Below are 56,861 nucleotides of genomic sequence, written 5' to 3' on the forward strand. Positions count from 1 at the left end.
TCAGCTGCAGGCTCAGAACGCAGGGGGAAACTACCTTTAAGAAACTCCACTTACTTTTCTCATGTTCACTCCGTTTCTGCCTTGCTGGTGGCAAGAACCTTGTGTCTTTGGTCTTGCGGGGGAAGTGGCGAACTCTTTGCAAGCTTCTGCTGATGTTCAGCGCGGGGCTTTTGTGGTGGAGGAAGGGGCCTGAACGGGTCAGGCCTTTCTGCCATGTGTGCTGGTCCAGAGATAAGGGTTTAGCAAACGAAAGCTGACAAAATTCCTCTTCCCTTTCTTAGCTACTCACATTTAATGCTTGTATTGATGTCCTACTTGCTTGTGGTTGTCAGTGGAAATGGTGAGGATAAATGTAAAAGTTTAAATTCTTTTGTATGACAGAAAATTGGAAACATGCTTCAGTTTGCCTTTTTCTCTGATACTAACTCAGAAGGACTCGAAACTCTAATTATATTCTTCTTTTGGCAAATCATTGTTATAAATGGCACTAGAAGCAGGTACCCAATTTTGACATTTCTTTCCCCATAATGCAGTGCTTGTGTGGTGATGTGGCTGAGGGATGCAGAGAAAGCAGCAGGCTTGCTCAAACTTTTCAAACCCATTTCAGAACCTTTATTGAAAAAAAAAAAAATTAATCACAGCATCTCAACTGTTATTCAAACACATTTAATAAACAAAGAGAAACAGTAGCAAAGGGCACTGACACGTGACAAACTGTACAAAACCTCCGGGTTTTCGGGCAAACCCGAGGGGAGGAGCCCACGGCCCAGCTGCAGGACTGGGGAGCTGCTCCGTCCCATCGCCCTGCAGAGAACCATGCCCCCTTTGCCTCAGCCCACTCAGTCACCCCTGAGAAAAATCGACTTCTTTTTAAAAATGTGCAGAAACAAAGACACTTTAAGAAGTTATTTCCAGTCTTGCCATAATGGAACAATTTAGGCCACTGGGAAAGTTTAAAAAAAAAACCCCAAAGTGTCATACTCTCCATTCCCAGGATTAATGCTTTATAGTGAACCTTCTCAAGAGGCACAAGTGCTCTTGGATATCCAGTAGATCTACCCCTGCTCACCTACCCTACCCACCACAACGTGCTACCTTTTTTTAGAGTGAATGGGACAAATTTCATCCTAATTCAGCGCTAGTTTTGGTAATAGTTGTGACTGAGTGAAAGGCAATGGAAGGAAAAGCCCTGTCTTGAGCACAGAAGGGATGCAACTGGTGCATAATGCTGGGACCAGCCTTGGTCTCAGGGTAAAGGTGACCTAGCACAGTCAGGAAAGGAGAAATCCTCCACTGGGAATGTACCTGCTCTGGATGGACTGCATGCCTGGTCCTAAATACGGCCCAGGAACTCGAGCGTCCAGTACCAATGACTGGTTTTCTACCATAAACTTGTTCTGTTGAACTTAAAGACCCTGCAAGCGAACCCAAAGGGTCTTCAATCCCCCGGCACATCCTTGCCGCAGAGAGCAGTGCAGGGGGGAAAGCCAAGATGCAACTTTGATAGTCGTTCCTGTGCACATGAGTTAAACTGCTGTTCTGCTCAACTGTGGCTCAGAGGGGAGAGCGATGGCGTAACACGTGCATCAGGCAATCCTCCGGTGGGCTTCACCACGTATGGCATTTTTGGTGATACAAAAAAAAGCAACGAGGTATTGTTTTTATCTATTTGAGCTGTACTGGACTGAGAAATCTCCCTTTGCAACTAGTGTTGCTTTGAGCTCCGTGGTGTGAACAGCAAGGTGCTCAGCTGGCATCGATGTGACAAAAGCAGCTCGACCAGATCCTGTTGCCTTTAGTTTGATATTTCTTGACCAGTTCCCAGAAATTCCCTCCTCTGAGGAAGGGAAAGATGACAGTTAAGTGATAAAGGGCTTTTTAAGCTGCTAACTTGCATACACGCGCTTCTTGATTTCTTAGCTGTGAGCACAGATGGACAATGACTGAGGCTACAAGATACTGACAGAGGAGAGATATCTATACACATCACAGTGTTATTTGGGCCCAGCCAAGGCGTACGGTCTAATCACACCAATAACCATCTCACCACGTTATAAAGAGGGAAGATGGAGGGAAGAAGAAGAGCTGGGTTCTTCAGCGTGATGGCAAGCCAGCTGCCTTTCAGCAGCCTGGAACTGACACAAGGTGAATTCAAAGACATTTGGCACAGTCCGTTGTTACCAGGATTAAACTAGCAGAGATAATTAACCAGTCATTCTTGAGAACGAGGCAAAGCCTCCACCGGAGGAGGTACGTTGGCAAAGCAGGATGGGAGAGGACAGGCAAGAGTAGGTACAGGAGGAGTGAAAGGAGGCAGTGCGGCGGTGTCGCTCGGTGTCTTTGCTGCACGTCTTGCTTGCTGAACTGGTTGTTGGACTGTTGGTAACATTCTGCTGCTGCAAGGCCCCGTCAGCAACAAGTGGGAAACCTGCCTAATTCTACGTCAAAACTTTAAGGAGACCACAGGTAGCTGAAGTCCTCCAGAAAGGAGCCCAACTCCTCAGTCCAGGTGAGGAATTTTCTGATACCTTATTGAGAAACATCTGCTCTGAGCTTGTCAATGTCTGTGAATTCCAGCATCTCCAAAGCTTTGCGTTTAATGTCAGTTTGGGACTTGACTCAAAAAGACCCAAGTGCCTGGACACTTGGGCTACAAAGAACAAAGCCAGGATGAAAGGGGAAAAACATGCAGCAAATTCCTAAGAAATTCCATTTACCAGACTAGGAGGGACATGCCCCTGGTTAGGGATGGCACAGAGTAACAGAGGGGAACCAGTGACTGCAGTTTGGCTAAGATCAGAATTCAAGAGAGGCACAAACGAACATTTTGCACATCCATCCAAGGCATTCCAAAAAAAAAAAAAAAGAAACAAAAGTCACAGAAGTCGACACATCACTTTGGATGAGAAACATTACAACAGTTTGGCAACTTTTCACCAAACCCCCCCACCCCGACTCCGTGATGCCCCTCTGTAATTTGAGATGATCTCTTAAAGGTGGGGACGTGAGGGGGCTGCAGATAAATCACGGCATGTAAATAGCCTCCGCAAAGGATCTCATGGATTAAAACAAACCTACCTGCTTGCTACAGTACAAAAGAAATTCTGCCTGAAGTCCTCCCTTGGCGAGAAGGAAGGAGACAGAGAGCCCACGCTGCTGGAGACAAACAAGGCAAAGCTGAACTTGGCAGCAACAAGTCCCCAACCTTGTGACTTTGCACCAGGCTAAGATATGGCCGTGGCAGGGTACTGGAGGGGAAGATGTCACCGCTTTTCTTCAGCAGAGAAGCATAAAGGACAGAACTATCACTCTACCGCTATTCTGGGTGAACACGGGTCTCTGTTTATGCATGCAAAGTAATGGGCTTTGGAAAAAGCCAGGAGCCCGTATGTAATAGTGTTAACAGGCGAGACCCGTGTTAGATGTACACACAACTCCCCTCCCCTTAATATCTAAACTCAGCTCTTAGGAATTCAACAAGGAACAAATACAAAGCAAGAATGGAAAAGTCTGCGTGGGTTTTTTTTACGAGTGGTTGTTTTGTTCCTCCTTTTAAAGCCCTGTTCTTCTGATCTGGGGGGGGGTGCTGGCTAATCAGGAGGGGGAGCGTTGCAAGGTCCCTGCACTTTTCTGGTGGCAGACCTGGGTGCAAGAAATGGCAGAGCTCAAATCCAGATCTTTCCACCTACGCCAGCCTGGGGAAGGTGGGACTGATTACAAGGGCCTGTGGACCTGAGCAACCTTCGCAAAGGCTCCGACTGGGAATCCGGCCCAGCCATTGTTGGAAAAATTCAATACAGCGCTGGCCGAGAAAGTAAAACAAATACTTGTGGAAAGGACTATCCAACTGGAAGAGTCTTTTCCTTCCTTGGTTTCCAGGGTAAGAGGGAAGCCTTTGGTTGCGACCAGAATTATTCGCCATTGGCAGGACAGGCTCGGCTTTGCTTTGCATTAGCTTGGTTACTGTACAAGGGCAAGGTTGCACTGCGGAGAGATGCTCTGCCCGGCTACACTGCCCTTTTGACATCTGGGAGTTTTAACAGAGTGGACACTTGAATTACATCCGGGATCCTCGCTCTTGAAGAATCTGAAAAAGAATAGAGCTTCTATAAATACCTTGGACAAGTTTAGATGCAAAAGTTCACGTTCAGAGTCTTTGTCTTTTGTGGAGAAAGGAAAGATGGACTAATCTGGGAGTAGCTGGCTGGCTTTTATGCTACCAAAACAAATGGCAGGCTGCTTAAAGCCGACTGAGCCCCTTCTCTAGAAATCCTGCTTAGCTGTCTGCCAGGAGTTAAGAATGTCGCCTTTTGTTGCTATCCTGGGGGGGGGGGGGGGGGAAGAGTGGATTGAAAGAAGAAAAAAAACCCCCTTGTCTCTTGCTGCAGCATCCCTCAACCACAAAATGTGACCAATCTCAAAGGTCCTCCCTATGCTGTCCTCCTTTTTCAAGTCTCTCTCTTTCCACTTATTTTTTTTGTCTCAATTTGAAATATACAAAGAGCTTTAACTCTTGTCCTACAGTAAAACATGAAATCTTCCGAGGGAGAAAGATCATGCATACAGGAGGGAATAGGAAAGCTGGTACACAGAACCGCTACTGCAAATTTTGGATCAGCTAGTGTAAGAAGGGCTTTTTCTTTGCAAAGGAGAATTTAAGTCAGTACATCTGAGCAGATGCCTTACCTTTGCCTTCTCGCTGGGCTCCTTGACGATGCCATTGGTAGAATTGTTCAGCTCCCTGGACACCACACAGAGGAATTCGGCCTGGTCTTCGTTTCCATAGTTATAGGAAGATCCAATGCTGATTAGCTGCACAACAGGAGACAGCCGAGGTAACTACCAATAAGTCTTGACTTCTGCTTTATTCCTCCAATTGCTTTGTGAGGTAGGACCGTCCAGTGAGACCTCTTCTGGACCTGAAGTGTCCCCCCCGTGGCCTCCCCTGTCACAGGCTTTCCTGTGTCTCTGTAAGGGACATGCCGAGCTCCAGAGCCCTCTAGTGGCACCTGGAGCCCAGGAAGAAATTCCAGCCTGAAACCGTAACGCTGAACACAACAGAACATTTTCCAATTACTGAGGGCAAAAAAAAGGAAAACACAGGACAGATTTTGTGATGTATAATGTCAGACACAGGGCAGGCAGGTAGGCTTCCTGGCCCAGACCACACTGAACTCAGGTCTCAATTTGCCTTTTGACTTTGATGTGTAAAAACTGGAAAGGCAATTCTTCACTATAGACAGATGTTGGATAAGAAGGGCACATGTGGCAAACTAGCACCATTCTTTATGTAGATGCTGTCAAGATGGAGTTTGATATCTGTATAAATAGGATTATATTCTATTACTGTTGTGATGAGGAGTCTGGACTGGATCCAAGAAATCCCATCTGTCTCATTTATCGTTATTACATTAAAAGGACATCCTGGAGTGCAGGGCTAATTTGTCATTTACAACTCAGTTCTGCTTTCCAGATAATAAATCTAAGTAATTGGAAGAAAGCAATGTGAATCTTATCAACTGCGTATATCTAGGAAACTTTAACATGCAGCGTGCGCCCTAACTTCCATGTCCTAATGGATTTTAGAAGAGAGCGCTCCATATTTATAAGAGACAGATGCAGTCAACAGTCTTCCTAGACAGGTAACTATCTATATGGTTACAGTGCAGCTGCAGGACGACTTGGGGGGCTGTCGTACTGACTGACCTCCAGTACTGTTCTAAATAGGTTTTGATGTTTGTGCTGAGAGCAAAAGATAGACACAGGATAAAAAAAAAAAACAACCAAAAACAAAAACATCATAATATTTTTTTCTTTTGCTTCCCTTCTCCCTGTCTTGATTGTTTAAGCTCTTGGATATTTCAATACCACTATTTACTCAACAAACACAAAGTATCTTTTGATAAAGATGGTAGCTTTACAGACTACTGAACTGTAGGTGGACAGAACAGATTTCTGTTTAAAATAGCAAATTTCTATTCCATCCTTAATTTAAGCAGGACTGAACGGTACAAGGCAGAGAACCTGACAGGCCACGTGCTCCTCTGGGAACCCAAGCCTGACAGACAATAAGGCTGCAACAGCTTTTACCACTCCTGCCTTTGCTGCAGGTTTCCAAACCGGTCTTTTTGATATTATGAAGTGACTGGATCCAAAGAGCACGAGGGGACTGTCATCTGCTCTGTCAATCGCTGGCATCCAGGGTGAGATTTAGCAATAGGCTCTCTTTGTCCCCAATGTGCAGATCTGTTACCATCTTTCCTAACATGTCTCAGCACACCAAGTGGTGTGACTTTGGCGAGGGCAGAAGCCATGCTGGGTTGCACATCTGGGGAAAGACCTTGGCAATAGGCTGCAGCTGTAATGCGCCTCCCAGCAGGGCATGTTTCAGCATGGGACATACCCTGCGCTGCGCCACCGCCATGTTCCTGCTCTGTGACCCAATCTGGAGCATTTACAGCTGGGGAGAGGCTGTACTGCTGTGTGAAGTCTAGCCCTGACCAAAGTGGCGTATCTGTCTGTCCTCACTGCCCTTGGGGGTGTTTGAGCCAAATGCAAGTACCAGGGGAGGGCAAGAACAGCTCCCGATGGTGGGAGCCTGTCGGAGTGGGATGTGCAGGAAGTTTTCCTGGCGCTTGCAGCGTACAGGAAGAAGGAGGCTGGCTGGGATCTCGGTGGTTTGTGCAAAGCAGGACTAGGGAAGTGGAAAGAGTGCAGATTCCTGTGTCGGGCACTGCCTACAGCCGTTTGGTTTTTGGGATGTGTACGTGCATGTGTGAAAGGCAACATAAGTAAATTTTTGAACAATCAAACCTGGGCGTTGGAGAACTGCATTTCCATAAAGCAGCTTGTGGCTCTTAGTCACAAGGTTTCACTACCAGCTCACAGGGGCCAGAGTTTTTGCCTGCCTCTCCACTACGCAATAGGAATTTTCAGGCATTACAGAGCAGATATATATATGAACAAGTGATGCAGTGTGGTGTTGCTAATCCTGTGCCTCACTTCGTGTCAGCACATTTCCTACAACATCCACTTGTACTGAAGCTGGACTAATTGGCAAGACAGCGGAGCTGTAATCCACAGAGCCTGTTCTGCAGTTTCTTAATATAGCATTAACATGCAGGCCAGCTGGTTTCCAGTTCTCCATCCTCCTAAACAAGAGGACCATACTTGATTCCAGAACCAAATCTGGAACTAATGCCATATGCAACTTCAATGACACCCACCCCTGAACCAGGCTGCATCATAAAGGCATCTGCAGGAACTATATTTCTCGTGTCACTCAGCGCCTCTTTAGCAAATGCAGGAGTTGTGGCTTTGAGCTTCCAGAAAAGTCGCGTTGTGTTTTTTTTCATGGCTCTATTAATTTTCCTGGATAAAACTGTTGTATGGTGTATGTGATGAAATGCAGGAGAAGGGAAGAATTGCTCTGGGATTTGACAAGGATACAAGGAGTCCTGAGAGAAAATAAAATCTCTCTTTGCAGTTGGAGTGAATTCTGCCTTTCCCTTTCTGCCAGTTATCTTGCATAAGTGGGCTGCTGCTCAGTTCAGACTGCTTACTCGGAAGAGAAGAGCAGCGTGAAGCGCAATTCCATAGCAAACGCTTATTCCATATGCAGCTTTCAAAGGGATTCTGCCATTCTTTGGTAATGGTACCTGTTCGAATTTCCACCCGTCGGACATAGTGGACACCATCTGCGTGAGCTCTTCCTCTTGGCACTGCAGAACTCTGTACACATGCTTCACAGGTCCCTGAAGCACACAGAATAAAAATAAATGTGAGTTTAGTAACGGCTATGCTAGTATCAAGCTAGGAAATTAATAACCCTCTCCTGCTCTGTTGCTTTGTTATTTGAGGAAGTCTGAGCCGCACAGGCTTTCTGAGGTTCCATCCCTCTGACCATCCCACTGATTCTAAAACAGGTACGTACGGTTGGCACACTTCTCTTCAAAGCCTTCTACATGTCTAAGGGCCAGTGAAAGCAAAACTTCTTTGGCTTTCAATGCAATTTACTGCTTTTTGAAAACATTTATCTTCTGAAATTGAATCTACTGGCTGTGTTCATATCAGCTGAGCAGCAATGGGAAAAATTGTCACAGAGAGACAGATATAAAGGGAAGAAAATGGTTTAGAGAAGGAAGAGTTTGAACTATTCTTTACACACCAAAGCAGTATGTTTTGCTTTATAACTACCCGTCTTTGCTTCTGGCACCTCTTGTTTGACTGCTTATTGTCTTTCCCTGCAGTGGAACAAGATGACTCAGTGGTCTGCTTATAAAACCATAATGGATACTCTTTCCTAGCTGTGCCTTGGATCTATCTAAAAGCATTATTCCCTGTTATAGGTGACTACTAAACCAAAGAACTGCTACTAGAGGTGTCTATGGCCACACGTGTCCTTCTACTGCACTACAGAAAATGACCAGTTTCATAATGCAAATGTTCCTGGGCATTACTTGAGAGGTCCTGTTCTCGTTATCCCGTATCCGCTCCTTCACCAGCCGCACAAGAGATGCAATATTGTAAAACTCGGCTTCTTCCAGTACCCCTACGAAAGGAACCAAAAGCAGAAAGAAATTCTGTTACTGCGTACAGGGTAGAATGAAGATGATTCTGCTACAAGGACGCAACGCCTGCTCCTGCCTCCAAATCTAGCCCAGACGTGAGAAAAATCCCTGAATGCTGAATAGGCTGTGCCATCAATCTCATGCTCTCCGGCTGGAAGAAAATGACCAACTAGTTGTCATCTGCTTTTGTGACTTAGAGGATCTTTAAGAAAGATTATTCCCCTTTCCCTGGGATTATCAGAAACCTCACAGTACAATCTCTATTTTGTTCAGGCAGGCCCCATTAGGGGAAGTCACCAAAGCTGCCTGCGTGCAGAGAACTGCTGTCTGTGGGGGGAGAGATGCGCTAATAGATATTCTGCTCTGCTAACAGAAGCCTTTGAGCTAAGCAGAACAGCGATGGGTTGTGTTATAAGCTGAAGGCTTCTGCTTTCAAGAAGATACAGAATCTAATGATTTAATCCACATTAATGAGCATCCTTCTGAAAAACTAATGGTACTAACTAACAGCACTACTGGGAAACAGCTTCTCACACCCTGACACATCGCTGCGTCAGGAACCCTGTGCACCCAGGCAAGTTTCTGGTGATGGTTCGCGGATACTGCTATAAAACAGCATCTGAAGCTCTCGCCCTGTCATTTTCTCTCACCTTCTTCTGCAAGCTCCTTGTTTATGATGAGCTTCCCGTGTCGGAGGTAGTTCAGTATTGGACCAAAATATGTGGGGTCTCTATCGATGAGATACGCCCCTGTCTCATCCTGTTGAGCGAGTACAGGAATGAAGTGGGGATGGTTAATTGGTACCAGCAAAAAAATTATTTCAGTAGAAAACAATAAATTGAACAGTTTCTCTTTGAGAACCTGAATTCATGTGAATGTGAAAGGTGTACTAATGACTCCATGTTTAAACCAACATTTTTTTTTTCAATATCTGAACTCAGCTACAAGTTCTGCAGCTCAATAATGCTGGCAGATGCTTCAAATGAAGCACTTCGACAAACAGAGTTGATATACCTGGAGAGAAAAGCAGGGCTTAGTAGTTTTTCTTCACTGCAAGAACAAAACCCAAAAGCTGGCAGCTGTGTTCTGTCTAAATTTGTTTTGCAGGCTAGTTTTGCTAAGACTCTGGAGGAAAACTGGATCTCTAGTTCTAGCTAACAGCACATAAAAGTTTAAGAAGCTCTTTTTTTTTTCTTCTTTCTACCACTGAAAACGCATGTTGCAATGCACCAGCCATGTCTCTAGCAATACAGTAACTATTGCCATCAAATAACCACCAATTCACAAGCAAAGGCATTTCTTGAGCCACCTCTGATGTAAGTCTTTTGTATCAGTCCCTCAAATCACGTTAAACCAACATTCATCTTGCCAATCAATCTGCTCTAAAGCAATAAAAAACTGAAAAAACATTCTGAAATGTTATCTCTACTCACTGATGCCAGTGACTGCTGTTTTGATAACAACCAGGATTTATCTTTTGATTAAGCTCTGAACAGAGTGGCAAGAGACCTGACTAATTCTCCGTCTGACCTACCCACAAAATATTAATAAAATCCTGTGCAGCAGATCCACAGAAAACGTGCAATTACAAAAATAACTGTTTGCAAAATCCTTACGATAAACTGCAATGACTTCAAAACTATCCACCCGTGTAAGGAACGTGCGCTGTGATCTTTAATTCACAGCAAAGTGAAATATATTAAAAAAAATAGTACGTGCTCAGGGTGAGAAATCATTAAAATTCCTGTTTCTCGGAAAGTTTTGTTCTAGATCCCCCTCTGCTGTAACCGCTGTGGGAAGGTGCTGGTTTGCTCCTTGAGGGGAGTCATGTCACCACGGGAGGTGGAGGGCATCGGTGCCTGCAGGCACAAGGGGACTCTAAGCCCCGTTCTCTGGGATGTGGCCAAAGCTGTGGCCGTGTAACGGGACATGAGGGACGAGGAGATGGTGTGTGTCAGAGCAGTATGTGTCCCTGGGTACCGCGGGAGTGGAGCTGCCGTGGAGATTTACCCATCCACGCCACAGGGTCAGGGGCTCTGGGGGCCATAGAGCAGTGCGTGGGGGTGCTGGCCGTGGGGACACCGGCAGCCGGGGCTGTCACCGTCCCCGTACAGCAGGGTCGGGGGTGCTGGCCGTGGGGACACCGGCAGCCGGGACTGTCACTGTCCCCGTACTGCAAGTCGGGCCGCTGCCCCCGGTGACACCGGCTGCCGTGGGTGGCTAAGGCGACTCAAGGAGGGGCGGTCGCCGCCAGGGCCCGGGGCCTCGCCGTTCCCGGGGTGGGGTGGGGGCCGGCCCCCGCCGCGGCCTCACCTTGTCAGAGCCGAGCTCGGGCCCGTCCTGGCAGCAGAGGCGGCACAGGAAGGACTTGGGCTCCCGGCACAGCGTCTGCCGGGTGCTCACGAAGTACGTGCCGCCCACGTTCAGGCGGACCCACTTGGAGGAGGCGGCGGGCGGCCGGGCCGCGGCGGGCGGAGACAGGGCCCCGCCGGAGCCCGCCGCCGCTCCGGCCGCGCGGGGGCTGGGTGGCCCCGGCGCCCCCCCGGGGCCCGGGCTGGGCGTGCGGCCCCGCGGCGGCCCCTCCGCCGCTGCCGCCAGCTCGGCCATAGCGATGCCGCTCAGCGCCCCCGCGCCGCCATCACCGCTCCTGCTCCTCCGCCGCTTCCGGCGCGCGAGGCATTTCCGGGGCACCGGCGTCCGTCACCGGGAAGGGGGAGAATGACGCTCTCCGGCGGGGGCTCGCTCTGATTGGGCGGCGGGGGCGGGACTTCCGGCGCTGCTCGCGTCTGCTCTCGGGGACGGTGGTGGCGGTCAGTGAAGGTGAGAGCGGGGGCGGCGCGGCTGCCGTGGCGACAGGGGGGCCGGGAGGGGGGGTCTTGGGGACGGGGACTGGCCGGAAGACCGGGGAGGGGGATCCAGGATTCCTGGGGCTGAGTAGGAGGGAGCAGGCCGGGGCGGGCCTGGGTGGGGGCGTGAGGCTGCGGCGGGGTTGGGCTGAGCTGAGGAGCGGTATCCCCGGTGCCCCCCTGTGTCCCGGTGTTCCGGTGCACCCCTGTACCCCTGTGTTCAACCCCCCTCCCGGTGTCTGCCCCTTCCCGGTGTCGCGCCGTCGTTGTCCCGTCCACCCCCCCGCGTCCCGTGTGTGTCGTGTTCCCGGTGCGTGTCGTTTGTGTGTGTCCTTCCCCCCCACCGGTGTCCTGGTGTGTCGTCCGTTCCTGTCCCCCCGGTGTCCCGTTCGTTCCCACCCCCTACGCGCCCCCCCCCCCCCCAGCCCCGTGTCCCGGTGCGTCCTTTCCCCTCCCCGCTGTGTCCCGGTGTGTCGTTGCTGCTCCCTGCTCACCCACCTGGTGTCCTCTCTCCTGGCCGCAGGGGAAGCATGGCGGGCCGCAGAGCTGCCATCAAGGCCATTGACTGGGCGGCCTTCTCCGAGAGGGTGCCCCCCAACCAGAAGGCCATGTTCAACGCCCTGAAGACCCGCAGCGACGCGCTGTCGGCCCGGTGAGTGTCTGCCCCGCTCCTGCCTGGGGTCGGTTTGGTCCCTCAGCTGAACCTTCAACTTTTGCGGTATCAGCTTGAGGCAGTGCCGGTAACTGTGGGCCCGCAGCAATGTCCTGAGAGGTGTTAAGGCAGGTCACCTTCAAGATAGTTGGTGGCTTTTATAGGCAAATCGCCTTTACTTAATCTTCCCCATAGTAAAACAATAGCTGCAATGTAAAAAAGCTGTTCTGTGGAAGCAGTTTGCTTTGGCACATTCAAAACATTTTGCAAGCTTTGTTATTCTGTTAAATGCTGCACAAATTCATGAGCCTTCTCAAGTGCTTCAGCATCTGCTGCTTGATGCAAACGTTGTTGGCTATTACAGCTAACGTTGCTGCTTGCCTCTAGCTCAGTATTGTGAAAACAGCCTAATCCTTTCCTACAGGGCTGCACCTGGAGATGCTGTATAGGAGTTTGAAGTGGAGCAGGGCTGCAGGCTGCACTCTTCTTGTCTGTATAGCGAGGGCTATTTCAAGGGCAGAGGGATTTGCAGAAATGGTTTGTTGCTGCTTGTTAATGATGGACCTGAAGATATTTAAACTAGACTTAGCAGGGTCTGCTGACACTCTGGAAAGTAACTGTGGTAGAGTGCAAGCGATAGTGCAGGGTTACTTCTAGCGCTGGCCGTGACTGCTGTGCTCTGTTTCTTTAGCTTGGCTGCCCTGCCAGAGAAACCCCCGACCATCGACTGGGCTCACTACAAGGCTGCTGTTGCTAAAGCTGGCATGGTGGATGAGTTCCAGAAGAAGGTCAGTATCTTTGCGGGCTGGGTATTGCTTTTCTTGGAGGTTTAAATGGGGAATGTCTTTGGTGTGAGAAGAAAACACCAGAGTTGACAGAGAAGGCTGGTTTTGACTAGCAGATGCCCCAGCGTTGCATCATGCAGATTGGTGTCGCTGACCTCGAGGAGGTCACTTCAGTGCCATCATTCAGGAGGAAACCTGTGGCACTGTATGGTGAGAAAGTTGGTGAAAGAAAACTTGATAAATTATTTTGGCTGCAGGAGCGAACTCTCGAGTAGTTCTGCTGAAGCAAACGTTTGAAGTATTTCTCTAACTCCCTGAATGGAAGGCGGCGGCGGTGGGTGTGGCTCTGCGCACTGTGAAACCTGTAGAGTTAGCGGATGCCTGCAGGGGTTGCCATCCTCTTTTTAAGCAGGAAATGAAAAGCGTGAGCGGGGCTTTTGCTGAAGGACACGTGGTGTCACTGTCACTATGGAAATTGGCCTCCCAAGGCTGGGAGGACCCGCTGACCTCAGATGGGTCTGGGAACTTTGTCTTTGGGGAAATAAGTCTGTGATATGATAAGTCTTTGATATTAGACTGTCTTGCCTCCTTGCAGAGCTGTGCTTTGCTCTTTACAGAGCTGGGATGAATGTGTGTGGTATTACACGTCCTGGTGGTGGTGTGCAGTGCAGAATAGATTGCTTTAAGCTCGGAGGTGAGCAGAGCTGCTCGTGAAGGACACAGTGATCAGTTTCAGAAAGCTTGTGAACTTAACATGGTTGCGAGCATATCCTAGGAAGAAAGGAAGGAATGCTTCCCTGCTGCTAGGGAAAATGATGTTGGTGTGAAGGATTATTTCAATCAAACAAACAGTATCAACAGTTTTCTCTTTCGATTTACAGTTCAGTGCACTAAAGGTTCCTGAGCCAGTGGACACACAAACTGCCAAAATTGATGCCCAGGAGCAGGAAGCTGTAAGTGTGTAACCTGTTCCCTAATGCCGGGGTTGTCTCTGACTTCTGTGAGGACGGGGAGGGGTGAGAGGGAAGGGATGTTCTGCACCTGCATCTGCACAGGCTGGGCAGCCTGAGCTAGAGCCTGGCTCTGGTCTTCACACACATCTCTGGCTTTTGTCTAAGCAAGCGGATCACTGCACGTGAAAGGGTTTGATTATTTGGGATTTGATCAAGATTCTGCCCACTTATCTAGTGTAATGATGATGAATGTTAATGCCAACTTAAGGCGTGGGGTTGCGGGTTTACTCTAGGTCACCATCTTTATCGTAACGGTATTCACCACATCCTCTGCTTCCCTGCAGGCAAAGAGCACTGCTGAATATGTGCAGGCGTCCAAAGCTCGTATTGCCCAGTATGAGCAACAAGTAAGTCTGGACTTTGCTTAGTGAATATTCTCTTTAACCCAGCCTGGCTCACACCTTGTTCTTACTTGCGTGTGCTTTGCTCTTTCTTGCTGACAAGTGTCTTGTAACGTGTTTGTCTCTGCTCTCCCTTCAAGCTTCAGAAGCTCAAAAGCATGATTCCCTTCGAACAGATGACATTTGAAGACTTGCACGAAGCCTTCCCTGAAACCAAACTGGACAAGGAGAAATATCCGTTCTGGCCCCACAAACCGATTGCTGATCTGTAAACCTGTCTGAAAGCGGTTTGTCTAATGACTGTCAGACTCTATGATCTCTTAAATAAAGTACTTTCCCTCCTGTCTGTGGCTGAGATCTTAGACAAGAGGTTTTGAGGCACGTGGAACAATACACTGACTTGCAAACAGCCCACTTTTCCTCGATTTTTGTCTTTTCTACCGGTGAGCTTGTTCTTGTAGGAAGGACCAAGATCGCAGCTAGACCCGTTGATCAGACTGAGTCCTCTTTGCATCTATGCAAATAAACTCTGTTCATGTCTGTAACCAGGTGGTGCAGGGAATGTAGTTCTGCCTTTGCAGGCAGATGGTCGCTCCGGAGCTGAGCGAATAAAGCCGCCTGAGATGCTGGAGTGTGTTTAGTGTTTGAGCTGCGATGCAGTGGGAGGTGTCTCTGGTTCTACAGGCAGAGCTCTAGGGCTGTTTTCTAGGATGGTTGTGATGGTTTAGGTGCAGCCAGTTGCAAAAGGAGTTGAAGTGTTGAGTAGATGCGTTGAGATACATTTTTTTTTTTTAAAGTTATTTTTTATTTTTTTTTTAAAACATCCCAAGTATCAGCCCGCTAATCCCGGTGATCCTGTTGTTCTGTCTTTCCTGGGTTTTTGAATGATGTAGATCTCACTGAAACTCACAGAAACAATAGTACAAACGCTTCAGACTTGCGTCGTTTTATTTAATTATCTGAGGTGGAATTCTTAAAACACCTTTCCTCAGAATCGAAACACCTCCATAGGAGAAGGGCCTTAACTCCTGTTTCTGATGGTCGTGTTTGTGATAAGAATTCCTGACGGATGGAATGAAGGTATCATCCCCCAATTCCACAACTGTTTTATTCAAATACTTCGCCAGCTTTAAGAACATACGTAGTTCTGATGAGCTAAAGTACAAGGCAGTAAGCATGCAGATCCCATGCCCTCTGGGTTTGGGTTTTTAATTTTATTTTATTTAGATAACCAAAAGAACTGCAGCTCTATGAATCAAGTAGGAAAAAAAATCAAGAGTGGAGGGGTCAGAGTGATACAGTGGAGAACAACAGAATGAGCACTGTGCAGAGCTGGTCTCTAGCTGCTCCATTTTATAGAAATAATAGCAAAAAAAAACAAGGAGAGGAAGAAGTGACTGTAGAGAAGCACCTTCTCCAGCACTGGCAGAAATGGGTCCTGCGGTTGCCAACGGAGCTTGGCCGGCTGCCCCTTCTCCTGGCCCTTCCTGGGCAGGTTCAGCAGCTGGGTGCCCTCCTTGGCGAGGCGTTTCATGCCCTGGTTGTTCACGGCTGTCACCGCCAGCTCGGCGCGCAGCTCTGCCAACAGCAAATAGCATGTGTTGGTGTAGGGGGGCCGGTGGGTGACGGATCCTGCCTGGGGCACTGGTTGCCCTGAGGAAACCCACCCTCGCTCCAAGGAACCAGCAGCAAAGTGCAGGTAACCTGACTTTGTTTAAGAGATTTTGGGTGGCTTTACCTGGATGGAAGCTTCTGAGAGCCTTGTCTAAGCGCAGGGATTTGTGCTGCTGGTGCAACAGGAAGAAGGTGTCCAACACAGCCATGATCATGAGCAGGAAGGTGCCCAAGAAGAAAACCACTGCAAACGATACCAAAACAAAGCAAGTCCTTGATGATCGTCATCGTTTTCTTGAACGTAATCCCGTCTGCGTTCGGTTGCTGGGTGGGGAAGGGGGGAAATTTCTAACTCCAGCAAGCTGATAAAGCCCGGCTCTTCCTGACTTCAGGAACATGTCCCTAAACGCACAAAGCCCTTCCTTAGGGTTGGTACCTGTGTAAAAAATCAGTTAGTTTTTATTCAATAAAGATGGGTACCTATTACGGGTGGTTTGTCGGAGGAAGTTGGGAGGATGTTGTTGAGAATCACGGCTAACATGGAGCTGCCGAGGATGATGGCAATCTGGAAACTGACTTTCTCCTCGAGAGAGCTGGGTCCAAACAACACAGCCATATCCAGCAGGTACAGGGCGCACGTTGGGAGGATCAGGTTCAAAATGTACAGAGTGGGTCGTCTCTCAATGGAAATCTGTTGAAGAAGATGGACAAAATTCAGGTGAGCAGAAGATAAGTTACTGTTTTGGGCAAATGCTTGTCCCCCGATGTAGAAAATTATCATGTTTCATACTTTTTTTTTTTTTTGTGGTGGCAAATCGGTGCAATATAATACGAAAATACTGCCGTACCGTGTAGGTGACCACGGAAAATTGTTCATGATCCAGCTGTTCCATGTATTCAGTGATGCTCAGGTTGGTGAACTTCCACTCTCCATCAGTTAGGAAGTAACTCTGGCTGTCCTTCATCATCTCAGCTGGTGACCGTCTCGTCTTCATGACAAGGTCACTTACTGCTTGGGCAGGAGGCAGAGGAGGAGGGAAGTTGGAGAATTCAGGTATTTATTAGAGGTCAGTTATTTCCTCTCCTTTTCCCTCCCAACCAAGGGTGCGTGCAGGTGGGGAAACGCAATGTTTCCCACGCTGCTGGGGTTTCTTAGCCCGTTAGGGAGAAATTAAAAGGGGGTCAGGTGAAGGGACTGGGCTGGACCTCCGGGAATGTGGATCAGAGAGGAAACCTCCGGTGAATTAGGACAGTTGTCCCTTGTGGATGGGAGCTGGAGGGTTTTGTGTCATCTCTGATTATTTTTCAACCCTTCCTGTTGGGATGAACTCTGACTGCAGTTTATATCCCTGAAACTGCCCTTAATTTCCTCTCGTTTCTATGGCCTTCAGGTATGCCTAAAGATCAGTCCCGCAAAATTGTACGTGAACAAGTAGCCTTGTTGCAGGAAGCCTCCAAGTCTCTTGGCTTGTAGAGGACAGTCCCCAGGGGGGGACTCGCCACAGAACATCCAGATGCTTCCAGAGATGTTGCTGGGAAACGTGCCAAAACAGAACGACAGTGTTTTAGTGCATTTTCCCTGGCGTTATGTGACCTCAACCCCGCTAATCCAGCGTGAGCGTGTGGTGCAGCTAAGGGAGCCCGGGAGTTAGCCAAGGGTCCATCTCATCTATTCCTCCTCCTGCAAGTTTAGCCCAGCTGTGGTAAAACTCAGCCTGCTGCTGTACCTGGGTAGAGGAACGAAGCTATGCTCAAGTTGCACGTCTGGGTGTCAAAGGGAAACTTGAGGATCATCAAGCTGCACGTTAAGGTCACCTGGAAGGGCTGGGTGGAGTTGAAGCTGCCGTTGTGTGTGACCATCATATAATCCAAGTTCGAGTTTTGTCCGTTCACTCTGGGGGAAGCAAAAGCGGAGGGCGACCGAGCTCCCAGGCGCTGTGGTGCTCCTCAGCCCCACAACAGCCTGGGCTGTGAGTGTCCTCTGGGGGGGGGACCCTGCGCCGTCACCCACCCTGGGGATGTAGCAGGGAGGAGAGGAAACCTGGGGCTTGAAGAAGGGCTGGCGGGTGCCTCTGGACTAAGGTTTGTAGTAGCTCTGCACCTCCTAAGGGAACTCCTGCCTCTCTCCCCGCTTCTTCCCACCCCCGGCTGGGGCAGGGGCTTGTTGCTGGCTCCACCGTGGCACACAGCTGCCTCCCCCTCCGCCCCCCCCAGCCCAAGAGCCGGCGGTGGTGCCTGTCGCTCTGTCAGACCCACGGGGATCTGTCCTGCATCTGACAACAAGCCGCTGAGGGTCATTTCATCCCACGACATTGCTGGTCTCTGCCGCTCCCTCAGCTTTCACTATAGCCCAGGTGGGACGTTTCTGGAGATGTTTCAGCGTTACAGAGCCACAAAGTGCTTTGGATAAGCTGTGGTCGCCATTAATCTAAATTATGAGGTTCTTGGTCACAGGGAGCTCATGGGAATGGCTTTTAACTGCAGGAGTTTATTCCATTTCCCACAACACCACCAACAGTTTGCATCCATCGTACTTCTCTTAAGCCAGTGGATAAGAATGAAAGGGGAACCTACCGCTCTAAAATGAAGATGGGGGGAGACCAATACGTGCTCGTGGGCAGAATGATTTTGGAAATGTTACAGAAATCCTGCGGGTCCCAGGTTGCAAAAGTGTTTTTCCACTCCTGGGGAAAGAAGTTGCGGGAGAGAAATGAATGCCAGGCTCAGTCCCAGCCATCGTGCTGGGCATCACAGGAGAGAAACGCTCTCAAGGGACCTACCAGGCTCAACACGAAGTAAAAAGTGACCGTCTGGAGCTTTTCAATCTGGAGAGAGAAAAAAGGGAAGGTATTTAGCTGATTTTCTGAGGTCCGTCCAATGCAGAGCCCAGCAGCTCTGCCCTGTGGCTCTCGCAGTGGACGGCAGAGGTTGCAGAAACTCAGGAGGAGAGCTCACGGATCTCGGTCCTACGGCTGAAAAGTGGGAGCATATGGTCCAATGGTTTAAAAAAAAAAATAGATTATTGTCAACATTTACATGCCAGCGCCCTGCCAATGTGCATTGCTGAGCTCCGGCGCTGCGCAGGGGTGTTTTTAGAGCCCGCTATAAAGTGGGCTGTTTGTCTGAACCTGCCTCTGAACTTTTTTCCTGGAAGTAGGTGGGAGAAAATTCTCCAGATCTTCCAAAAATGCTTTCAAACAGCAGAAAGCTGAAGAAGTGGAAGGGGCTGGTTCTCATCCCCGCGGCCTTGCTGGCCCAGCCCTGCCTGGCAGAAGACTCAGACCCCCATCTAACCGTAACAGTTTTCTGTTATAAGGACTCGACTGGGGTTTTGGGTCCTTACCACAGAGAGAATGGCCACCAGCATAAAATCCATCTTCACTTCCAGAGGCTCCTTCAGGTTCTTCTTGGGCAGTATGTGTGCGTGCAGCTTGCTCTGAGAGGAGACGTTCAGGTATTCGACAACATCGTAGTAGGTGCAGACATACCTCGGAGCAGCCCCTGCTAGAAAATGTAATCCACCGGAATTAGAAAAGGTGGATCTCAACCCGCGAGAGAGAGATGTACCAAAAGAGAAAGCGTATGGAGCGGTGGATACGAAAAACACCCTTGACGTGGGCGAATCCCTTCTCGGATGGATGAGAACAGAATTCCTCAAAGCTCTTCTATTCCTCTTGGACTTACCTGTCCCCAGAGCAAAGGTGAGGATGGCTATAAACGCTCGCTGCATTGTCTCCTGCTTCCAACCAAGGAGGCAAATGGTACCGTGTGTCTTATGAACAGTTCCAGGACACGTCATTTGTTATGCAGAAGTTGATTTGATATTTATTAATGTGGGATGGATATTTTGTAAACAGAAGCTAGACTTTTTATGTATTTATTTGCATTGGAAGGAAGAATTTGCTAATGGTTTGATGCACTCAGCTGGCTCCTGGGAGCAGCCTTTAGTTGTGGTAAAGGGAAAAATAAGGTCATTAAAAAAAAAAATCCAACAATTTGAGGGAGAGTAAAAGAAAGGGCCTGTCTCCACAAAGAAAAGGCAAGGAGCCAGAGCCACTCAGAAACAAATCTTGTCGCATTTAACAGGGCTGAGAGTCTGCTGCAACCCCACTAAAATGGAATAGGAATTACTGCTTGTGCGAGGCGAGGGGGGCCAGGGGAGCGGAGGAGACGCTGCTCGCCTTCGGGCCCGCTCCTGCTCCTCAGCAGCCCGGGCTGCAGGCGTTTGTGCGTCCTCATTTCCCAAAGCACTGAGCTTTTTGCGCATTTTCTGTTTCTGCCTCCTTGCTGATCTCAAGGTTCTTCGCCAAGTCCTCGCAGTTACGATGAAAGGCTCAGAGACTTTGGTTCCTACTTCTCCATCTCTTTCCCTCAGCCGCCCTCTTCTCCATCGCCACCTAGTTTTTCTGCTGTGATTGCGGCAATTGTGGCTGTAAAGTAGGTGTTTTCACCAATTCAGACACTGGAGTCTTCTCAAAGTGCCGTTTTCCCAAGCATTAGAAGAGAAATTCGTCCCGCGTCGCTCAGCCCGGGACATGCAGCCATGCAGCACCCTGCTTCCGCCTGTCCCCCGCGCAGCCCCCGGCCCCTGCAGGTCTGTGCCCCCGCTCCGGCGGTGGCAGCCGCAGGTCCCGCGGTGGGGGGTCCCCTCCCAGCACCGCCCGGAGACCCCGGTGCCCCCTGGGGCGGGGGTGGGCACGATGCTGGGGGTTGGGAGCATCGCTGGGGGGGGCTGCTGCACCGGTGACCGCGTGGCCTAATGGATAAGGCGTCTGACTTCGGATCAGAAGATTGAGGGTTCGAGTCCCTTCGTGGTCGGATCTTTTCCGCCCCAAATTTTAAAGCCGTTTCCGGTTTTTCCCGTCTCTCTTCGCGTCTCTCCCCCTCGGTCCGGGTCCCCGTTCCCGGTGCAGCCCGGTCCGCTCCCACCCCCCGGCTCGGCGGCCCAGGGGCCGGTCCCACTCGCGTCTGGCGGCGCGGGGTCGGGCCCGTTCCCACGGTCCGGGGCGCGCGCCTTGCGCAGCCCCAGTGGCCTAATGGATAAGGCACTGGCCTCCTAAGCCAGGGATTGTGGGTTCGAGTCCCATCTGGGGTGAGCCTCCACAACTTTTGGTGATGCCAGCCCCGTTTTCCCGCTCTTTCTCCTCTTTTTACTGCCACCCCGACCGCGCAGCGCTGCCGGGCCGCCGCCTCCTCCTGCTGCCTGGCGGGCACCAGCTTTGGCTGCTTGGTGGGAAGACATTCCCCAACATCGGTCGCAGATGTCAATTTAGGAGGTTGACGCACCTGGAGAACCCAGAAGTGGGAATAAACAGGCGCTGGTGAGTGTGTGCTGGTGGGCGCAGCCGCTGGAGACAGAGCTTGCTGGGGGGGACCGAAGAGGGAGGTTGGGGTGGGCCGTGGTGGGCCTTTCGGGGCAGTGAGATCTCGCTGTGCCAACATCTGCTGTACATGGTGCTCTTGGGTCCTGGCTTGAGCCACACGGAACTAATTTCTCTTCTAATGCTTGGGAAAACGGCACTTTTAGAAGACTCCAGTGTCTGAATTGGTGAAAATACCTACTTTACAGCCAGCTCTGGTGTGCGGGTTTCAAGGTCTCGGTGTTTCTGAGCTCCCCAGGTGTGGGGACGAGGAGCAGCGAGACCAGGCCCCTGACCCAAGCTACCAACGGGGTTATTTCATACCATGAACAGCACATTCAATCGAAATTAGAAAGTTTGCTGAGGAGTTCTCTCTCTCCCTTGATGGCTGCGACCCTGAGAAGTCCTTGCCCCAGTGCCGGAGCCCCGAGCCCGTCCCTTCCTCCCGAAGCCGCAGCGCTCGCAGTGTCCCACATTGGCTGTCCCTGCGGGGAGCGCACGGCTTCTGCTGGGGGAATGGGCTGGGTGTGATCCTTGTTGATTTTATATTGGTATGAGGATCAATACTGGTTCTTTAGTGTTATTCAGGTTAAGTATTTAGTCTTATTCTATTACATCTGTTTATATTTCAACTCTCGGGTTTCCTTGTTTTTTCCCCAATTCCCCTTCCCGGGTGGGGAGGGGTCATTGAGTGAGAGAATAATTGTCTAAAGGACAACAAATTGTTGTGGGTTCCTCAGACCATAACATCTTGGACCGATGTGGTTCTCTGCTCCCGGCCAGCCGTCCCGGTTTAGTTCTCATGAAATCGGGAAGCAGAGAGGAGCAGCTACAAACTGCCCCAGGCTTCGGTGCAAAGGCGGATGCTGAATCCGGCCGGTCGTGTGTCCCCCATTCCCAGTGCTCAGGTGAGGCTGTTACTGAGGGAATGACAACCAGCTTTTCCCTTGGGACCTGTTAATGGAATGATGGGTTTTGGAGGGGTGTCAATGAAAGGATGGCTCTGGCTGGGGCGCATCTTTCCAGGTGTCCCAGAAGGTGCACAAGCAGAGCAGGTAAAGCTGTTTATTTAGCCGTATGCGGGCAGAGCTGGGGCTGTGCTGGGTCAGGGCCGATCAGGGAATTTCAGCTGCATTTTCATCCCCTCCGGCTGCTCCCGGTATCATCAGCTGCATCTGACCCCCAACAAAAAGCCGATTGATACTGGGGGATGATTACCTTGCAGGTGTCATGCAGACCTCTTCTCGGAGCAGGCCAGGCTGTAACGGGAAGAAAGCTTTATTCCTCTGCCAGAAACCGCATCTCCGCGAGGGGCTGGTCGCTGGGGTCGCGCAGTTTGGCTGTGCTGCCCTGGGGCCAGAGTCCTCCACGTAAGTGCCTTCGGGATGGTGCCCTCTCAGGTTTAGTTGCATTAAAAAGCTGCTTGGAGGGTCTTTTTGCTATGGAGTTAATGGCTTTTAAAAGGCAGCTGCGGTCAGGGTGATATCACGCTAGTAAAACCTAAAGTGAAGTTTCTTTCTAAGTAATTTTTCTCTGTTAGATGCGGGAGGAAATGACTCTGCTGCCTGGAAAACAGCAAACCTGCCGAAGCCCTGGGTGCTGGACTGCCGGCAGCCCCCGGCAGCCGAGCTGCAGGTCCCTGCGCCGCTCAGCAAACCCTGCCAGCGCTGGGGGCCGGGGAAGGGGCTCGAGGGGTGCCCCCAGGCTGGTAATACCTGGGACCAGCTGACTTCCACCTCTTTGGGTGACCGGCTTCAGGGCTGTGGTTGAAAGCATGGCCAGAGCACATTTTTTGCATCCCTCTCACAAGTTTGGAGAGCTTTTGGGTGGCTTTTGGGGGTGTTTGATCACTTGGCTTCTTTTGGGTGGCGTTTTCTTTGCATCTTCTGGAGATGCTGTACCCGCAGCCCCGCTGGGATGCCCGGCTGGGATGCCCTCCTGGCAGCATGGTGACGGGCCTGGGTTGGTTCCCTACCTGGTGAGAGGGACTTCCATTGGTGATGGCCTTGCTCGGGTGGCACCGGCTTGTGTCCCTGCTGTTTCTCTTTGGTTCCTGACTGTTTCTGCAGTCAGGCACTGGACCCATTTGGACATGGCATCCTCACTGCACATCTGGCACAGTGCTGCTCACCTGCACCCCCCACCCCAACCCCTCCATCACAGTCTCTCCCCATCCGACACCGCTGGGATTTGCACCCTAAACCCTCCCATGCCCCGATTGCCTCAGTGAGACCTCAGGGGGGATGGAGCTGGGGCAGCTGCTGCCTGCCCTGGTCTGACGCCGGCTGCTGCCACCCGCTGCACCCCCCCCCAGAGCAGCCCTTTCTCTCTAGCACGTCCCTGCTCAGCTTTCGTTTGATGGACACGCTGGAAAAGACGCACTGGTTGAAGCTGAGCCGAACATACCCCAAGAATCAACACATCCCCAAAACCTCCCGTGGCTGCGGAAGAGGTTAAAATCCCTTCCCTGCCCTGTGACCGGCTTTGGGAAACTCTTTTTTTAGGTTTCGATGAGAAATGCAGGTTTTGGGGAGAAGTCAAGCTGCAGTGGGAGGAGAACACAGGTGTTATTGATAACGAACAGGAGCTTAACGAGGCCTGTGGTGTTTCTTGTTGTGTCACACTATTATCCTATAGTGGTGCTACGTTACACCAGGTGCCTGTCACCAGCGGCTCATTGACACTGTGATCATCACACTGGATGCTGTCGTGGGAAAGGATGAGTTATCTCCAGTGTCGTGGCTGTCCCTGTGCTGCTTCCTGCCCCAGCAGTGCCTGACCCTGGCAGTCAAACACTCCTTCCCTCCTGCTTAAGGCTCCTACACAGCCTTGGCTGGGTGTGACAGTCTTGGCTTTGCCTTTCTGTGGGGCTGTGGCAGGGAATCATAGAATCATGGCATGGTTTGGGTTGGAAGGGACCTTAAAGACCATCCAGTGGCACACCCTGCCCTGGGCAGGGACACCTCCCACCAGCCCAGGTTGCTCCAAGCCCCGTCCAGCCTGGCCTTGAACCCCTCCAGGGATGGGGCAGCCACAGCTTCTCTGGGCAACCTGGGCCAGGGGCTCACCGCCCTCACAGGAGAGAATTTCTTCCTGATATCTGATCTAAATCTCCCCTCTTTCAGTTTGAAGCCATTACCCCTTGTCCTACCACTCCATGCCCTTGTAAAAAGTCCCTCTCCAGCTTTCCTGTAGGCCCCATTTAGGTACTTGAAGGTCACAATTAGGTCTCCCTGGAGTCTTCTCTCCTCCAGGCTGAAGAACCACAACTCTCTCAGCTGGGAAGGCCTGGACTCGCGTACCCCCGGCAGCCGGAGGGTGAGGGTGACCCCAGCTGCTCTGTGTCGGGGGGTGGGTTGTGGTTGTCACCTGGGTGGCGTCTGCTCTTTGCGTTTCGGGTTGCGTTCCTGTTCTGAGCTGCTGCTCGAGTGGTGGAGCCGGCAGGAGGAGGGGAATGTCGTTGCTCCAGCCCCCAGGATTCCTGCACGGCACAGTCTCCATCAGCACACAGGGGGTAAACTGAGGCTGGGGGGGGGTCTATGGTGACCTACTGGCACACGGGGTGCCATGGCGGGGAGGGACCCCCCTCCTGCTCACCCCCGTTGCCAGTGTTGGGCTGGGAGGAGCAGCAGCGATCCCAAGAGAGATGGGAACGTGGGCGATGCACGGGGGGTGTCAGGGACACCTGGGGGACCCCCCCCCCGCTCTCTGTCACTGTCCCTAAATCACAGTTATGGGGGACCACGTGGCCTAATGGATAAGGCGTCTGACTTCGGATCAGAAGATTGAGGGTTCGAGTCCCTTCGTGGTTGTTTTAAAACCACGAGGGAGCCTCGAGTCGTTTAATTTCCTGCCCCGATGCTTGGGGCGGGGGGGGCGGGATGGCGACCGACACCATCCGACGCGGCAAAGACTGTGGTGGGGGCAGCTTCGGGGTGGGATCTGCCCCGTAAATCCCCGGGGACATCGCACCGTTTGTGCCCCTGGGGCCCTGCCTCCAGTGGGGTGGGGGCGGGCGGGGGCTGAGCCCCAGCTGGGGCCGTTTACGGGAGGGATAAAAGGGTGGGGGCGGCTCGTTTTAGGGCTTTTCACCGCATCGGGGAGCGCCCGGTGAGTTACCGCGGGGTTGGGGGGGAAGGTACAGGGGTTCGTGTGTGCGGGAGGGGGTGTCCCTACCTCCCCCCCCTCTCTGCGGGGTGCTGCTGCAAGGAGCCGGGGGGGGTAAAAAAAAAAAAAAAAGCGGTTGTTGCCCCAGGTGGGACTCGAACCTTCAGTTCCTTGCTTAGAAGGCTAGTGCTTTGGCCATTAGGCCACTGGGGCCGCGTAAGGGCCGTGCTCCCCCACCTCTGGCCCGCGCCCCCCCGCGCTGTGTCCGTGGGGTCCGGAGCGAACGGCCCCCGGTTCGTTGTCCCGGGAACTGCCGGTTTTACGGGGCGGTGGAGGGAAGAGAGCTGCGGGGCTCGGGGGGACGACGACGACGGTGTCATCTCTTACTCTGGGGGACATTCAAAACTCCCCGTGGGCTGCGGAGGATCCCCCCATCCCGCACTGCGGGGCTGTGGTGCCCTCCGGCCATCAGAGAGTTAAGTTACGGCACCAAAAAACTATTCATAGGTAGCCCCAGTGGCCTAATGGATAAGGCACTGGCCTCCTAAGCCAGGGATTGTGGGTTCGAGTCCCATCTGGGGTGACTCTTTTCTGCTCCGCCTCTTCCCGTTTCGGGGGGGGCTCCCCGCCGTGAGGAAGGGCCGGTCCCGCCCGGGCACCCCCTTCCCCGGGAGCCTGACGCGCGTTGGGGTCAGCACACCAATCCCCGAAGAGGTTTTTGCTCCCTGAAGTGCCCATCTCCTCCCAACCCTGATGTCTCCAAGGCTTGAAGCAAATTTTTGCAAATCTTCCCGTAAAAAGTGGGGAGGGAAGAGCTCAGCAGCGGGTGGTGCGTGGTGGTGGTCTCCTAGTCACGGAGTCTCATCTGAGGCTGTTGCTGTCTCAACCGCTGTTCCTGGGATGGCTTTCAGTGTCAGAAGTACACCTGAAGCAGCGACACCCCCCGCTTTGCTTGTGATGGCCAGGGCACAGCCCGGAGCCGGACACCTTTTTCTGTGGGATGGGGGGCTGGTAGCCACCCCCCTCCCAGGCAGGGAAGCTTTAGGCAGTTTTTAGTTTATTTTTGCTCCCCTGGCACAAAGGTGGAGGCAGGGACGATGCCTCAGTGTGCCCCTGCACCCCCCCCCAGGCAGCTCATTTTGGGAAGGACGTGGGATTTGAGTTCTTTGCTTTTTGCAGGTGTAAATGCTGGATTGGGTAAAGGCAGAGCTCAAAAGTCCCCCCTTCCAAAGGGCACCAGGCGCAGGAGAAGTGGGAGCATCCAGAGCCCCACACGCCTCTCTGGGCCCCAGTACAGCTCCGGGGGTGCCCGGAGAGCACTTTCCCCTCTCACTTAGCATTTTGCCTAAAACAGGACGAACCTCTCCTCACCCCAGGTGGGACTCGAACCCACAATCCCTGACTTAGAAGGCCAGTGCCTTATCCATTAGGCCACTGGGGCCCTATGAAAAGGTAAAAAAAGTGTAATTTCCCGATCTTTGAGACCTCTCTGCAGTGAACCGTGGAGAAATCCACCGTATTACGGCACAGAAATTCGTTCTGTTTAATCAGGGTCCACTGAGGAGCGGCTCCTGAAGCCCGTAAGACTCAGCTGAGGTTTTTTGGTTCCGTGTCGAGGGCCAGACCTTCCCCCCCGGCACTTACAGCGCGGTTTCAGAACAGAGAACAACCGCCTCCTGCCAAATTCCTGCCGTGGCTTTAGGTTAATTTAACAAAATGACACGCACTTTTTTTTGCTTAGGAAAAAAATAAACTAAAATTTGAGGAAACCATTTGCTTGAAATGGTGAATACTCCGTTTGCTACTTAAATACGCAATTAGGCTGCTTTTACTATTCCCTTTCTTTTCCCCCCCCAAATCTACTGCTGCTTGAGTTCAGCAGCAGAGGGTGCTCTCACGGAGCAGAGGGCTGCACGAAGGGGACAAAGAATAAATAAATAAGAAGTAGCTGACAAAAGTCTGAATTTTTAGTTTCTCTCAAACATGAACAGTCATTTTTTTTCTGCAAAACGACTGACAGGCAGTCACAGCACATCATTAGGCTCAAAAGGAGATGTTAAATATTTTTATTTACACTTTTAGAGCATTTTTATTCAATATGGCTCATGAGTTTAGCATCATCTACAGCTGCCAATGCCATTTCTTTAAAAAGACGGGTATGCCAAGGACTTTGATCTCTGCTGTCGTCAGTCAAAGTCTGCCTTCCTGCTCTGTTTTATATTTGAGTGTATCTTTTTCTGTCGTAGTCGCTCACGATTCATTTTTTCCACCCTAAAACAAAATGAAAAGATCCTTTAGTGTACAAGGAAAAGATTTAAATAGTCAACTTTGAGCACAGTTATAATGGAGATTCAACGAGCTGACAAATGTCCACAGAGAATAAAAACAGTCCTTGTTCTTGGGATGCTACCCAGGAAAGCAGTGAAGCTCTAACGGACCAGTGATTTATTTCTTTTAAAAAAAGGAAATCCAAATGAGTATGAAGATGATTTTTTTTAAAGAGGCTGCAAACTAAATCATGAAACATAATCTGAATCCACCTCAAATAAAGGCCATTTCAATGAAGATACCTCTCTATGAGTTTCTGCGTCGTCTCCTTGGACACCACCTTGGGCGTCTCGGTAGCCTCCGTGACCATGGTTCTGATTTTTTCTAGACAAATCGCCAGGTTCCTCATTTGGTAGCGACTCTCTTCGGAGTTCACAATCAGCTCCCCAGCTCGGTTTATCTTATTCCTGTGCTGAAGAGGGATAAAACGTGATGTGATCGCCGAAACCTCGTGAGATTCCTCATGTCCTGGCTGGAAGGGTGACATTTACAGCGTGGCTGGAAGGGGGAGGGTAGTTACCATCGATGCCATTTTTTGTCTTGTAGCTTCTGGAATCCAGTCTGCTGACGCCAGGTGGAACCGAACCTCTGCCTTGGTATTCACTGGGAGGAAAAACAGCATCTTTTTTTCAATGTAATGGCTCATCTTCCTAAGTTTTACGAGGTAATTTAGTCTGTTTACTGCTGTTGTCCTCTTTGAAAATAGGATGATTCCAGTACTAATTTCCTGAAAGATCACAATTTTTTTTCTTGCCATGTTTGTACATACCACTCTACAAGATAAACTCCAAATTTTTTTTGGAGACTCTGTCATGGTATTTGCCTTTCTAGACACTACAAGACTTACTGCTATTGCCAGTCATTAACCACCTTATTTTTAATTTTAACTACCTTATTTTTTTCTGCAATGGCAGAATAGGAAGTGTTTTTAGTTTATTTGAATGAAGCTGAGAATTTATTGCACTGTGAAGTCTCAGACTCCAGTTGGCTTGTTGTATGTTGGATTAATGAGAACAGATAGGCGGAAGCGGTGTTTCCTGTGACACACGTAGCAGCAACAATCCCAGTGAGAGTGTTTCTAGGAGAAATCAATACGGTACCACTGGTCTCGAGCGCTGTGAAGACTTAGAAGTTCTGTTAAAATGTAGGGTCACGGTAATGAAAAATAAACATTGGGCAGCACAGACGTGCTCTTGAATTTCAAACTCCCGGTATTTCACCACAAAGTATAAAGAGTCAACTTAAAGATTAGTGTTTTCCCTTCAAGGTCTCTCCTCACCTTTATTGACGTGCTGTCCCCCGGGGCCGCTGCTCCGGCAGTAGGACACGGTCAGGCGCGCTGGAAGAGAAGATTGGCAGCGTGCTGACCCGGAGACGCGGCCCCGGATGGGTCTGCAGTGAACGGCGATGATCCGGGCTGCAGCACGCTGCCTCGAAGGATGCCTGTGACCCAGCGCTGCTTTTGCTCTGGGTGTAGCTCCGTGTGCTGAGGATGGGCTCTGCAGCCCGGAGCCTGACCCACCTCCAGGTATATGGGGTCTATGGGGCACCACAGGGGGATGTGGGAGGTCTAGGGGGCTTTATGTGGTCTATGGGGGGGATGTGGGGGGTCTGGGGGGGCACCATGGGGGGATGTGGGAGGTCTGGAGGGGTGTCTATGGGATCTGGGGGGCACCATGGGGGAAGATGTGGGAAGTCTGAGGGGGCATATGGGGTTTGAGAGGCACAGTGGGGAGGATATGGGAGGTGTACGGGGGTTTATGGGGTCTATGGGGGGGATGTGGGAGTTCCGGGTGGGGGTTTATGGAGTCTGTGGGTCACCATGGGGAGGGATGTGGGAAGGTCTGGGGGGGTTTATGGGGGTTGGGGGGTGATGTGGGAAGCCTGGGCCGGGTTTATGGGGTCTGTGGGGGGGATGTGGGAGGTCTGGAGGGGGGTATATGTGGTCTGTGGGAGGCAGGACGAGCCAGGCACGGGGGCCCAGGAGCATTTCGGCGGGAGCCCGACTCACCCAGGGGGATGTCGAGGGCGGCCGGCTGCGTCTCCTCCTGGAAAACACGGCGGGGTACCCGCGGTTGGCGCTGGGGCGAGGTGGGGCCGCCCGACGGGGCTTCGGACCCGGCCCCGATCGCCGCCGGGGGGACGGTCCCGTCCCGGTGGCTGCTTGGCCCCGCCCACGCCCCTCCCGCTAAGCCCCGCCCCTCCCACCAAGCCACGCCCACAACCACATCCAATTGTGCTAAGCTACGCCCACCCGCGATAGCCCCGCCCCTTGTGACTAGCGCCGCCCAATCACAATATCAGCCCCTTGCGCTAAGCCCCGCCCACCCGCAATACCGCTACTCATTGACCACGCCCGCCCGCTGTCACTCAAGTGGTAAGCCCCGCCCCTCAGTCTTCCTGTCCCGTTTCCCCCCCCGCCCCGCCCCCGCTCACCGGGGCGCTGGCGGTGCCGGCCCTGTCCTCGTCCCGCCGCGGCGGGTACAGCTTGTCCAGGCTGTAGGCGCTCCGGTACTCGGTCCCTGCGGCGGCCCGCTGCGAGAACGGGGCGGCGAGAAGCCCTAGCCGCAGCCGGCATAGACGCCGCAGCGTGTACGCCGCCATGTTGGCTCCTGCCGTGCGCCTCCGCCACGGCGTCCCCCACGGAAACGGCGCCCGGGCCCCGCGTTCCGGGGCGGGGCCTGCGGGGTGGGGGTGGCGTGGGTGGGGGGGATACATGGGGTATGCGGGCTGTGCGGGGTGTACGTGTGGTGTGTGGGGATGCGTGGGATCTATGGGGTGTGTATGTGGGGTCTGTGGAGCACCGGGGGGGGGGCTGTAGGAGGTCTGTGGGGGTCTATGGGGCACCTTGGGGGGCATGTGGGAGGTCTGGGAGGATTTTATGGGGTCTGTGGGGCACCTTGGGGGGATGTGGGAGGTCCAGGGGGGGTTATGGGGTCTGTAGGGCACCATGGGGGGATGTGGGAGGTTTATGGGGTCTGTGGGGCACCGTGGGGGGATGTGGGAGGTCTGTGGGGCAATGTGGGGGGGTCTTGGGAGGGTTTGTGGGGCACCGTGTGGGGGATGTGGGGGGTGTTTATGGGATCTGTGGTGTTTTGAGTCGGGGATGCGGGGTATCTGGGGGGTTTGGGGGGGTCTGTGGGTGCTGAGGCAGGCCCTGCTGTGGGGGGTGGTGGGATGGCTGGGGATGAGGATGCTGGGGTGAGGTGGTCCGGGGGTGGCACGGGGTGGCCCGTGTGGGAGGCCTGGGGGCGGGTGCCGGGGTCTGGTTTGGGCAGGTTGTCTCCTTGGGGCACTGGCAGCGGTGGGGGACAGTGTGCTCCCCCCTGCACCCCACACCTTCGTGAGCCGAGCGGTGATGGATTGGAGAAAAGTGAAGATACATCCAGCATTTTTCCTGTACTCTAGTTTTTGCACCTGGGATGTTTCAGATTTTTATCTGCTCGAGTGCTAAAAAGTTACATATACATGTGTATATATAATTATATATATTTTTTAACGCTGTTACAGCAGCGCGTACGTGTTTCCAGGTCTGTAAAAGAGATGCTGAGGTGGAAGGGGGATGCAGGGGAGTGAAGAACTTGTGGAACTCCTTCAGCTCTTACCCCTGTTGGAGCTGTCAGGTTGGCTTGACGAGAAGGGTGTGCGCTCGAGAGGGGCAGGGACGGCTATTTCTGGCAGCAGGAAGATGCACAGGCAGGGACGGGGCTGTCATTAGCTCAGGTGTTTTGACAAGAGCTGACGATTTTTTGTTTCGCGCTGTGGGTGAAGTCAAAATGGGTGTTTTGAAGCTGATGGAAAGACAGCGTGTGATCGAGGATCTGAACTGGGTCCCATCCAGATAATCAGCACAAAATCAGGAAACTCGGTCCTCAAGAAAGGAGCAGGTCCCATACATTGATGGTCTGTCTGTCCTGGCTGCGGCCGAGCAGCGCTGGGGGGCCAAGGAGGGGCCAAACCACTTTGTTTTAATCAAATCTGTGTGTCCTGGGGTTCTTCTGCTCTGCTTCCCCCATCCAAACTTGGCTGAAAATGAGATGCTTTAAGGAAAAAAAAGCAAAACTGTCAGAGACAAATCATGCCATCTGGTGACCTTAATTTCTAACAGGGAACAGGTAAACGTTTGTGATTTGTAGCCAGAGGGATGGGTAAAACATCCAAAGCAGGATGACTCATTTTACCAACTGTTGTCAAACATGTCGGCATTGTGCTGGTGACACACGCCAAGGACGGTGTCCTTGTGTGGTGCACAGAGGGGCTGGGAAAGGAGCTTGGAGGTCACGCAGGTGAAGCCAGACCCACCTAAAAGGACATTTCTCTGGTTTTGCTTCGTTCCTGCATTGCCTGCTGCAGACATCCAAAGAGCCTTGGTGTAACGCAGAATGATCTCCGCTTGGATGGTTGGAAACGGCTCTCCCCGGGAGGCAGGGCTTGGGATGACAAGGTCTTACTTTGGTGTGACCCAAGGAGAGCTGAGCTCTTGGCATTTAAGCTGGAGCCACGACCTGCCTCAGTACTGGTACTGGCGTAGAAAGCAAGCTGGCCCCATTTGGTGGTGGTGGTGGTCACTGGGGAGCAAGATCTGGAAGGAGCCATCCCTAAAGTGTGATGCAAAAGCTGTTGTGTCCAAGGAGCTGGTCGCTCCCTGTGTGAGTGAGGACACAAGCCATTAATGTAGGAGCAAGTCGGGACTTTGAGGGACCTTCCGGAAGGTCTCCTGTAAGAGAGGGAAACTGCTGAATCAGGAAATCTCATGCTCCGTGAGAATTCAAGCTCTGTACAACCCTTGAGTTTGTGCTTCAAGCGGTCCATCCCTACTTGTAATGATGGGTGCTTCTCTGAAGGGTTATTCAAACTGGTGGTAAAGTAAGAAGGCAGACTAGATCTGATGGAAATGCGCTTGCCTAAATGTCATCTTTCAAATTCAGCATAACACTGAATTCTTGACGAGCTGTGCCCTTCTTGATCTTAATGGTGTGAGCTGAACAGGGTCGTTGGTTTTGCCAAATTCTGAAATTAATCATCATTTCCTATTATAGCCTACTTTTCCTCATCCGTTTTTAATTGCATGCAGTATTTTTCTTTCTGTCTTAAATCACGGGGGCGTGCTATTAAGTAGCTGCTGTTCTCTATTAGCCCGGTTTCTGTGGTTGCTTAATACTCTCTTAATGGAATTGTGTAGTTTTCCTCGGTGTTTTCAAAGCAATTTGAAAAGTTTAGATAGAAGGTTGGATAAAAGGCCAGAAGATGCTTATTTTTTCCTCCTTTGATCGCTGAAAGCCTCACTTAAGGAAAAAAAAAATCAAGTGACTCTGACTCACAGAGTCATCAGGACGTATTTGTACGGCCACTAATATTTTTGGATGCAGAAGAAATGCCCTCAGCACTTTGCTGAACAAACTGCTGATATACGGCAGCTGTGCCTTTGTTAAGCCAAATACTAACATCGTGTTACTTCCATCAGTCATTTTTGGATGTGTGGCTTTCAAGAAAGACCAAAACAAAAATAGCATTTGAATTGCAAGCTTAGAAACGACGCAGTTTTACAGAGACTTCAGAGCTGACAAAAGAAGGGTTTTTTTTTTATCGTGTGGCAAATGTTAGTAGTCCAAGTGCATAAAATGTATGTTATATAAATAATGCAGCAGTATAGTTCGGCATATTCTCTTTGCTTTCTGCAAAGGAGCCTGAAGCATTTTCTTGACCCAAATCGTACATGAAAATCAAAGGAATAACTTTTCTGCTCTTCTTAAAAGTAAAAAGAGCTGTAAAGAAAGTCTCGGCTTTGAGAATCCCGGTGTTTCTTTTTATTTGAGAAGAGAATAAAGCATTTGAAAATATATTTAATCTGCCATACGCTTAACTATGATGCTGATTCACACAGGGTTGTTTAAAACGGGAAGCGAAGGCGATTCTCTTCCCACACCTCTGCAGCAACCAGAGGACTGCGAGAGTGAACACGGGCTGCCTTCAACCAGCATCGCTTCAGGTATTCCCCTGCTGCAAATGTTGAATTAACAGGGGGGTGAACGCGCCGACACAATCAACAACGACGCCTGTGTTGCTGTTCATTTTTATTTATTTTATTTTATTAGACAACTGCTTTCCGTTATAAATAAATAAGGCATGAAGGTTCTCCATACTGTTACAGAGCTGGTAGCCACAGTCGTGCGTACGGCTCCTAATGTTTCTCGAGTTCGGGGCCATTGGGCACCTGAAAAATGCGGAGCGTGGAAGAGGGTGGTGATGGGTGGGTTGGGGAGGAGACCTCTGGAACGGGGGTGGTTTGGGCATCGCACTCCTGCCAACTTACCGCCGTGGTGCTCAGCTTAACAAAAGAGGGTATTTTTGGGGGGGTATTTTTGCATTAATCCATGGCAGGTGAAAGAAAGGTAGCTCCTCATAATGTCAAGGCCCTAGACTTTAAGGTTAACTACATTTTAATAGTCTGCCCCCTCCAAAGCCAGATTCTCGTTTATTTATCTCAGTGTTGCAAAAATCCCAGCCATTTCCCCAAGATTTTGGGATGTAAGCTGGTGAAAATAGAATCCAGATCTGGCCTGAAGTTTGTCTCCAGGCGGGTACAGAATAGGTAGCTTACACTGAACTGCTCGTTGCTTGTGGCTCAATGCTCGGGGTGTTGCCTAAGCTGTGATGAAATGCCGCTTCTCTGCCTAAAACGTGTGTCTGACCATTCAAGGTCAACATCTAGTTCATGAAAAATGGAAACTGGTGATTCCTGAGACTGCAGTGGCCTTTTGGCTGTGTGTTTGCATGTCTGTGGAAGCAAAAGTGAGGAGATTTCAGTGCTGGAAAGTGAAGCGGAACACGAGAGGTGACAACGTTTGGAGACAGTGCCTCAGCCAAGAAAGCTTATTTTCAGCAGAAAACTGAAATCTGTCCTCTCGGCGAGGGAGATGTTCAGAGCTAAAGTGTGGGGCAATGTGTGATCAGTGCTACTGCCAGGGCCAGAGCTCCTGGCGCCGTACGAGTGTGGTGCTTTGTCCTTCTGCTTGCGTGCAAGTCACTGGTAGTCAGTTTTGCAAGCCCATGCAAGCTGTATTTGAGGAGTTTGCTACAATGGGGCAATGGCAACCTCTTGAAGAGCCCTCAGCACAGAGGGTTGGTACCCAGGCTGCGAGATGAAAGCATGTCTCATACTGTAATAGCACTTCTTGCCTAGCTTATGGGAAAAGCCCTGGTCATCAAGTTCCTACCAGGCACAGTGCTTCACCTGGGCTGAAATACTGGGGCAGATTTAAAGCGAGGAAATCCCATATGCCTACAAAGTCTGGAGGGTATGGACTGAAATACTAAGCGATGCCGATGAAGACAGAACAATCAGTTTTATGTTTCTCTTCAAGTTTTTCCAGTTGCAAGGAGCTTGCATTGTAAATAGCTGAAAAACCTGACTGATAAGAGAAATGGCTTAATCAGCAAGAACTTACTGCCCTTCGGGGAAGGGGAAGGCGCAGACGGAAGTCTCTTGGATACAAGCGTAGGTTCTTAGCCATAAAACCAAAGTGGAGGGTTGGGCTCGTGTGCTAGAGCAGCCCCTGAAGTTCTGATGGCTTTTTGTTTTACTTTGGAACACTGTGCTCCAGCTGCGGCAGGATGCTGGAGGACATCCAGGCTTTCGCTTGCAGAGAATCGGGCTGTAAGACAAGCTGGAAAGGGTGGAGGAGGTGATTGGTTCTTCTTTTTCTGTGGTGTGGTTTACGTTGCTGTTGTGATGTCTGGCAGCGGCAGCAACTCATGCAGAGATCCGTCATACAGTTTCTGAAATCCTCTAACTACAATGTACAATTGTCCCAACACATTGTCCAGAGCCCAAGCTTAAAAAAGAAACTTGAGTCTCCATGACATTTTCTTGCTTGTAGACCTCTCGAACCTTCAAAGCAGTGGGGCCACGTGGCGGTTCCTGGGGCTGAAGAGAAGACTTGGCTGTTGCGATTGCACGTGGGAGTTTGCAGAGAGGCGGGACTCATTTGCTGCTCTTGTTTTTCACCTTTGTGGCATTGATGTCTGCTTTTGTTTTCTGGATGCGGGAGAAGATCTCCTTAAAAAGAGCCTTGTACTCAGGCTGGCTCTGCTCCAGCCGCTTATCTACCGCCTCCACGTGTTTGCTGATGGTCTTCTCCATGGTTTTCCGTTCTTCCAACTCGTGTCCCTCTCCGCGGAAGTCTCTGAAGGAGCTGTCGCGAGAGATAGGCCGGGATGTTTGGACCCCTGTGTGGCGCACGCTGTCCTTGTGCTGCCGGCATTTGCTCAGGAGCTCTTCGTACTTCTCCAGCAAGGCGTGATACTGCTCGTCCACTTCCCTCAGGATGGACATGCCCCGTTTGCGCACGTTGTTAGCGTGCAGCGTGTAATTGCCCTCGTGCCGGCTCACGGCATCCTTGGTCACGATGGCATTGAGGGCTGTGTCACTGCAGCTTTTCCGGACAGGGTGGTTTGGGGAAGGCGTCATTGATGGCCCATGACTTTTCCCTCCCTCCTCCTCAGAGAGGTCGATGTAGTCTGCTTCTGGGGCGTTATTCAGCGGCTCAAGGAGGGCCTCGGACAAGTTGTCTTCTCTGCTGAGCAAATACTTCTTGACTTGTTTCATCTGTTGGAGCTCTAGGAGCTCTGCTTCCAGTTCCTTGATGCGCAGTTTGCAGTTCTCCATCTCGCACACTCGCTGCTCGAGGTCTGAATACTCCTGAATAACAGAGGTGTACTCTCGCTCAACCCTCTCCTTCCGCTGCTTCTCCTGATTGACTTGGGACCTCAGGGAGTTCACCATGGCTTGGAGACGCTCATTCTCCCTCTCCAGTGGCTTCTGGTTGAATTCCGTGGAAGAGCTGTGGACCTGGAATGCGTCCTCATACCTGAAAGAGAAGAAGGACCCTTGAGAGAGTCTGACCAAGTGACAATCCATGAGGGACTCATTGTATCTTACATGACCATCTCATGGTCATGTAAGTAATTCCACTGATGCCCAGAAAGGAGGTAACCTGAGCTCATGGAGTGAGATATGCCTCCTCCCGTGTGCCAGGAGATCACAAGGTGTGGCTGAGGGTCTTTTGGACACAGAGACCAGGGTCTGTCCCAGAGAACCTGCAGTCTCATTTGATAGCAGTGATCAAAGACAGGAGGGAAATGAAACCCTAAAAGGTAAAAGACTCATCTGGTTAATGGACAAGCCACCGACGTTGCTGTGAAGCAAGGATGAATGTTCAAGTTCTACCTGTCTGAAAGCAGAAGGCTTCGAGTTTTTCCTGCTGGAGTTCATCAGCTACTCACTGCATCATGGAGTTCACCAACTACTCACTGCATCTGCCAACGACCCCAAGCCCCACCCAGCCAAAAGCCAGAAGCAGAGGCTGTCCCGTGTCTGGGACGTGCTCCAAAGAGAGTGGGAGAAGCAAGGGAGGCAGGCAGAGACTTTTGATGGAGTTACCCCTTCTTCTTTGCCTGGGAAGCGATAACAAGCACTTCCCCCTTCCCTCATGTTGCTGTTGGGAAACCAGATTTTCCTCCTCCTCAGTGAAGTGCCCATGGCATCCTATCTGCTTAGAACAGATTGGAAAAGAGCGAGCGCCGTGGCTTGCCCTGGGAGGCACGGCTTGTGGCGGGGGGTATTGAACAGATTTCCAAGTTAGCGAAGGGCAGCCTGACCTTCGGAGCCAACTGCAGGGCTGCAAACCGAGCTGAGGTCCCGAGGCACTGGGGGGAGAGTGGGACTGGGGGACAGGGGGGAAAAGAACCACAGAGACATTAAGTGGATTTTGCTGGGGGTTAGGTTGTGGCCTCATAGCATCCCCTTTGCTGCTGCAATAAAAGTGTCTTTTGTTCGTATCCTCTGGCAGGGGATGCTTTCAGTAACAAAGTTTATCGATTGCTTATCTATTTAAAGAAGCCTCTGTTATGCACAAAGCTGAGCAAGGAATGCCCTCTCGAGGTCAGCGAATTAACACCGTGGCTGGGTTTTAAGGAGGATCAAGCGTGCAATAGTGCTGAAGGCGTTTGCACAACATTCGGCAGCACGTGGCGTATCTTGGTGTGTGACTGGTGCTCTGGGGGGGTACAGGGGAAAATGCACCATCTCAACTGGTTTCAGTGTGCCAGAGGTGCTGGGAGGCAGCTGCAAAGGGAAAACGGGCTGTGCTCGTTCGGGAAGGGAATCTGTGTGGGCAGCTTGAGGCAATGGTCCTCTTCTCATGGTGTGTTATTGGGTGGGCTGGACTGGGAGAGACTGGTTTGAGCCATGTGGAGCTCAAGCAATGTGTCCTGTCAGGTGAGCGTTCCTGTGCAGCTCCCTGCCAGCATGCCAGGAGGGTCCCAGCCCGTCCAGCAATGCCTGTCCCTGCAGCCCAGTGGCATGAGGCATCCAGATCCTCCTGGGCAGCTATTCTTGCCCTCTCAGAAAGAGCTTGTGTCTCTCCATTTGAGGCATCACTGATGCTGGGATCACGGAGCCTCTGCTTTGCCAACGCCACCCACTCAGGTGGGTGGGTAGGAGGGAGGAAGGTGCTCCCTTCGTCTCCAGCATTGAGTTTCAGGCTCTGATGCAGAGCCTAGATCTCTGTGGGGGGTTTTCTGCACCCCCAGAGGGGCTAGGGAGAGTGGGGGAGATGGGGGAGAAGGCGGGGGAGTTGCTAAAGACGAAGCTCTGTACCTGGGGCTGGAGCACAGCTCCTTAAGGCAGGGGAAGGTGTGGATGGTTCGGCGCCGCTCCCTCTTCTCCCGCCGAATGCGGAGCTGCTCCAAGCTCCGCATTTCCTCCACCTGCTTCTGCAGCTCCTCCACTTGGTTCTGCAGCCCCTCGATCGTTTCTGTCAAGCTGTGGAGAGAGGAGGGAGCACAGATGAGGAGTCAGGCACTACAGGTCCTTGAAAGGTGTTTTTTCCCTGTAGAGAAACTCAGTCTATGGAAGGTGCTTCCAGTTTCTAGCCCTGGGACCATGACAGTGATTGTTTTTCGTGGCAGTGGTTAGTCTTTCTCTGCGTGGTTGGTCTTGAGTGATGGGGGTGTTTGTAGAAAAGGAAGAGGGATTGGAGCAGTGACAAGGGATCGTACTAATTTGAGACCCTCTGTCCTCAAATCAGTTGGCTAAAACTGTCACCTCTGGAGCATGAGCACTACCCTGGGATATCTCTGCGCTGAAAGCAAACAGGCGAGCGATTTACTCTCTTCCTTTTGTTTCTCCTGCAGAGATACACACAGAGAGACCGGGCAGAGATTTAGTTTTGTTCTGGCTGTGAATGCAGTTTGTAAAACACTCTGCTCCGAAACGCCCTCTCTGCCCAGCTGTTTGCAAAAGATGCTGCATTGCAAGGACGTGGCTTAGTCTGTTGTTTCTGGGGATGACCTTGATCCTGGGGCTGGTTTAGGAAAGAAATAGTTATTGACAAACTGGTGTTTCAGCATGGGCTAGCCAGGGTTTCGTGAAATGCTGGATCTGTGCCTGGTGTTTCTGCTGGGCTATGAGCTGGGGACCTCCCTGATAGGATTATGTCCCTCTTTTTCAAGGAAACACACCGGAGGAGGAGGAGAGGCTGCTGTGCCTCTCTCCTGGCAGCTACAGTCACTCCTTTATCCAGCCCTCGTCCCAGGGGTGTCTGTGCTGCGGCTCGCCTCTGCTAACCAGCATCGGGGCAATGAGCTTGTGTTGTAAATAGCTGCAAAACTGGAGTGATAAGAGAATGGCTTAAATAGCACGGACACGCTTTGGGGCAGGGGAAAGGTGAGATGAAGGTCTCTTGGGTACAGCGTCGCTGCGGCAGGAGGAGGGGAGGCCGTACCACTGTATCTTCTGTTGGGATGTCTTGCTTTCCAGCACGAGCTTCTGGTTAGCGAGCTCCAGGTCCCGTGCTGTCAGGTCCAGCTGCTCGTAGACTTTCGCATGCTGTTCGTTCATCTGCCGCAACATCTCTAGCTGCTTGGTCAGGTACTGCAAGAAAGAGCGAAATGGAAACACTCCACATCCAAAATCCAGGTTGCTTCACAGGCACAAATTCCTACAACCTTTGCTTCCCCTCATAATTTGTTTTGAGGCCGATTTATCCTCTGCCTGGTTGAACCCTCTCGCACAGGTGAAATGTTCATACCCCTGCCCACTGTAAATACTTTTGTGTCTAAAATGTGATTGAACTTTCCCTGCCCTCTTTGAAGGGCACTAACCTCAATCTCTCTCTATTCAGCTGCGTTTTTATTCCCAGCACCCAAAGGAAGTTGATATCCCTGGGACTGTGACCCCTCTCTGAAGTTGGCTGAAACTGCCCGGTTGGGTACTGGATCGTCTGACAGATCGATTGCAGAAGCTGCGTTTCCTTGGGAATTCAGGCTGAAACTCTGAGTCTGTGAAATGTGAGGAGACTCGCGGTTTCTGCCTGCTCAAAGACCCCTTTCTGTGAGTCTGTCGTTGCAAGATTTCATCCTGGCAGAGGGGTGTCTACCCAAGAGCTCACCCTCAGTTGGGACCAGATCCCAAATCCTATGGTGGACACGCTCCTGCTGGTGGGGATAGCTAAATCCATCCACCGGTTTAGTCGGCCATCAGCTGTCACATCCCTGCAGCCATCGCAGGAGGCTCTTGTGACCTTGCGGCCCTCCTCTGCCCTGTGTCTTTTTAAATTGGGGGCCGGGGGGTTCTGATCTTTTTTAATTCACAGATCCCTAGAAGTTTTCCAGTGGATGAAAACCCTCTCGGCCCAGCAGGTTTTAGCCTCTAAGCTTAGTTCTGTGGGCTCTTAGAAATACTGCCCTGACCCCAAAGGATGCTTGAAACAGTGGTCTGGATTGCAGCTCTTGGAGAAAGAGCTATTTTATGCCTCTAACAAAGGGGGCTGTGTTATGGGGGTGCCAAGGGGCCAGCTGGGAACAAACGCGATTATGAATAACTGGAATCAAGGGAAAGCAGCAGCAGAGCAGAGAGAAGTGCGTGTGAAGGCTGGCAGATGGGCAGGGAAAGGCCAAACGTGCCCCAGATGCAACCTAATGCCAAAATCTGGCATGCACATCTGGGCAGGGGGTAGGGATGCGAGAAGGGGGAAAATCCCGGTTAGTGGGGGAAAGGGACACACTCCAAGGCTGGGATGGGCTTGACCAGACCTTAATCCGCCCCACTTCAGGCACATACAGAAGGGATTTTAATGCCCCATGGCATATCCCTTCCTTTCTCCTGACATCTGAGCCGTTGGCATTGGTGGAAGCGCCCCTTCCCCACCATCCCCCTTAGGTGATAGTGGTGGTCGAGCACCTCCCGTCCCCACCCCTGGCCCGACTGTGTCCCTACCTCGATTTCCTGCACTTGCTCCTCGTTGGTGGCGTACATCTGCTGCAGGGAGTCCTCCAGCTCTTTGTTGCGCTCCAGCAGCGTCTTCCCCAGCTCCGCGGCCAAATGCAAGTCTGAAAAGCAGATGGGACAAAGCTGCTGCAGCTCCTGCGGCTCCGCCGGTGGGTGTGGTGGGGTCCCCAAATGCCACCGCACCAAACACAGCAGCACATTTGCACAGTGCTGGTTTTATTGGCAGGTTTTGACATGGATGCGTGTGGGACATACAGGATCTGGCCTCCTTCATCTTGCTGGGCTGCAGGAGCAAGGGGAGGCCGAGGTTGCATCCTCCATGCAACAAGGATTTGGTACCTGGCTGCCTGTATAGCCCTTGTGTGCTGCGCTACACACTGCGTAGCCAGGAGCAGGCCCATGGGGCTTGGCTGTGGCAGGTATTCAGCACCTCCATCCCCTATTGCTGAGACCTGTGGGGCTGAGAGGAGCTCAGTATCCATCAGAATCAGAGTGAGGGTTCTAAAAGCCCCCACAGGGCCTTGGGGATGCTCTGTAAATTATATTACCTCTAACGAAGGGAGCGCCTTGCCTTCCCCCGTCAGCCTCCATCCATCACCTGCTAATAGACTGACATGAGTAATAAAACCACGCGTGGCCCGAGGGGGCTGGAATCACCTCCCACATCTGCTGCCCTGGCAGCGCTGCGTCAGCCGGGTCTGCGGCTCTTTCCTTGGGGCAGCTCCGGGGTGAGGACAAACCGCTTTGTATTCACCCTCTGCCACCTCCAAACGCCCTTAGGAAGCTACTGAAATAGTTGGACTTTAGGAGAAGCGCATGGAAAAACAGATGTTGACAGCATGGTTGGCTTAAAATACGGGGTTTGCTGCCTCCTGGGTGAAGGAAAAGCCCCAGGACCGTGAGTCCTGTATTGGCCAAAGCTTGAGCCCCTCAGGTGGTGCTGTTTCTGGGCCTGGGGTGGCACAGCTGGCTCTGATAAATCCTCTCGCTTTCACAGAAATTGGTTGTTGTCTTAAAGCCTGACCCCTCCGGTGATCAGGTGGGTTCTTATTTTTCCTGGTGTTTTTAGAGGTGAGTTTCTTGCTCTTACAGTGTCAGACTGAAACTTTGACCTTAAGCCTTCTAGAAGGTAAGGAAACAGATCTTGATGTGTGTTATTTCTCTCTCCAGTACGGTCATCATGCGGTTTTAGATAATTGAGGAGCCCCAATCCTGCAGTGCGTAAGGGGACCTGGGTCTCCTGCCTTGGCGTTTTCTCAGCCTGCCGTAATGCTCCGCTCTAGTCTGTAGATAATGATGTGTTTTGCCAAGGTTCTGCCAGGGCTGAGAGCAGCTAGAATTTCTTCCAGCAGTTAATTTGGCCATGCTAGTTGATTGGGAAAAAGTGATACTTGGTCACTGGGACAAGATGAAGGGGAACCAGGATGCCTAGGATGTATTCTGAGCCTGGGAAAATCAGGGATCTCTCGTACTTCAAATGACACGTCACAAAACAAGGCTCTCACTGACCTCTGGGGCACAAGTTCTGGCCGGGAGGAGGGTTGTCAGTGCATGGGATGGGCTTTCCTGACGGATCATGCTGTGCTGCGGGAAGTGCTGTAATGTTATTAATTTGGCTGATGGCCGCATTTCTTTCTCTGTGGCTCTAGCGGTGCCCAAGGACTGGCTCCCCAGATGTGATGCAGCCGACAGCTGCTCAGTGTGTCCTCGATTCTCCCCTTTACCGCGGGAATGTGCTCCCCAGCTGTGGCCGGCATTGCAGGGTGTTATTCTAGGCTGTGACCTTTTTAATTATAATCCTCATCATTGCACAGTGACCTGCTCTGGGGGCTGCAATCCCGGTTATCAATGCAATCAAGATATTGGCACGTTTCCCAAGGACAGACCTCCTCCACCTATTTTCCACCCTCCCCCCCCGCCAAGCACCGAATTTCCCCAGTTTCCAAAGTGCCCTTGGGACACTGAGGGTTTGTTACACCAGCTGGGGACGGGGGAACAGCCAGATGCCAGCAGAGATGGAGGAAAATTTGTGCCTTTAAGCTGCGTGGGGCTGTATTTAATGGCACCGCCACCTTGCCAGAGCCGGTGTCGTTGCTGGAGACCGGCACCCTGCAGATCGCATCCCTTGCAGCAGGCAGAGCCCCGGCACAGACGCGCGTAGTGAGAGGGCTCCGTGCTGCACTCCAGGTAATGAGTCAAGTGTGTCCCCGTCCCTGCGGATTACGCCACTGCTCTCCCACCATATGGCATCCAATTTAATCAGCTGGGCTTGAGTTAAGTGGATTAGGCAGCGCAAGATCCTGCGCTGTAATTTAAAGGGCTCTGTCAGCAATAATTTAATGGGGGACATGGGCAGCGTTTGGGGACGAGTGGGAAAGAGGAAAGAACGGGGCTGGGCTCTGAGGAGGAAATTGATTCCTCCTTTCCATTTTGAGCGTAAGGGCCTGGGAGACTCCAGGCTTGAAGGACATGAGGGAGTTGGTTCTTTTAGTGTCTTTTAAGTGACTCAGCTGTCGCCACGCACACGCTCACTCGTCCCTGCCTGCCAGCCAGAGAGTCCTCGGTAATCCCATCTCATCCATCTCCCTTGCGCCTGAGTCCTCTTCCCAACCTGTTGGTCTCCCCTGGGCTGTGGGATGTTGGGGAGGGAGGGGTTGCTGCCTGGAAGTGCTTTAATGTCGTTTTCAGACCGTATCCCTCTTGATTTTTTATCACTAATTGTGGCTCTGCACAAGCTTGGGGCACCCACAGCTCCTCTCTTCCGAGACCTCGGAAACCTGACTGTGAATTTTTCAGCAGGTTGTTTGGGGTGGGGAGAAAGAACTATTTAGGAATTTGGGGATTCTCTTTGCGTAACACTGTGGTTTCCCACAATTTTTTTTTGTATTCCTCTTTGCTTCTCTGCTGTCGGATCAGCCAGGCAGTGCTGCAGGACTTGCCCTAATTTAGCAGATATGCTGATGCCTCCCTTCCCCCTCCCTGCCCGATGGAGAAGGAGAAATAAAGTGGTGGGGAGCAGCTGTGCTGTGTGTCCACTCGACGTGCCCGACCCCTCCGCAACCTGCCTGCATGGAAGGCACCACTGCGAAACAGCCAACATTCAACTTAAAAAACTGGAGAGCCCAGTGTTGCCCAAATCCTGTTTGGGAGAAGAGGGCGGGTGCAAACTGTCCTGGGCAACACCAGCTCCGTACCCTCTGGCTCTCAATACTGCAAGTGCTGACGTGACCCTTCTAATTAACACCAGCCAAGGAGACACCCCGCATCCCCAAACAAAGAGCAGCACCTACAGAGCCAAGCAGAGGGGGGGATGGAGGCTGCATTTCCTTGCAAGCTTCCGCGGGAAAGGCGCCTGAGCAGGGAGGGAGGGGAAGAGAAGAGAGACCATATGGTGGGAAGGGAGCCGGAGTTGAATCCAAGCAGCGCTTGGTACAGGGGAGCATGGCCGGGCAGTGCATCGAGGAGGCAGCCATCCTGGAGCTGCACAGATCATCATCAGCCCTGCGATCATTCTGCTAGCTGTGTGTCACTGAGGAAACTTGGGAAAAAAGAAAAATCCTGATCCAAAAGCTGTAATAGGTTGTCTTTGAAAGAGGCTGAGGAACAAGCTGCAGGGTGTTCCCCCGCTGCAGCATCCCGTGGCAATGCTGGCTCGGGGCTGCCGTGGAGCCGAGTGCTTCCTGGCTGCCCCAGCCTTCGCAGCAGCTTGTGATGAGGCACAAAGAAGGTTTGGAGCAGTTTCTGCCATCCCGGTGCTGGCCTGCATCCGTTTGGGCAGAGCAGCCTTTGCCACAGCTCACTCTCTGGAGGGGGTTTCTCCCCCAGCATCTCCTGGTTGTGGCTTTGGGGGAGCGTAAGCCTGGTGCCGGGCAGAGGAGGTTTTGGCTGCTCTCAGCGCGGTGGCGATGCGGTAGTTGCTCAGATGGTCCTCGTAAATACGGCTTTCTGGAGGAAGCCACCATCTGGAGCAGCCGCTTTGGGCTTCCCCCCATCGTCTCCCTTGCATTGAGTGATTCGCGTGTGTAGGCTGTGAGAGAACGTGCCCGCTGCTCTGAGCGCAGGTGCGCTTTGCTCCTCACCTTTAAATAACCCAACCTTCTCCCCATCCTGAGGGACCGGCAGACTCGTAGGGGGGCATTAGAAGTCCTTTGGCTTGTAGAGCTAAAAAGCAAAGGTTTATGGTGCATGTTTTTGCAGGTTCTTTTCAGCAAAGCAGCTATTAAGGAGGAATTACTTGTCCCTTCCTCAAGGGTTGGGGCTGGATCTGTGGAAAGGGCTGCTCCTCTCCTGCTGCAGGTGGTGAATTCACCTGGTAAAGCGCAGGGAGGAGCAGAGCTCTGGTGTGGACGTCTCCGGAGGGGGTTCAGGGTGCTTGTTAGCTGATGGATGGGGTAGGTTGAGAGTTAAGAACTGATGTTTAATGCTGTTGACGTTTAATTTAATTGCATTTGCTGTCTGCTCCATTACACACGGGTACTTAGAGTCGAGGGTAGGTGCAATTATCCCTTTCAAAATCTAAATAAATGATGCTATGCTGGTTTGCCCCAAGGTAGGGTGTACTTGCTGCTCATTTATTTTTCTTCTTAGTTGCAAGGGATTGTGCTGTCTGGGTATATTACAATGAAGATCAGCTTTTGCGTATCACTTACTGCTGCTCCATGACAGGTGATGGAGGCAATCTGCGTGCTTAGCCCTTGTAAGCCTTTGCAATGGGACGTGCTGGGGTGCAGAGAAGCAAGTGCCATCTGACAGCATCTTGCAAACAACCTGCAGGCATGTCTGGATGTGGTAAAGCCTTTTCAACATGCCTGTTCCACAGATGATAGTGTTTCCCATGACCAGGCAGAGCTTTCAGAGAGCCATCAGGGTTACCGCTGAGGCGTGGATTCTCCATCCCATTTACACTGGCATAACTGGGACATTACTACCCAAATCAACTTCGTGCTTGATGTTCTGTGTGTTTTTTCATGGGGGCCTGCCATTTTGGTGTAATCGGGCGTACGGCAAAGGCAGGGTTTGCTTTGCAGAGCAGCCCAGTGCAGTAAGGGGGGGAAGATGCCTCTGGCAGGGCCGGGTGAGGGCAGGCAGGGGCTGTGCGTGAACTCCCTGGCAGCACGGCCACGTCCTCCCTCTTCACATCCTCCTTTCAAACCGTGGCTCCAGCTGATGTACACGGGCACTTCTGTTAGCCTAATGAGATTTGCTGGATTTCCTGCTTGTTCTTTTGCTTCCTTTTCTTTCCTTTTTCTTTCTCTTGTATAATCTGTTACGTGCCCCTGGGCTGCCTTTGGCTTTGCAAACTTCCTTGGAAGGGGGGAGCTCAGGTGGTGGCAGGGAGATGCGGTTTGCAGGGGGTCGGGGCAGTGCAATGAGAGCAGCTCCCTCTGTGCTGTCTCGAGTCCCCTGAGCAAAAGTGGCACCACCAAGGAGTGGAAAACCTCAGCAAGGGGCTCAGGGGTGCTCTGTGTGTACCGTTCTGTGCTGGAGGGAAGCCCTCCAGCCTTCTCACCCCTTGCTGCTCCCTTCCTTGCTTTCTGTATTTTTCAGTCTTATTCAGTATTTCTTTTCTATCAGTTCCCTTTTTTTATTCTTCTCAGATGCTCATTGGATATTTTTTTAATTTAATTGATGCGCACCTTTTTCTTTCTGCCCTCTAACATTCTGTGCCCCAAAGCCTCCCTCGTATGTTAATATTTGAGACCTAGGATGGTTACCTCTGCTTAGAAGCTGTATGCGTCTATACACACACATACACAGCAATCCCATCCCCGTGCCCACAGCAATCGATGTGCGTTTTGCCAAGTTGTTAGAGCATAATAGCACGGAGTATGTTATTAGACCATGGTTGGGGCCCCATCTGCGTCTTTCCCTGCTGTTCTCTTATCTAAACAGCCTCGGTGCCCGTGTTTGCCTTGTAGGCTAAAATGGTTTCAAAGGGCTCAGTGATTGGTGGCTCGGAGGCTGATAGTGCACCTGGATCAGAAAGCATCCTAAATAAATACATACAAGTGGAGTTGTTGGAGAGAAGAAGCGAGGAAAGAGGAGGGAGAACGGCAGCCAGTGCTTTGCTGCGTGCACCCCTCCTCTGGGCGGCAAAGCTCCAGCTAATTAATTACGTGGGGATGCAGAGAACTGTGAATAGAGGCTTTTTACTCTTTTAAAGCTAAAGGCAGAGGCACGTGGATTGGGTGCCATGTGGGAATCTCATCTCCCCAGTGTGTTTTGGGGGCAGGAGGCTGTAAGTGACCCAGGACAGACAAGGAGGATTAGCTCCAGGGAGACTTTACGTGTTTGCTGCTGCTGCACCACAGTACTGTGCACGTGCAGAGCCCCAGGCAAAGGTGACCTGTGAAGGACAGGTCAGTGGGCTTGTGCAGCAGAGCACAGTGCCCTCAGTCATGGGCTGCCACAACCATGTCAGCTCTCCAGCCCTGCTCGTGCTCACACAACGTGTTCTGCTCTGAGCCATTGCTGGCCAACTCGGCCGCCCTTGCTGTCTGTTTGCTGGAGGAGGCAGGAAGGACCACTGATGCTGAGTGGTTTGGTCTCTTGGGGACCAACCAAGTTCCAGCACAGCTGCCACCTGCAGCAGCCCCCAACACCACCACCAGCACTGTGGATGCCAGTTACTCCTGTCTGCCACTTCTTGTACCTCATCCCTGGAGGTATTTAAAAGACAGGTAGATGTGGTTCTTAGGGACCTGGTTTAGTGGTGGTTTTGTCAGTGTTAGGTTGGTGATCTTAAAGGTCCCTTCTAACCTAGACGGTTCTATTCTATCTGCCAGAGACATGTAGGTATGGAGAAGATCCTTCTTCCACAGCCATGTGGTACAGCTAAATGCAGAAACCAGGCTGACCCTCTGCAGCAACACCAAAAACCTGCCCACCTCTTCTCTAGCAGCCCCTCTGCTTGGCCTTAGAGCATGTCATCTTGCATGTTGCTGCCCCAGTACTGTTCCCTTCCCATCCGCTGCTGGGAGATGCTCTGGAGCCCTGTTCCTCCAGGTGCTAAGCTCACACACAGCCCAGCTGCCTTGTGCCTGATTGTTGGTACTGGCTGGAGGTGCTGCCCATGTGGGAAGAGGTTCTGACCTCAGGCGAGTGATCAGGGCCATTTGTGGAGCCAGGCAGGAGCAACACAGTGCTGTAGTTTTCCACTCTGAGTTTGCAAGGAAAGGGGGTGATGAAGTACTTGATGTGCTCCCAAGATGATGTTACTTATGTCTTTCGCTAGTCCTGAGCAGGATGCAGAGCAATGCCTCTTTCAGGAGCTCAACACCAAAACCAGTGTCCCCGAAGCAGCTCTATGGCAAGGACTGATGCTCGGGGGGATGGCGTGCTGCGCCTTGCTCTGCCTCCTCCTGCAGACACCAGTGCTCAGCCGTGATCTCCCAGCCTTCCCAGGACTCCACGCTTGCCTGCGGGCCAAGAAAACTTGGAGGACGGTATGATAATGTCCTAGCTCCAGCTGCCACGGCTGCAGCTGCAGAACTGGAAGGGATCAGCATGGACCTGGATACCACCCACTCAAAGGACTGAAATCCTTCAAGTTAACTGCTGCACTGCACGCAGGATAAACCAGAGCAACTTCCCAGAAGGCTGCAGAGGAACAGGCTGTTTAAACCATTAAAAGAACTGTCACCTCTTGGAGACAAGGTTTACAGCTGTTATGAAATAAATATGGGGAAGAGCAAACCCTGACATAAAATCAGTTTTAAATTCCCAGCTGTGCAAAGACCGGCAGTTGTGTAACATCTGGTCTCGTTCCTCCAGGGTATTTTGTATTGGAGATATTTTCCTAAATTCTTGGCCTGCATTATGTGTTTTTGAGTGTGTTAAGTAGAAGCTTTGGAAGCCCTAATGATGCGTTTGGCGTGAGCACACGGATGTATTAGTCGGGTGAGGTGGGAATACAGCACTGTGCTGCTCTGGGAAAGGCCGTTTTTATCAGAGGAGACGGAGTGTGTGTGGGAGCGAGCAGACTGCGTTAGCCTGAGCGCTGGCGCTGCGTTTAGAGGGAGAAGGATCGGACCCTGGTGCTGTCACAGCTCTCAGTGGTTCCTGCCTGTCACTGAGTCAGTGCATCTGCCCTGTCACCAGCCAGCGCTGGCTGGTACAGGAGGAAAGAAAGAGGATTGGAAAATGCCGGGGAGGGGGACAGCCTCCTTGTGCAGGGCTGCCTTGGCTCCCCGTCCCTCGGGCTCAGGGCTGCCGTGGGGGGGATGTCCTTCAGGACTCAGACCTTAAATCCTTCGCACATGGCCTTGCCAAGGAGAAATGGCACTGTTACCTGATTGTTTCAGGTTGGGAGATATGGAAAACAGATTATTTTCCTTTTCTCTTATTTTTTTTTTCCCCTCTTTGCCTCTCCTTCTTTCCTTTTCAGCAGTTCCTCTAATTCTGCTCCCTCCCACAGCTGGAAGTATGTGCCTGGGGTTCAGCAGATGTAGGAAGGAGTTTCTGTGAGGCATCAGGAGGGGGATCCTGGAAGTTGCTGTGTTTTCTTCCTCCCTTCACGTAACAGGGGATTCTTATTCTGGGAAAATGCATCTATATATATGTATTCTTTTTTTTCCCTCCCCAGATTTGGAGGCTCTCATCCCTTCCTCAGACTAACCTGTCATCCTATTTCCTTGTCTCCTGTGGCTTTCCTAGTCCCTCTTGTCATTCCCGAGCAGCTCAGCAATTAGTCACTGAAAACTTTCCACTTCCATAAGCTACCTACTGTACTGCACTGCTAAATAAGTAAGTGGCTCAGCTACTGCAGGCAAAATTCCGTCCTTCTGGCTTGCCGCTGGGAAGGAAGGACAACGAGTTAACTGCTGTGCTCCTGGAGGACAGGCAAGCTGGGTGGCTTGTCCCCTGAGCTGGACTGCTGGGGTATTGGGGACACAATTTGGGGTACCACCTGCTCCACGGTGCTGTGAATCCTTTGGGCAAGCTGATAGTGAATTGTAGCTCTATGGATCACCCAATGTAGGCTGGGTGATGCGGGAAACAGGCAGGTATGGGTGCTATGTGTCTTCACACGGATGAGTTGGGAGTGGTGCAAGCTCAGCACCTTGTGTCATTTTTCTTCTTAGCACGCAAGCAATCAGATGCTTGGCAGGAGGAGAAGGAATTAAAATAAGATACTTAAATCTGGAGACCTTTAGAGGTTACAGCCATAAAGTCCTAAGCCTGCATTGCAGATGGTTTGGCCCAAAAGTTTTTGTGGCTGCCCAGAAGGAGAGGACTATCTCACAGTGGCAATGAGACGATGTGCTGATGTACTACCTCTGGTCCTGCTGGCTAACTCGGAGCAGCGTGAGGCTGTTTTATTTATGTGGGAGGAATTGTTCCACCACTTACGCTGTATTTAGGCTCCAGGGACCGCAAAGGTGACTTTGAGAGTCCTCCTCTTGGACTGCGCTCTGCGCTTTGGCTTTGACCTGAATGCTGGTGGGGGGATAGGGAGGCTGGGAAGATCAGGGGATGCAGGGGGGTGACTGCGAGGAGACTCATCTTGGGAGATTGCTGTGAGGGAGATGAATGCTGGAAGTGGCTGGCAGAGATAGCTTCTGGGTCTGGTCTCTGCTCTGTTTGGATCCAGATGTGATTGAGTTGGCATGCAGCCCTTCTGAACACAAATGCTTCTGATGAACAGAAAAGGTGTCCCCACTTATCCCCAGCTCAGTCTCTCTAATTTTAGCTTATTTGTTCTCTTGGGGTCTGGCTGCACGTACACCCTGTGCACAGGGTATGATGCAACTGTAGCTGCATCATCAGTTCTCAATGGCTGGAAAAAGGTTCACCATCACTATATTCTGGTTTTAATGCTTAGAGGCATACATTCCCCAGCCCATGGAAGGTGAGGCTGTGGGTGAACCAAAGCAGTGCTGACATCTATTCGTGGCTTAGAAAGCCTGGCAATAAGCAAAGCCATGCTATCAGGTAATTGGAGCTCCATTTTTTACCACTTTCTTCAAATCAGTAAGTCTTCCCAGAGGGATCATCATAAGAATGAAACACCTCAGAGGGCACCACTACTCTTTCATTAAGTCTCCTGGCTGGGATTTGAGTCTCTGCTTCTATGTGCTGAGGTGTCTCGGTACAACGCCTTGAACCACGCAGGCTTACAGCATTCTAGGGAACAGGTAAAGGAATCTGAGAGGCACCGGCTTCATTTGAATGAGGCTGGAAGGGCCTTGAGGCTGGGGACCAGATCTTGCTGCCTCCAAGGCAAGTGGTGAGTGCAGTCAGTTGCTGTGGGCACTTCAGGGGGAAAAAAAAAAAAGAGTGATTGGGGTGTGTTTTCTTGGGAAAAAATGAGTTATTTCAGCAAGCCAAAGCTGTGTGGAGGATGGGGAGGAAAGTAACAGGTGCTTGGAGTGGAGCTAGAGGCATGATTTCCTCTGTGGCGCTAAAATGGTTAATTAACATAATCATCACAGAGCTCCCAGTTAAGCCATCCGTTGCTTAGCAAACAGTTTTGGATGTAAATGTAATAAATATTTGATGATGCTGTGAAATGACGATAAAACCCAGCAACCAACTGGTTCACAGAAGAACCTTCTCTTTGCTTAGGTTGCGTCTCGTTTCTCCCACCCCGGCTCCTAAGAACAGTCTTTAAGCCTATGCTTTTGTCCTCTTCGTTCCTGGCGCTGCTGCCAGGCGTGGGTTTCTGTGCGACCCCGGGCCATTGGCATGCCGATCCTCTTAGTAATGCTGGCTTGCGACATCGTGCTACGCTGGACGTCTTCCACTGTACTTCCACCCCCCATTTCCAAACCAACAGCTTCACGGCTGTGCCGTCACCCAGGACCTCTGAATACTGCTATGGCTCCAATGCAAAGGCACAGTGTATGTGGACAAAGTCTAGCACTGTCCTTCATGATGCTTTGTGCACCATGCAAATTAATTACGGTGGTAGTTACCCCGTAGGACCTTTCCAGTTGGGTGATTTTAGTTAAAGCCTTCCCCATCTCTCCTTCTGAGTTTGTGCTAGCCTGTGCAGCCCCCATTCGTACAGGAGGCTGCAAACCCCACAGCTGGGCTTTGTTTTGGGTCTGTATTTTCCTCAAGTCCTGTATGTGCTCAAAGGTGGAGTCTATTCCCAGCATCAGTCCACCATCTGGAGGCAGCTATTCTGCGTTTACACTGCCGGGACAGAGCTGGGAACCTGGCCTGCACCGGGAAGGTGGTCTTTATTGTTGTGAGCCAGTTGCACAGTGCCAGTGCTGACTCATGAACCTGACACCGGCGACAGCGTTAAGGTAAAAATCAATCGCTCACGCGTTGTTCAACACTCCCTATATTCACCCATAGTCCTGCTGTTCCTCAGCCCGCATCCTGCGCCTGGACCGGTGCCCAGGCCCCTTGTGAGCCATGGGAAGACGTCACCCAGAAATGTGAATTTCTGAGTATTCAAAGGCTGCCCTGTTTACTCAGCTGATAGCTCCATCTCTGTGCTCTGCCCTGGCTTAATTTGAGCGTTGTGTTTCAAAGAACAGGGCCCAGTACCCTGCTATTGATACTGAGAAATTGGGGTTAAAAACCAGCTGCAACAATTCCTGGGGGGGTGGTTATCATTCCATGCTGGGCCTCTGCTCTCCAGCTGAAGTTGTGTAAACTTTAGATCATGACATAATGTACTGGAGTGATGGTGGGCAGAGGCACTGCAGCTGTCCCTGCTGACAGTCAGCTGGCTAAAACAAATATATATACACCATATATACCATACGTATAGGGCAATGTGTCGGAGGGGTACTGTTTTTAGGTAGGAATGACTTTCCCTGCACATTCACAAATCAGTTCAGTCCACTCCTGGGCCGCTAGCCTGAAACGGGACTTCTTCCAGTTATTTACTTACTGCGTGTTGACTCAAAATATTAAGATAAGCAAAATAAAATTTAAAAAAAAAGCCCCAAATACCCACAGCCACCCATTGTGTCCTGCCTTAGGATAAGTATTACATAGAACTAGTGCAAATGTCGATACAGTTACTTCAAAACAAACTACTCAACTGAATCTATCCTCTAACAAAGCTATTTTTGCTGTTTGAAACTTGTCCTTGATTTTTATTTTTTCTTCTTCCCTGGCTGATTGGAAAAATCTCCAGGAGTAATTAGGTGACTTAGAAGCTGAAGATCCCTTTGGATTTGAGTTTGGATAGCAAAAGCTTTTGAGAGACACTTTCAGCATCCTCAGCTTAGCAATTAATACATCAGAAATAATGTGTTGTTAACTAGTGTGCCTGCTAACTCTACCTGCAACTGCTCCAAGATGAAAGCAATGTCATAACTACCCATGTTTGAGTCTGCCTGCAGCAAGTTTTCTGGGGAACCAGCTTCCCTCTGGATGTAATGCACCAAATTTTTCACCCCTCTGGTGCTCAGGACCCATCTGGGCTCCCTGCCTCTATCCATCGGGTTTAAACTTTCCATGGTGAGGACACTGGTTTGGAGCAGCAGAGCCAAGATTTCCACGGAGGTGCCGCCGCAGGACAAGGCACTGGCTTTGCCAAGGAAACGTGAGTCTTGAGAGAAGGTATCCCACCCTCCTGTACCCAGGATTTGCCCCTTTTTCTGCCCCCCACATCCCCCTGGCCCGCCATCCCTGGCAGCTTGCGGGGTGCCCCCATCCTTACCCTGCTCCAGGTCTTGCTGGTCGTACCAGGGCTCCTCTTCCTCGCTCTGAAACTCCTCCATCCTGTCGGCGCTCAGCATTTAGCACCAGCGCGCCGGGGAGACGCGAAGCATCCGCCGAAGGGGGACCCCGCCGCCGCCGAAAACGCGGAGCGGGGATGGATGCGGGGATGCGGCCTCGGTGGCCCGGGCGGGCCGCGAAGGGGAGGATGGCACGACGTGGCACCCGGCGCCTGGCCGCTGCCTCGGCTCTGCCTGCCCGGGGGGGCGGCTTCCTCCTGCCACCAGGGCCGGGGGAGGCTCCGGGGGGGGAGATGAAGCGGGGACGTGGCGGCCGGGGCGGGGGGGGCACGGCTTATACGGGGCTGGGGGATGCACAAAGGAAGGAAGAGGGCCCGGCGCAGCCAGGCAGATCCTCTCTCCGCAGCTCGGTGGAGACCTCTAGCATGGAAATGCTGCAAGGAAAGCCGGCGAGAGGGAAGGGGGAGGCGAGGCGAGACCGGCCGCCTCCTCCTCCTTCTTCTTCTCCTCCTCCTCTTCCTCTCCGCCCAGCCCTGCCGCGGGCGTGGGGCTGCAGGGAGGGGGATCTGGGGGGAAGGCAAGGTGGAGGGAGCTGCCCCGCGGTGCCCTCCTGCCATGATCATAGAATCATAGAATGGTTTGGGTTGGAAGGGACCTTAAAGCTCATCTTGTTCCCTCCGGCTGGGTCCCCGCACCACTGGGGAGGTCCGCGAGGAGCAGGGCTTGCTTCAGAACGGGTTGGGATGCAGAGGGTTGTCCTGGCCTTGCCATGGGCTTCTCGGTAACTCCTCGGGACCCTTCGGTGGGGATGTCAGTGCCTTCTTAGGTTTGGATGGGTTGCTCTTCGAGGTGGGGGTGTTTCTAAGCTCCTTAGCTGGGGCTGTGAAAGGGGAAACACCATACAATCTGCCTCACAGCATTCCCTTAGCGTTGTGTCTTCACTAGCTCTTCCTCTGCCTCTGTGTTCTCCCTGCTTTGCACCGTGATGAGAAATCGGCACTTCTAATGCAGCCTTCTCTCATATTTTTGAGGACGAACTCTTGTGTTTCTTTGTGAAGAGTGGAAGGAGATTAAATTTGAGGGAAACAAGGATCTGTAGAGTTCTGAAGAGGAAACGTGTCTGTTACGTACAAGTAAGTTCAGAAAAGACTTAAGATTTTGGTACTTGCTTTTCAGATTAAGGGAATAAAGGTTAGAAATGTTGGCCTTTCTCCTACTTGCTAGTGTGGAATTTAGAATTGTAGAATAGAGTCATAGAATAGTTTGGGTTGGAAGGGACCTTTAAAGGTCATCTTTGATGAGGTCAGGTTGCTCAGAGCCCCATCCAACCTGACCTTGAATATTTCCAGGGATAGGGCATCTACCACCTCTCTGGGCAACCTGTGCCAGCGTTTCACCATCCTCAGTGTAAAAAATTTCTTCCTTACATCTAGTCTAAATCTTCCCTCCTTTAGTTTAAAGCCATTACCCTTTGTCCTATCACAACAGGCCCTGCTAAAAAGCTTGTACCCATCTTTCCTTTCTTTAGCCCCTTTAGGTACTGGAAGAGGCGCTAAGGTCTCCCAGGAACCTTCTCTTCTCCAGGCTGAACAACCCCAGTTCTCTCAGCCTGTCCTCATAAGACAAGGTCCAAGGGGGGTTTGGTCCAAGGGGGTTTATTTGTCTTGTCAGCCCTGGAATCCACCAGAGACTCTAAGGTCCAAATTAACTCATGTGACAGCGGGGTTGGATGACTTTTTTTTTTGTCTTCTGTGTGATGGAACTCCCTGGGTTTATTCTTGATTGCATTACCTTGCAGTGGTGCCTACAGAAAAGGCAATATAAGATGTTTACGCACGAGCAGCCAACTGTGCATCCAGAAAAGATGGAATCTTTGTCAGAAAACTCCGTTCAGTCCAGCAGTGACAGGCAGCTGGGAGCCCCTGGGTGATTAAAGCCGTGGCTAGTACTAAGCTCTCGTGTACAGCAGCAGAGGACGGATATAAAGCAGGGAATAAGAAGAAATTATAGGTGATTCCTCTCCTCACAGACCTCTCTATAACCATCTACACGCTCCCCAAATTCAGTGACTGTCTGGAAAGTCTTCTGCCTTAATGCAGTTGCAGACCAGAATCCAGGAGTCTCTTTTAACCTGGCATTTATAACTCAGCAAAGATAATCAAGGGCTTTCGGTGTGTCTGGGAGAAAGCCATCTCTGACTGGCTCTGAGATCTTTTTCTAAGCTATTTTTATTCAGAAATGGGAAAAAAATCTTAACTTTCTTATGCCTGTCAGTGTTGAAGAGGCATTTGGACAATGCCCTTAATAACATACTTTAACTTTTGGTCAGCCCCGAAGTGGTCAGGCGGTTGGGCTAGGTGATCATTGTAGATCTCTTCCAATTTAACTATTCTATTAATCGTGAAAAGTAATTAATTGTGAAAAGTATTCTGTTCCTAAGAATAAATTATTATCATTTATCTGTATAGTGTAGCCATACTGAGCAAGTGAATGCTTGGATGCAAAGCCTTAGGCTGTTTGGCAGCAGAAGCCAGGTGACGTGGTTTTGTGAAAGTATTTTTTTGATGTAGGTTTTACAAGAATGTCTCAGATCTGACCTGTCACTCGATAGAATCAAACATCGGTGATTTCTGTACAGGTTATATGCCAACAAATGAGAATTCCCACAGCCTGCCCCAGCTGGGGAGTCAGCACATTGCTTTCTTTTGCAAAAGGATTAGAATTACCTCATTTCCTCTGAAGAAAGGAGGTTTGCAGAGCTGAGCATGTGAAATGTAACTCGGCGCCACCAAAAAGACCTGCCTGCAGTTCATAGAGCTGCTCGGTGCAGAAAACGGTGACGACAGCTTCAAAGGCACCGCTGAGCCGCCTCGAACAGCTGCTTTGAGGTGTTCAGTGAGGGCCAAATCCTGAATTCCCCGTCCCCAGGGTAATAAAACATCCGCTCCTTGCAGGTGGGTAGAATTTAATCAGGGTTAATGGGTCACCACATGCAAGGAGCTCGTCACAAGGTGCTTGTGCAGGGTATTTGTTACAAGCCTGCTCCTTCCTGGCCCCGTATCAACCCAGGACCAGGGAGAAGCCATTTCCTCTGCATCCCGCTGTGCCTCCCGACCATCCCGGCTCGGGGACAGGCTGATGGGCTCTCAGCTGTGGCTAGCTGGAGATGTTGTGGGGCTTGTGGCTGAGCAAAGGGGCTTCGGGGGACAAAGGGTGTGGGCAGAGGGAAGAAAGAATAGGGCAGGATGGGGGGAGAAAGGGGCAAGATGGGGTTGGGGGAAGCAGAAGGCAAAGGCTGGGGAAGAAG

At 51.5% G+C, this 56,861-nt stretch overlaps 4 protein-coding genes and 5 non-coding genes across 10 annotated transcripts; 5 read left to right on the forward strand and 4 right to left on the reverse strand.

Moving 5' to 3' along the window:
* Window positions 1–586: 586 nt before the first annotated feature.
* On the reverse strand, window positions 587–11,192 carry KCTD2 (potassium channel tetramerization domain containing 2). The gene is made up of 6 exons (XM_054221726.1): window positions 10,884–11,192; window positions 9,221–9,329; window positions 8,460–8,551; window positions 7,659–7,754; window positions 4,687–4,812; window positions 587–4,087 (listed from the first exon to the last, which is right to left on the reverse strand). The coding sequence occupies exons 1-6, from the start codon at window positions 11,175–11,177 to the stop codon at window positions 4,058–4,060; spliced, it is 747 nt and encodes a 248-aa protein (XP_054077701.1). The 5' UTR covers window positions 11,178–11,192; the 3' UTR covers window positions 587–4,057.
* A 65-nt stretch (window positions 11,193–11,257) lies between these two features.
* ATP5PD (ATP synthase peripheral stalk subunit d) lies at window positions 11,258–14,551 on the forward strand. The gene is made up of 6 exons (XM_054221728.1): window positions 11,258–11,390; window positions 11,940–12,068; window positions 12,760–12,856; window positions 13,735–13,806; window positions 14,151–14,213; window positions 14,348–14,551. The coding sequence occupies exons 2-6, from the start codon at window positions 11,947–11,949 to the stop codon at window positions 14,477–14,479; spliced, it is 486 nt and encodes a 161-aa protein (XP_054077703.1). The 5' UTR covers window positions 11,258–11,390; window positions 11,940–11,946; the 3' UTR covers window positions 14,480–14,551.
* Window positions 14,552–20,566: 6,015 nt separating this feature from the next.
* TRNAR-UCG (transfer RNA arginine (anticodon UCG)) lies at window positions 20,567–20,639 on the forward strand. The gene has a single exon. It is a non-coding gene; the product is annotated as a tRNA-Arg (tRNA).
* A 204-nt stretch (window positions 20,640–20,843) lies between these two features.
* Window positions 20,844–20,916, forward strand: TRNAR-CCU (transfer RNA arginine (anticodon CCU)). The gene has a single exon. It is a non-coding gene; the product is annotated as a tRNA-Arg (tRNA).
* Window positions 20,917–24,920: 4,004 nt separating this feature from the next.
* Window positions 24,921–24,993, forward strand: TRNAR-UCG (transfer RNA arginine (anticodon UCG)). Its single transcript has one exon. It is a non-coding gene; the product is annotated as a tRNA-Arg (tRNA).
* An 805-nt stretch (window positions 24,994–25,798) lies between these two features.
* TRNAR-CCU (transfer RNA arginine (anticodon CCU)) lies at window positions 25,799–25,871 on the forward strand. Its single transcript has one exon. It is a non-coding gene; the product is annotated as a tRNA-Arg (tRNA).
* A 785-nt stretch (window positions 25,872–26,656) lies between these two features.
* TRNAR-UCU (transfer RNA arginine (anticodon UCU)) lies at window positions 26,657–26,729 on the reverse strand. Its single transcript has one exon. It is a non-coding gene; the product is annotated as a tRNA-Arg (tRNA).
* Window positions 26,730–27,311: 582 nt separating this feature from the next.
* On the reverse strand, window positions 27,312–30,265 carry MRPL58 (mitochondrial ribosomal protein L58). 2 transcript variants are annotated; one of them, XM_054222060.1, is made up of 6 exons: window positions 30,053–30,265; window positions 29,628–29,664; window positions 28,896–28,979; window positions 28,137–28,219; window positions 27,859–28,028; window positions 27,312–27,559 (listed from the first exon to the last, which is right to left on the reverse strand). In XM_054222060.1, exons 1-6 carry the CDS (start codon window positions 30,218–30,220, stop codon window positions 27,475–27,477), a joined length of 627 nt encoding a protein of 208 aa, XP_054078035.1. In that variant the 5' UTR covers window positions 30,221–30,265; the 3' UTR covers window positions 27,312–27,474. The 2 variants fall into 2 exon arrangements, with proteins under 2 accessions (XP_054078035.1, XP_054078036.1); XM_054222061.1 differs by having other exon boundaries at window positions 27,314–27,559; window positions 28,896–28,955.
* Window positions 30,266–33,686: 3,421 nt separating this feature from the next.
* CDR2L (cerebellar degeneration related protein 2 like) lies at window positions 33,687–53,857 on the reverse strand. Its single transcript, XM_054221989.1, has 5 exons — window positions 53,536–53,857; window positions 40,896–41,008; window positions 39,403–39,551; window positions 38,277–38,441; window positions 33,687–36,486 (listed from the first exon to the last, which is right to left on the reverse strand). Exons 1-5 carry the CDS (start codon window positions 53,612–53,614, stop codon window positions 35,601–35,603), a joined length of 1,392 nt encoding a protein of 463 aa, XP_054077964.1. The 5' UTR covers window positions 53,615–53,857; the 3' UTR covers window positions 33,687–35,600.
* Between the last annotated feature and the right edge of the window lie 3,004 nt (window positions 53,858–56,861).

This window comes from Rissa tridactyla, chromosome 15 (assembly GCF_028500815.1).
Source record: "Rissa tridactyla isolate bRisTri1 chromosome 15, bRisTri1.patW.cur.20221130, whole genome shotgun sequence".
In the NCBI taxonomy this organism is placed as follows: Eukaryota; Metazoa; Chordata; class Aves; order Charadriiformes; family Laridae; genus Rissa; species Rissa tridactyla.

Coding starts and splice junctions, on each gene's coding strand:
- ATP5PD (XM_054221728.1), top strand. CDS start 11,947: ATGGCGGGCCGCAGAGCTGCCATCAAGGCCATTGACTGGGCGGCCTTC. Junction 12,069..12,759: donor AGCGACGCGCTGTCGGCCCG/GTGAGTGTCTGC, acceptor CTGTTTCTTTAG/CTTGGCTGCCCTGCCAGAGA. Junction 14,214..14,347: donor TTGCCCAGTATGAGCAACAA/GTAAGTCTGGAC, acceptor TCTCCCTTCAAG/CTTCAGAAGCTCAAAAGCAT.
- CDR2L (XM_054221989.1), bottom strand. CDS start 53,614: ATGCTGAGCGCCGACAGGATGGAGGAGTTTCAGAGCGAGGAAGAGGAG. Junction 41,009..53,535: donor CCAGCAAGACCTGGAGCAGG/GTAAGGATGGGG, acceptor TCTGCTTTTCAG/ACTTGCATTTGGCCGCGGAG. Junction 39,552..40,895: donor AGCAAGTGCAGGAAATCGAG/GTAGGGACACAG, acceptor TCTTTCTTGCAG/TACCTGACCAAGCAGCTAGA.
- KCTD2 (XM_054221726.1), bottom strand. CDS start 11,177: ATGGCCGAGCTGGCGGCAGCGGCGGAGGGGCCGCCGCGGGGCCGCACG. Junction 8,552..9,220: donor CAAGGAGCTTGCAGAAGAAG/GTGAGAGAAAAT, acceptor TTCCTTTCGTAG/GGGTACTGGAAGAAGCCGAG. Junction 4,088..4,686: donor AGCCCAGCGAGAAGGCAAAG/GTAAGGCATCTG, acceptor ATTCTTTTTCAG/ATTCTTCAAGAGCGAGGATC.
- MRPL58 (XM_054222060.1), bottom strand. CDS start 30,220: ATGGCGGCGTACACGCTGCGGCGTCTATGCCGGCTGCGGCTAGGGCTT. Junction 29,665..30,052: donor CCGGCACCGCCAGCGCCCCG/GTGAGCGGGGGC, acceptor CGTGTTTTCCAG/GAGGAGACGCAGCCGGCCGC. Junction 28,220..28,895: donor GGGACAGCACGTCAATAAAG/GTGAGGAGAGAC, acceptor TTTTCCTCCCAG/TGAATACCAAGGCAGAGGTT.